This window comes from Amblyomma mixtum, chromosome 10, assembly GCF_055824585.1.
Source record: "Amblyomma mixtum isolate Tamu chromosome 10, ASM5582458v1, whole genome shotgun sequence".
In the NCBI taxonomy this organism is placed as follows: Eukaryota; Metazoa; Arthropoda; class Arachnida; order Ixodida; family Ixodidae; genus Amblyomma; species Amblyomma mixtum.
Genome location: NC_143021.1, coordinates 19,059,773 through 19,124,336, shown reverse-complemented (window position 1 = coordinate 19,124,336; position 64,564 = coordinate 19,059,773). Strand labels below are relative to the sequence as shown.

Here is a 64,564-nt window from a genome sequence, read left to right as displayed (position 1 = left end):
TACGGCGCCAGTAGGTTCCTTCCCCCTCTCGACGGTAACTACCGTGTCCATCGGAAGTCTAGAGGGGTTAGGAATGGTGACAGCGCGTCGCGCGCTTCGGACGCTCTCCAAGGCCGCGGGAAACGGGGACCAAGGGGCCGACGACCGTTTCCTATTAAAAAGAGATTAGCTCTCAAGTGGGTGGGGGTCAGTAAGGTCGGCGACTTCTGAAAACCCGCACTGTCTAGCTAAGCAGCGGACATTACTGGCGCCACTAGAGTCGGGCTCTGGCGAGCACTGGGCGCCGCCCACTTGTGCCTACAGTGCCACTGCAGCAGTATTGATTGAAATTGCGCGAGAGCAGATTTAATAAAGCTCCGCCCAATTATCGAAGGTATTAAAACCAGCTGCAAACAAAGAAGAGGAGCGCGCCGAGTCCCAATCTCGGCCGCTTTTCTACAGACCTTTTTCAAACCGCCTTTTTTTTAACCGCCTTTTTCTCCTGTTGCCTTTATTTTTGTTTCCGTCTTCAAGAAAATAGTTTTGCTTCTCAAGAAGTTTGGAGTTGCTGCCCCAACCGGCAACGTGTCGCCGGACGAGTGGACGAAGGCAGTGTGCCACGCGCGCGATTAGTTCGAGACAGGACGCTACGTACAATTTGTCGTTTTCTGTAAATGATTGTGCACAGTGGCCGCTCGCGCGCTCTTGCTTTCGGACAGAGCCCGGACATTTGCGCGCGAGCGGCGCGAACTTGATTACTTTTTGAATTTTATAAATAGCATACAAAGCTCTTCCCTGTCCATTCTTGCCATCGCTCCCCGCTATACTTCTCCTCGCTATATTTTCCCTTTCACCTCCACCGGCTGCAGCTCGCGTGCTACAGATGGCAATTGACGCGGCCGGCAACATTCCTTTCGTTCGCCTTTTTTTATTTTTTCTTTAAAATAAACCGCTACCACCTATCCCACCATGAGACGCAGCGACGCCAGCGTGGGGATCATCCCTTAGCATAGCATAGCACGCTTATTTCAACAAAATCACGCGTTTCTCTCGTCTTAATACGCTCACTGGGGCCACGCATCGGCAGATTTCGTCTGGTGTACCCGTCTGCTCGACAAGTGAATTTGAGCACAGCACGCTTATTTCAACAAAATCACGCGTTTCTCTCGTCTTAATGCGCTCACTGGGGCCACGCATCGGCAGATTTCGTCTGGTGTACCCGTCTGCTCGACAAGTGAATTTGAGCACAGCACGCTTATTTCAACAAAATCACGCGTTTCTCTCGTCTTAATACGCTCACTGGGGCCACGCATCGGCAGATTTCGTCTGGTGTACCCGTCTGCTCGACAAGTGAATTTGAGCACAGCACGCTTATTTCAACAAAATCACGCGTTTCTCTCGTCTTAATACGCTCACTGGGGCCACGCATCGGCAGATTTAGTCTGTCGTACCCGTCTGCTCGACAAGTGAATTTGAGCACAGCACGCTTATTTCAACAAAATCACGCGTTTCTCTCGTCTTAATACGCTCACTGGGGCCACGCATCGGCAGATTTCGTCTGTCGTACCCCTCTGCTCGACAAGTGAATTTGAGCACAGCACGCTTATTTCAACAAAATCACGCGTTTCTCTCGTCTTAATACGCTCACTGGGGCCACGCATCGGCAGATTTCGTCTGTCGTACCCGTCTGCTCGACAAGTGAATTTGAGCACAGCACGCTTATTTCAACAAAATCACGCGTTTCTCTCGTCTTAATACGCTCACTGGGGCCACGCATCGGCAGATTTCGTCTGTCGTACCCGTCTGCTCGACAAGTGAATTTGAGCACAGCACGCTTATTTCAACAAAATCACGCGTTTCTCTCGTCTTAATACGCTCACTGGGGCCACGCATCGGCAGATTTCGTCTGTCGTACCCGTCTGCTCGACAAGTGAATTTGAGCACAGCACGCTTATTTCAACAAAATCACGCGTTTCTCTCGTCTTAATACGCTCACTGGGGCTACGCATCGGCAGATTTCGTCTGTCGTACCCGTCTGCTCGACAAGTGAATTTGAGCACAGCACGCTTATTTCAACAAAATCACGCGTTTCTCTCGTCTTAATACGCTCACTGGGGCCACGCATCGGCAGATTTCGTCTGTCGTACCCGTCTGCTCGACAAGTGAATTTGAGCACAGCACGCTTATTTCAACAAAATCACGCGTTTCTCTCGTCTTAATACGCTCACTGGGGCCACGCATCGGCAGATTTCGTCTGTCGTACCCGTCTGCTCGACAAGTGAATTTGAGCACAGCACGCTTATTTCAACAAAATCGCGCGTTTCTCTCGTCTTAATACGCTCACTGGGGCCACGCATCGGCAGATTTCGTCTGTCGTACCCGTCTGCTCGACAAGTGAATTTGAGCACAGCACGCTTATTTCAACAAAATCACGCGTTTCTCTCGTCTTAATACGCTCACTGGGGCCACGCATCGGCAGATTTCGTCTGTCGTACCCGTCTGCTCGACAAGTGAATTTGAGCACAGCACGCTTATTTCAACAAAATCACGATCACGCGTTTCTCTCCTCTTAATACTCTCACTGGGGCCACGCATCGGCAGATTTCGTCTGTGCTACCCGTCTGCTCGACAAGTCACTAAAAAAACAATTCCACAACCGCCGCGGACGTGCTCTTTCGCTTGGCGAACAGGCGGCGGCCACTCCGGGCAAGGCTGCTCTAACGAGCTGGGCGGTTGCGGCGCGACAGCGTAGCTGTAGGCGGAGGAGAATGTAAAAGGGAGAGGGAACAAATAGTCTGGCCACACTGGGTTTTAGTTCACAATCTGGCAACCTTATAGCCTGGCAACACTGGAAGTCGCGCAAGTCTGGCAACACTATAGTATGGCAACACTGGGATAGCAGACGGCGGGTACGTCTCACGAAACTCTGCCACCCGCGACTGCAAAGAACTCGAAAGCGCCGCAAGCCGAAGATTCGGCTAGTTTTGGCCTTAGTTTCTGTCTTGGATGCATATCTGTGCCGACTGAAAACAAGCCGAAATCCCGAAGAAAAAAAAAAGGAAAAGTCGTTTCTTATCACGCTTATGAAGAAATCAAACAGATACAGCTTTAAAAAAAAAATCTTGCGCCTATTCTAGCCGGACAGGTGATCGATATGAACATGCTTTTCGAAGCTGGGAGGCAGCCGAGGCCGCTGCTTGGCTGCATTCAAATCTGGAAACTCTATAACCTGAAGCGACCTGAAGCAGTCAAGGCAATCGTTTATTGTGGCGCATATATATGAGTGGCAAGCTACGAAATTACAAGAAAGGAAAACCGAGCGCTGTCATTTCGCCAGCGTTTTTGAGCAGACGACACTCGGCACACAGACAACACGTGGACAAAACGCTAGCCACGTTTTCCTAGCAACGGCTTCAAAACGCTGCAGGATCACAGGAGAAAAGCGCGCACAATTACACCTGTGTCTTCCAGGTGCCGCAAAATACTACTGCTCTGAGGTCCTGAGTGCTCGTGGTCGTAATTCGTGACCACATACCACATGCTTGACCAACTCCATCGCCTCGCCTGTAGCCCGTGTTCATCTCTTCTTCGCGCCTCCTCTGCTGTCTCTTTTTATTGCTATATTCGTAGATAAGCTGAGTTTTCTCTGCTAATTCTTCTGTTGTTCTGGTCTGGTTGAAATGACATGGGCACGACAGAATTAAGCCGCAAAGGACATGTGTCACTTAGTGGTTTCCAGAGCAACACTGCTGTATATCGCATTACACACAATGCTGCACCTGTTAAATCAGCAGCTGACTGGTTCGTAGCATACGGTTTGGCTGCCGGCTGGCTGCCGGTTTCGTCGAGTTCGATATGTTGGAGGCGCCTCCATGGAGGCGCCCATGCGCCCATACAAGCAACGTTGCATAAGCGTTCTAGGAAGGGTGGTGCCCTCTCTCGACAAGTTTCGGATATGGTGTGTCGGGCCATGGCCTCCGAGATTACTGATGCTCGTTTCTGTGGTTGGGTCTGCATGCGCGACCTGTGCGACCTCCTCAGCGTCGCCACAGGTCGTCGCAACCTTGATAACAACCAACCTTCCATGGTCGCAACCCGTCCCCGCGTCTTGCATCTCGCGCGCGCTGTTGCACGCATGCCTGCCTTCATCTGCAATGCTGTTCTCGTCTTGATTTCAATAGGATATTTTCACTCTCAGCTCAATAATTCATGTACCCTACGCTTTCTGTTAGACAGTTAGGAAATGTTTTATTTTTTGAACAGTAAAAAGACCGGCTGAAGCATACGCTGCGTATCGCGTGGCCTCGACGGCCACAGTCGTCTCGCTCTTGCCAAAATGAATGCTCTCTTTCTGTCCGTTGTCATTATGAGCGGTTCCGCAAGGCCTAAAGTTCAGGCCACACTACAAGCGTCGGCTCTTTGAGGTCATCGGTAGCTGCTGTTGCAGAAAAGTTGAGTCTTTCAGGGAAGTTGAACTTTCCACTATATTTCCACGGTGGCTGGCGGTGGCTGGCTTCGCCGACTGCAGGCAGTGACAGGTGGCTCCATCTAGCAGTGGCCATCGGCGCTCATCTTAGCTCTTGTTTCGTTTCGAGTGCAGTCACTTTCCGTTTGCTCGGAGCCACGCTCGGAGCGTTCAGCTGCTTCAGCCAAGCGTTGCCTTCGGCCGAGCCGTCGTCCCGTTGTTTCCGCATCGTCCGTTGGCTCGATGTCCTGCGACTTGCTCGATGTCCCGCTCTAAAGATCGCCCATACGAGGAGCCTTCCGAGAAGGTGAGCCTTTCCGCTTCTTGCCGGTGGTTTCGAAAGCGTCGGGCATCTTTCTCCCCCCTATCTCTCGCCACCGAGGCACTGTTTTTTCCGAAGCGTAACAACAGGTCGTTCGTGCTGTGGTGGCCACTTTGTCGCGGATCGGGGACACGCTGGTCAGGAAGAGCTGTTTTGGTATTAAACTGCCAAAGTGGTACTACGGTCGCTTTCCCACACAATATGCTCAGTCGCGGGCCGCCGATCCCAGTGTCTCTCCGCCCTTGCGGTTTGGTTGTTTCGCCGGGGCCTGCCCCACTTTTTGCTTTTTGCCTCGCGATCATTCTTCTCGGTTGGCCTCGGTCTGAGGAGGTCTTGCTGCAGCGTGCCCGGGTTTTTCTTTTGTTTCTTCCCCCCTCTTGACAACGGATCGCGCCGATCCGCGCTCCGTTTCTTTCATTCATTATACTTACACGCGCTGTGTTGCGTAGACGCCTGTAATTTTTGTTAACGTGTGACAGAACACGCGTTCATTTTCGGCGCATCAGTCTGCATGATGTTTCGCGTTTTGTTTCGGAAGGACGAGATATCTGTTAAGCTACCTGGTCGGTCGGTGCCCTACGTTTTCGGTGACCCAGATATGTCAGCCGCACGGAAAGTCATTTTAACTTGATCTTTGGCCCGAGATGAAAGCTTGCGCGGCGACTCGCGATCGTATCTCGGAGCACACATGTATTTTGAGAGCGACGTACGTTTGTACAGTTGCATTCAAATTATATATATATATATAGCGAAGTATACGCTTCGTTAAAGGAAACATATTTATTCTACTCGACGTTTCGATCGGAAGACCGATCTTCTTCCTGAAGATCGGTCTTCCGATCGAAACGTCGAGTAGAATAAATATGTTTCCTTTAACGAAGCGTATACTTCGCTATATACTCTTGTAAGCAGTCAAGTACTCCATGCTTTCGCAACATATATATATATATATGACAGAAGCCAACAGCCACAGAAACCAAGGGGCACAGGGGATTTTTTTTGTATTTATTTATTTTTTTAATTAATTTATTTATTTTGTGGTGTTGATCAATTTAGAATATTACTGAATATGTCATCGGTTAAAGCCAATTGATTAGAAAAGCAGAAGAAAAAACAGCCACATGCCGCCGGTGGGATCCGAACCCACGACCTCCGAATTATGCGTCCGGTGCTCTACCTCTGAGCTACGGCGACGGCTGTCAAACCTTCTGCTTTCGGGGGTATTTATGTTTACAAGTAACCTAACCTTGAGAGTGTTCATCAGCGCCACCCACGTTCATAAGCGGCGGACGTAGAACGTCCTGAGTTACCGCAGGTGTGACGTAGAACGTCATCGAACGGAGAGGGTGGAAGCTGTGTGAGAACCCTCTTGTGCTTCCTATGGCATCAAGGCTGCCAGAATCGAGGCCCTCGCTAAGCAATTAAGCAAACAAGGAAGGGGAATGAGGGGCTCGTTGTAAATATGACAGAAGCCAACAGCCACAGAAACCAAGGGGCACAGGGGATTTTTTTTATTTATTTATTTTTTAATTAATTTATTTTGTGGTGTTGATCAATTTAGAATATTGCTGAATATGTCATCGCTTAAAGCCAATTGATTATATATATATATATATATATATTCGGAGGTCGTGGGTTCCCACCGGCAGCATGTAAACAATAACATATTCAGTAATATTCTCCATTGATCAACACCACAAAGTAGATAAATATTACAAAAAAATCCCTACCTGTGTTCCCGTGGTTTCTGTAGCTGTTGGCTTCTGTCATTATATATATATAGTCACCAGAAATTTAAAAACAACAGGATTAATTTAATTCACGACGTTCCGGCTGGAGGGCCAAAAAAGGCTGGCCCTCCAGCCGGAACGTGAATTAAATCCAGTTATGTTTTTCAATTTCTGGTGACTATCTGATATTGATTGATCAGCTGCCAAGAAATCACTTTTCACACACACACGCACACACACACACACACACACATATATATATATGTATGCCACTGGATTCATGGCGTTAATTCGATTCATTGGCACAGTGGTGCACTGCACTTGTGATCGAGGCCGGCGTGAGTGGTCCGCGTCATGTTCTGTGGTTGTCTTAATTGCTTCATCCGCATTTCTTCATCAGCGGTATTAAAAGAAATGCAGCGCTGCGTCCGGTTTCACCTTACATTGAGCGTGTTGTGGACGCATGGCTAAGTGTAATACCCGAAAGGCCCTCCAGAAGTATTACACGTGAGGGAACACAAGAAACACACTGTAATAGCAATCTGTGAAAATTCTAAATGCAGCAAGAAAATAGTAAAAAACACCAAATACGCAGGCTGTGCACCGATATTTGAAGTAGGATCAAAGTTCTAACAAAAACAAAAGAGAAAAATATTGGGAAAAAGCGGGAAAATTCAAACACCTAGCATTCGGAATACTTTTCCCCCTCTGCACAAATGCCTGACTAAAGAACAAGAGGTTACTTGGCATCGTCTACAAGGTGAAAATCTTTCCCAGCTCAACTGGTTTATGGAACAATTCCCAGCTTATTCCAGCTGGAACCAACTGGGTTCCACTTTGTTCCAACTGGAACCAGCTGGGAATTGTTCCATAAACCAGTTGAGCTGGGAAAGATTTTCAGATCGATGCGCACCCGATCACTTCTCGTGCACATTTACCCCGATCAACACAACCCAATTGTAAACACTGCGGCCAACGAGCCGACTACGATTTCAGAATAGCGCCAGAATAGAATTCTGTAGGATTTCAGAATAGCGCCACCCCTGCGTGACCTAGTTACCGCTCCTTCTCTCGAGCGGTGGGAGACCGTGCTGGCTAGCTCTGACCGCAGGTCCCAAGTTCCGGTGGTGCAGTGGGCTGCCAAAGTCATCGAGGGCTATGTACTCTTGATTCATATTGCAACGAAGAAGCACAAACACACGTAGAAGGAACACGCAAAAAACACGGACGAACGCTGTGTTCTATGTGTGTTTGTGCTTCTTCGCTGCAATATGAATCAAGAATGTTACCAACTTGCCCAAAAACGTGTTTTACGCTATGTACTCGCGACACTTAACGCGGTCTCTTAGCACCAAGCTCTTTCTGGCGAATAAAATGTATTACAATCAATCAAAAGCAACACAAAACGAGAAAAATTGGAAAACAAAATCGGAAGGACAGCAAGGGTAGTAGAGGGAGCACAAAACAAAATAACTAACCCCAAAAAGCGAATTTTAATGGTGCACAGGAAGATCACATTCTGATTGTACACATCATTTGATGAAATTTATCGACATGAACTTCAGTAGCAATATGTGATGGTAGGCTGTTCCAGTCAACAACTATGGTTTTGGTTATAAATGGTAGCGAGTAAAGAGCTGAGGGAAAATGACAAAGGGTGACTGAAAAGAAGTTGTCGTGCAAATGATTGTGATGATAAAGTTCATGAAAGAGTGATAGGTGAGCATGTTTTTGTCACAGTGATAGGAGACCAGTTTAGCGTTATCTTTTAAAGATGTAATATTGGAGTACAGGGAACAGTTTGAAAAAATGAAACTAGCAGCATGGGTTTGCAAGGTTATCAACGGTACGTACGATATAGTCCTGTCTTGGGTCCTAGACAGCACGTGCATATTCAATTTTAGGTCTGACTAGTACGGTTATGCAATTTTAAGTGTGGCCGCCACGGTGGCTCAGTGGTTATGGCGCCCGGCTGCTGACCCAAAAGACATGGTTTGATCCGGGCCGCGGCGGTCGAATTTCGATGGAGGCTAAATTTTGAGGCCCGTGTTCTGTGCGATGTCAATGCATGTTTAAAGAACCCCAGATGGTCGAAATTCCTGTAGCCCATCACTCCGGTATCCCTAGCCTGAGTCGCTTTGGGACCAAAACCGATTTTAAGTGTGAAGGCGCTTGCTTTAGTGTGTTTGATGATTCCGAATGAGCGGTTAGCAAATGCTAGAGTAATGTTGATGTGATGATGCCATGTTAGATCCAACTGAGAATTGATTCCTAGGCATGTGTACATGGTATGAAGTTCGACAATATATTGTTATCTATAAAGTGCAAGGTTAGAATATGGGAAGAGGAATGTGTACATGACTAACACTTAGTTTTAGTATGTTTTAGGGTTGTTTGTCTGTATGAACACCACATATTTATTGCGTTCAGGTCTGATTATAGCACTTCATTGTCAGTGTCATTTGAAATTTTAAGGTGAGTAACGTAGTCATCTGCAACATGCAGTGAGGCAAATCATTAATATACACTGGAAAAAGCAAAGGACCAAGCACGCTCTCTTGTAGAACGCCATATGTAACCAGAATAAATTGGCTTCAAAAAGACAAGAAATATTTTATCCATGCAATAAATTGTGCGTGAATGTTAAGATGCTTTAGTTTCAGTAGTAGTCTGTTGTTAGGAACGCAGTCAAAAGCTTTAGAAAAATCCAAGAACATGCATGGCGTCGACCTGGTTGCCAACGTCAATACACGGAAGCAGGTATAATTAGTAAATCCAGCTAGGTGCTCATCGTATGAATGTGCTGTGTGAAAGCTGTGATGATATTTGAAGATTATGTTATGCTTTTCTAAGTATGCTGTGATTTGCAAGTGTATGACCTTCACAAATCATGACATGTGTCATATGACATTCATATGACATATTATGCATGTATAGTGACTAAAAAAAATCACTTGCATGCATTTAAGCTGTCAAGAAGGAAGGACCACCCCCAGTGTGTTCTGCAGGGTCCTTGTTAAATATTGAGCGCAAGAATTTTGAAAAACGATCAAGCTTTGTTAGGTTCGTTTTTTCAGGGTCCAATTTCCTGTTCCATGACCCCAACTGCTTAGACAATGATAAGTTCTTCATCAGTTGCCATGTATAACATCTCATTTCATTTCTTTCTTCTGTCTCTGCATCCTTTCTCAGTTTCCAAATCAGGCAGGCGTTCCCCATCTGATTAGTGCAGTTGCCGGTGGTTCCTCTTTTATTTTCCTGTGTTATTGTCGTGTTGTATCATTTTCGCTGCACTGTGGATGCATACTTTGGGGGCTGCTTGGGTGGCTGATATTGGAATGGGTGAGGTGCGTTTCCAGATAGTTTCCGTAGTCAGTGGAGAGGATAATGGGAAAGTCGTCTGCTGCTGCTACTTCTGGTTCCATCTTTCTCCCCCTGCTTGCTTTCTTCATGGCAGTCACTGTGTTAATATCGCTTATTCTACAAATTTATTTGTACTGAAACATCGCTGATTGTTCTGCATCGTTGCAAGGCCAACACGACGTCGACTCTGCCCTGCTGTGTAGAATGTTTTCTTACGAAATGCAACCACCAAAATGAGTATTCAGTGAGGTGTGTTGAGACACACTATGCATACAGTGGCATGCATGGGTTGTTTGCTAGTGTACTGACAGCCCTTACATGTTGGCAGGAAAAAAATTCAGGGGGCACTTTGATGACCTAAAGTGTGCGAGGCGAAAGCCTTTCCACGCAACTTTGGGTGCATGGCTGTAGGCACACAAGAGGCGGCTATGGGGTGACTTGGATCGGCTAGTCATGACTAATTAGTCATGACCCTTGACTAACTAGTTATGATTGGTTAATGACTAACCAGCCATGACCAACTAGTAATGACTGGTTAATGACTAACTAGTCATGACTAACCAGGCATTACTAACTAGTCATTACTGGTTAATGACTAATGATGGCTGACCAGTCATGACCGGTTAATGACTAACTAGTCATGGCTAACTAGTCATGACTGGTTAATGACTATTTAGTCATGACTTGTGACTAGTAATGACTAGTTACGACTCACTTCAGATGTAAGGGGCGGACAGTCATGGCCACGAGAGTATGAGCGCTTAAAGGCTTTCGCCGTAATAAATCTTTCGTTAGCTGCTTAACTGTACAGGTTTCAGCACTGTACAGTGCAGTAAAAAAGACAAATACATAACAGCCGATGAGTTAAACTAGTTCAAACGCACGGTGACTCTGACTGCAGCACATACAATAAACAGCCAGCCTACGCCAGCATACTAACCATGACAGAACACACTTACCTTACGGGCTTGTCAGTTTCTGCGCTCAGAGTACATACACAGCAGGCGCTAATCTTACGATGATGATGAGCAATGTCGCAGCACAAATAAAATAGTGGGTAAATGGTGCTGGCTGCACGCAGACTGCTATTCAAGAGGCAAAGAAACGGAGAGAACTGGAACTGAAAGTAAGTGGCAGACGATTTTCCCATGATTCTTTGTGTTGACTTATTGGTATATATGGCATTTGGTAAGCCTGATATGTACTCTCTATATATATGTATTAGCAGCATATGCAAATTTAGACCGAGATTATTTCTTCATTACTTGAGCACTCGTACACATCAGGTATCTTCGATTTGGCTGCACTCGCTGCACTAGTTCCGTGGAATTCCGCGGCGTTGCCGCCAGTGTGCAGCATCAATTCAAGTGCACCTTAACAGTGGCTGCTTCCAAAACAAATGGTCGAGTGCAGGCCTGGTCGTCTGCTAGCCTTGGCGATGCTACCAAATTGCAACCAACTGCGCGCTGCCGACATCACTGGGCGCCAAAATCCCAAACCACATTAAGAATTTTTCAAAAGGAAATCTCAAGGAAGTGCTGCTATGAACCAGCCCCAAGAAATAGTCGTTTCATAGAAAAAAGTCAATGCATGTGTGTGCGCAGGTGATTTATGACTATGCTCTGAAGTGCCGCCCATGAGGCAGCTCTACTTGACTGCTTAGGTTTACAATTATGATGCCATGAACAGCTACCCACCTCCCCCTTTCAAGGAAGAACACTGTCATCGTTTCATTTAGAGACTAGTGTCATGTCTTCTTCGCGTCTCTGACCTACACATAGGCGGCGCCATATTGCTGCACTACAGCTACACTTCCTCTTGGGAGAGTGCAAGCCAGCCAAGAACTCGTGCTGCACTAGGCTGGCACTTTTGCAAAATGAATGCGAAAGTGCTGCACTCCTTGGACTGGTGCAGATCTATCTTTTTGGTAGATGAAAGCAATCTGGAATTGTATTAAACATGTGGAGAGATGCATGAAGCAGTACAACTGATGATTGTCAAGCAAAACAGGATGTATATGTCAGCACTCTTATTGTGAACTTATAGAAACTGCTTTTTAGCAGGTATACTTTATATATTTTGTGGCGCGCCGGCACTCTCGTTTTTAGACACAGTTCCAGAAGCACCAGAACTAATGAAGTGGGTTGAGATGAGTGAAGTGATTTTGCAAAATCTTTCTTCGAGGTGAGCGTATTATGTGGCAAGTGTCACTAAAGTACTCCTCTTGGCACTGCATGAATGTCACTCTTTCGAAAGACGCGGGAAGAGAAAAGAGGGATTCGTTATGTATGTTACGTGCTCCTTGAAATTGATGCATGCTGTGGGCTTTATGCTAATTAAGCAACAGCTAGCCACACGTGCGATCACAGTGCAATTAGAGCAAGCTACCATGTGCTCACCTCCTAGTGTCACTCTGTAGTCATTTATTGTCTCGGATAGCATAAATCACTGCAGTCTCTTTTGTTGTCTACATCTATGATTGGTACAAAACGTATTGCTAAGTAAAAAGTTACTGTGGTACCAAATCTGTAGAGAATTTCGGCTGTTTCAGACTTGACGATGTTTTAACACTGTTGTTTTCTGTTAGCCTTTTGCTTGAAAGTGTGTGCACTTCTTAATCTATTTTAGATTTTAAAATAGTGCTGACACAGTCAGTCATATCATTTATCTCAGAGTAACCTTCAGTTTTACTGTAACTAACTTTGAATTAAGGTTTCTTTTTTCTAACGTGGTTTCAGTTTCTGAACCTGTTGAACCTATCTCAACAGGCCCGGTGCTATGTCACAAAGCCCATGTGCATCGCAATGTCAATGCTGTCTAGAGAACCCCAGGTGATCAAAATCAAATGGGGACTGGGGGGGGGGGGGGGGGCAGCTCCATGCAGTTATTATTCTGAGTAAATATTGGTCCTCTGGCTATGATAATGTTTGTCCGGCAGCAAAATACGCATTAATCGGCTGGAAAAGTGGTTTTAAAAATCTTCCCGCCAGTCGATTCAAACTTGTGAGGACATCCTTATCGAAAAGGTCGAGTTGCCACCGTTTTGAAGTAAATGTAAGTGTAGCCTAGTCCCTGGGATCCGTGCCCAAAAATCAGTGTCAGTACACACATTTTACTTGTGAAACCATTTATTTTTTGTTTCTTTGGTCTTTTCTAGCTTAAGCTCCATTTAGGATGGAAACATTAAGGGCAGTCTTGTAGAATGTACTGTGCAGCACGACCTCAATCTGATGTCTTTGGTGATAGGTTAGTGTTAGAGATGGAACTGTATGGAGAATTTCGCTGAGGTCTAATGCATGGACTAGCTGCCTGATTGACCCTAGCGTAGCTCGGCATGCTCAATGACAATGTGGTGGACTAGATGGCTACATAAGTTGATGGCAGACTTTAGCGGTGGTCACAGCATTGGCGTGATTAGGTGACTTATGGATATTGTCACGTAGCAGTTGGTACAGGTAGCGCCGCGTCCAGACGGCAGAGGAACGCCAACACCGAGATGATGCCAGCGCACACCGAGACGGCCAGGATGGAACGTCGAGCTTCGTCTTCTTCAGCAGCGAACCGCGTGGCGCACGAGCTGCGTGCCGAACAGCCGCCGAGCGGCTATTGTTGTAGACGCGGCATTACCCTCCCTCTCGGAAAGAGCATCGGCCCGATGCTTTAAGAAGAAAATAGGGAGAAAGAAACAAAAAAAAAAGAGAGTAACGCACAGCACTGAGTCACTGAATGTCTCGCGAAAAATAGGGCTTCATCCGCACTACATGAACAATCTCTGGTCTCTGCTGACGGCGAGTAGTCCGGGAAGCCCCATCAGGGAGGACTTCATAGGTTACGTCGCTTAGCTGACGGAGAACTCGGTAGGGGCCGAAATACTGCTTGAGCAGTTTTTCGGAAAGGCCACGGCGTCGAATGGGGGTCCATACCCACACTTTGTCGTCCGGGGCGAACGTCATCAGTCTGTGGCGGCGGTTGTAACGTCGGGCGTCACGGTCTTGTTGGTTCAGGATGCGCACTCTTGCAAGTTGTCGAGCTTCTTCTGCGCGAAGCGTGAACTCCTCGGCGCCAACGTCGGGGTCGCGGCCATCATGGGGCAGCATTGCTTCCAACATTGTCGACACTTCGCGGCCGTACAACAGACAGAAGGGCGTCCTCCGCGTGGTTTCCTGTTGAGCCGTGTTATACGCGAAAGTAATATATGGCAGGATATTGTCCCAAGATCGATGCTCAACGTCAACATACATGGACAGCATGTCGACGAGAGTTTTGTTGAGGCGCTCGGTCAGGCCATTCGTCTGGGGATGGTAGGCTGTTGTTTTCCTGTGAGTAGTGCCACTCAGCCGCATGAGGGATTCCAAGAGTTTGGCAGTGAAAGCGGTGCCTCTATCCGTGATAATTAGTTCTGGAGCGCCATGCCGGAGGACGATGCGTTCCACGAAAAATTTCGCAGCCTCGGCTGCTGTGCCGCGCTGGAGGGCCTTGGTTTCAGCGTAGCGCGTAAGGTAATCAGTAGCGACGATAATCCACCGGTTTCCCGAAGATGAAGTTGGAAAAGGGCCGAGAAGGTCCATGCCAACTTGCTCAAACGGGAGTCTGGGCACTTGAACGGGATGTAAAAGTCCAGCTGGCTTGACAGGGGGTGTTTTTCGTCGTTGACAATTACGGCACGTGCGCACATAGTGTCGTACAGTCGCCGCAAGCTTAGGCCAGTAATAGCTCTTTTTGATCCGAGCCAGAGTGCGGGCGTAGCCGAGGTGACCTGCGGTGGGCTCGTCGTGACACGCCTGCAAGATTTCTGCACGGAGATTCGCTGGAACGACGAGGAGGTAGTCGCTTCCGGTTGGAGAAAAGTTGGCTTTGTACAGCACGTTGTTGCGCAGACAAAAGGAGGACTGGGTTCTTGCGAAGGGCTGGGGAACCTCCTCGGTACGTGCTTCCAGGAAGTCGATGAGAGGTTTCAGCGCCGGGTCCTCACGTTGCTGACTGGAAATAGTCGCTGCGTCTACGGCTGCGATGAGAGGAAAGTCCGGTTCGTCGTCGTCGCACGCAGCCTCGACTGGATATCTGGACAAGCAGTCCGCATCGTTGTGCTGGCGCCCTGATTTATAGACGATGGACATGTCAAACTCCTGAAGGCGTAAGCTCCAACGCGCAAGGCGGCCAGAGGGATCCCGTAAGTTCGTCAACCAGCAGAGAGAGTGGTGGTCGGTTACAACTTGAAAATGTCGGCCGTACAGGTAAGGTCGAAATTTTGTCACAGCCCATACCACGGCAAGGCATTCTTTTTCGGTCGTGGAATAATTAGATTCGGCACGAGACAGAGTGCGGCTGGCGTATGCTATTACGCGCTCAGCGCCGTCCTGCCACTGGACGAGTACAGCACCGAGACCCATGTTGCTGGCATCTGTGTGGACGAGAGTCTCCGCACGAGAATCGAAATGACCAAGGACAGGCGTGGTTTGCAACCGTCGCCGTAATTCATCAAATGCGTGCTGCTGCTGTTCTGTCCACGTGAACGGGACGTCCTCTCTTGTAAGATGCGTCAACGGTGCAGCAAGTCGGGAAAAGTTGGCAATGAACCGCCGGTAATACGCGCAAAGGCCCAAAAAACGCCGGACCGTTTTCTTGTCCGAAGGAGTGGGAAAGTTGGCGACGGCAGCTGTTTTAGCAGGATCCGGCCGGACTCCACGATGGCTGACGACATGGCCCAGGAAAAGGAGCTCCTCATAACCAAAGTGGCATTTCTCGGGCTTCAACGTCAGGCCGGCAGATCGTATAGCCTGTAGCACGGTCAAGAGGCGCTGGAGGTGTTCTTCGAACGTTGGCGAAAATACAACAACGTCGTCCAGGTATACCAAGCACGTCTGCCATTTCAGGCCCGACAAAACAGCGTCCATCATTCTCTGAAATGTTGCTGGAGCTGAACACAAACCGAAAGGAAGGACCTTGAACTCATAAAGGCCATCCGGCGTCACGAACGCTGTCTTCTCGCGATCCCGCTCGTCAACTTCGATCTGCCAGTAACCACTTTTTAAGTCCAGCGAAGAAAAGTAGCGCGCGTGCCGCAACCGGTCAAGAGAGTCGTCAATGCGTGGTAACGGGTAGACGTCTTTCTTGGTAAGCTGGTTAAGCTTCCGGTAGTCAACGCAAAATCGCAGACTACCATCCTTCTTCTTAACCAAAACCACAGGCGAAGCCCACGGGCTCCTCGACGGCTGAATAACACCATCCTGCAGCATCTCTTTGACTTGTTCAGCTATGGCTTCACGCTCCCGCAGTGAGACACGGTATGGGTTTTGCCGAATTGGTCGGGTACTGCAGTCCGTAATGATGCGGTGCTTAGCGAGAGGCGTCTGTTTGACTGCCGACGTAGACGAGAAACAGTCTTGGAACTGATGCAGTAGGCCGACTAGGCTCTCCCTATCGGCTGGGGGTAAGCCTGGGTTCACGTCGAGGATCAGCTGAGGTGTGCAAGAATTGGACGTTTCGCTCTGGAGGGCAAGGCAGTCGTTAATTTCGGCGATGCCCTCGAAGTATGCGACCGCAGTGCCTTTGGTTGCCGTTCGGTCCCGAAATTCGTTAGAAGGACATCTGCCAGGCCGTTCCGTAGCGTGACGATACCTCTGGCGATGCAGACCCCATGAGAGAGTACAAGCGCAGTGTTCTGTTCTGCTACGCCGTCAGCACTGCACAGGTCATCACAAATGACGGTAACGAGGGCACAGGATCGCGGAGGGACGGTCACATCGGCGTCGATTATGCGCAGGGCCACTCTGCGTGGTTCGGTGTCGATTGGAATCGTTCCAGGGGTCGAAAATGTTACCAGACGATCAGGAAGGTTTATGATGGCACCATGCTCACGCAAGAAGTCCATTCCGAGGATCAGGTCTTTGCAGCAGTGCGGCAGAACAACAAAAGTGCCAACAAAAGCAGAATTGGCAATGGTGACTCGAGCAGTGCATCTTCCGACAGGCGTCATGAGGTGACCCCCAGCAGTACGAATTTGAGGTCCATCCCAGGCTGTCTTTACCTTGCTGAGGCGATCCGCGAGGTGCTTGCTTATGATCGAAAAATCCGCGCCTGTATCGACTAAAGCAGTCACTGGGTGCCCGTCAACGTGAATGCGGAGGTCGGCGCTAACTGCATCGGTGTCAGGGAAACTCGGGTTCACAGAATCGTGCTGCGGCGGCATCGGGATCTCGGCATCGCGCTCCGGCGGCGTTCGGGGGTCTTCGTTATATCCGCTGTCAGCAACCTTCCCCCCTGAGGTCGCCGCTTTCAGTTTCCCCGGCGCGGGCTTGGAGACCGGCCCCGCAGTCCATCTGAGAAAGCCTGGCGGCTGGGCGACGTGACGCGTGCGGGAGACGGAGATCGGGGTCGGCGGTTAGAGGTGGTGTCATGGGCAGCAAGATACTCCTCTATTTCGTGGGGTCGCTCACCGAAACGGGGACAAGGAGCGTCACGTGGGAAACCCCGGAGGCCGATTTCACGGTATGGGCAACGGCGATACAGATGGCCGGCTTCCCCGCAATGGTAACAGAGCGGCTGCTGATCAGAAGTGCGCCAAACAGCCGCCTTCCAGGCCGGTGGACGCATGGCAGGTCCTCGCTGAGGCTGCTGGTACAATGACGGTGGCGGAGCGGTTGGCGGCGGCGGGTGGTACGGCAAGCGTTGCACAGGTGGCAACTCGGAACGGAGAGCCGCGGCGTAGCTCATGGGGCGTGGCTCCGGCATGACTTGAGGGGGCGGTGAAAATGCTTGACGAATCTCGTCGCGCACAACCTCGGTAAGAGCCGCAGCCGTCGGGTCAGACGAGGCAAGGGTCAGTTTCTGCAGCTCTTCACGGACCACAGCGCGTATGAGCTCACGCAGCGACGCATTGTCGCTGGACACGCTGAAAGAAGCCGCACTGGCGCTTGGCTCTCCGCACAAGGAGTCATTTCGGCGGCAGCGTTGATGCAAGGCCCGCTCAATGGCGGTCGCCTCTTTGATGAAGTCGGCTACCGTCTGCGGGGGATTCCGGACCAAACCAGCGAAGAGTTGGTCCTTCACACCTTGCATCAGGTGGCGGAGCTTCGCGGATTCCGCCATATCTGGGTCAGCGCGCCGACAAAGACGGGTCACGTCCTCGGCGAACATGGCAACGGTCTCATTAGGCTTTTGGACGCGAGCGTCCAGGAGGCGCCGCGCACGATCCCGGCGGTCCGTGCTAGCAAAGGTGTCCCGGACCTGCTGGCGGAAGGTATCCCAGCTTTGGAGATCGGCCTCCCTGTTCTCGAACCAAATCTTGGCTCCGTCTTCGAGGGCGAAATACACGTTCCGCAGCTTCTGCGCAGGGCTCCATTGGTTGAAATCGGCAACCCGCTCAAACTGGTCAAGCCAATCTTCAACGTCTTCGAAAGTGACGCCATGGAAGCTGGCTGGCACGCGGGGTTGCTGGAGCGTCAAATGTGAAGCGCTAGCCTGAGCCATGGTGGTATGCTCACCAGGTCGATGAGTGCGTGCCTCTTTTGGGAGGAGACCAAACTCTGGGACCAGTCCCAGGAGGCGGCGGCTGCTGCGGTGAACGGGCGTGCAGACAAGGGGTAGCTGGTCGGGACTCGATGAGCGGCTGCCTGAAGAGGTGTTGGACATGGGACGTCGAGCCCGCACCTCCACCAGTGTCACGTAGCAGTTGGTACAGGTAGCGCCGCGTCCAGACGGCAGAGGAACGCCAACACCGAGATGATGCCAGCGCACACCGAGACGGCCAGGATGGAACGTCGAGCTTCGTCTTCTTCAGCAGCGAACCGCGTGGCGCACGAGCTGCGTGCCGAACAGCCGCCGAGCGGCTATTGTTGTAGACGCGGCAATATGAAGTCCAAGAATCCACCAGGATGATACACGAGAGATGAGATGGTTGTGTTGGTGTTGACAGTGTGTTTTCGTAATGAGGAGTAATCCGGATTTGTCAGGTGCGGGAGATAGGCCTACTGTGCCAACTAGTGACTGCATCGATGCCTTGCTGTAAGGTGTCCCATGGGACCCAGAGGTGCACCAAAGAGTAAGATCGTCTCCATAGAATGTGGGTTTGATGTTTGAGATAGATGCCAGAATACGAGATAGGGAGCCATACCGTGCTTAAAAAGATAGAATAGCGCCCCCTGTAGAGTACCATGTGGGAAGGGGAAAGGATTAGAGATAAAATTGAGAGTGGTCTCTTTGTGATTAGAATGCGCTACCCTGTCAAGATAACTTTAGTTCGTCCTTACTGTCTGTTTAATGTGGAGCCCTCCACTCTGGAGTCTCCTAGTGAATGTGCAGCTTCGAGATACTGAACCCCACTTAACATGAATAGGTTCATACAGGACACAAATAATCAGTTGTTGTGACAATAGCAGAAGTGTAATCACGGCCCCTCTGTGCAAAAAGGAACTTAATAGACAGTAGAACTGCATAATGGCTGAGTTAATTGGTACATCACATTCCATCTTTCTCACTGGTTTTTGTCTCTTAATACACACCTGGCACACACACTTATTCGGAAGCTGATATTGAAACTGCTGACAAATACAAGACTAAAACTAAAAATAAATAGATATAGTTTGTTTGGTCCTTGCAATTAACAGTGGCATATCTATTGTTCTATGTAAGGAAAAAAAAAAACTAAAGCTGCAGTGTTGTCTTCAGTGTCATTCAGACAGTTTCCATTTCATCTGAGTTCTTATTGATTTTAATACTACAAGAATTTAATTAAAATCCTTCCTTTTGTTTGATGGCACATTCGTAGTGCAGAATGCACAGCTGTGTATGTGGTTGCACCCAGGCAATCCTGCATCTATAAAACAGGGAAAGATTTTGTTCTTAATGTTATAGACACGCACAAGCAACACATAGAGTACCATATGACAGGTCACTGTTTACGTGTGTCATTTGTCACCTTGTAGTATAGTCATTACAAGTAGGGCACACTGTGGCTTATAAACTTCTCGTAAGGCTGTTTCCGCTGAAATTATCGACTATGGATTGTTTACATGCGACTGCAACAGTAATACCATATACCCTCAGATTTCTTCGAGCCAATACTCGAGTGGTGCTGTAACACTGCTCCATGCTCAGCTAACTTTTTCCCATGCCTGTCGTTCTGTCCCTGAGCGTAGTGACAGTTCAAGATATTTCAGGCACTGGTATATAAATCATGGTAACAGTTATGATAAGAAGAAATTAACTTGAGGGACATGGCAGTGCATGGAAATTTCGGAGATAACAGCTCGGCAGATGAAAGACATGAAAGAATACCAGCTACAGCAACTAGTGCTCTTTTTCGTAATCATATTGTCTTATGCGGGGTTGAATAGAGGGGAAAATACGTTCTCTCCGCTAAAGCGCAGCTAACAGTCCAAACTGACGACCCCACCCAGTGATCGCGTGCGCCGACCATGGTGTACATTGCTGTGAGGGAAACAAAGGAACCAAACTCTGGCTGATACAAACAAGGCATTTATTGTTGCAACAACAATAACGCCAGTTAGCGGCAATGGATGCTCACTTTGTGGCACGCATCACTTGCTGCACAAAATTAAGTTGCTCAAAAATAAATGAACGGAGGCATTTGCTGTCAATACAACCTTTCTGTTATAACCTCATAGATGTCTTCCTGCTGCCCACAACACTAAGTTAACACCTTTTAAACAGAGCACACGGCTGGAATAAAACAAAAACATAAGTGCCGTGGGAATTAATGCTGCTCAGGTTTAAGGCATGGTGGATAGGAGCAGAACTTTGCACAGGCGCAAACCAGGGAATCTAGGAATACAAGCGACATTGAACATTTTAATCAATATAAGCAGTACGGGAATGGGTTCAAATTAAATGTGGTCTCAGCCTCGACAAGCCGCTGATTGCATCGATACTTCAGGACTCTCAGAAATGGCTCAACATCGGCATTGCAGAGCCAAACACCATGTGACAGCACTTAGCACATTTCGAAGAATTGAAATAAGCTTTGTTAACACTTTCAGGCTTAGTTATTCCATTTGGAATCACCAAATTTAGAGGCTACCAGTCTTCAGTTGAGCTAGAAAACTGTTTTTGCTGTAATTCTGACGCTTAGCTTGTCGTCAACATATATCGGCGACCTTTTGCCTGACTCACATATGCTAGTACCTAGGTAGGAAAAAGGGATGTAGAAACTGCATACGCTTTGCTATCCTCCCTTGCCCCGTGTAAAATAAAAAAATAAAACATTTTTATTTTTCCTTAATCACATGGAAGAATGCACGTAAGCCTCATATGTTACTCCTTCAAAATACACTCTTTTGGCAAAACACATTTACAAGTAATAAAGTATTTTGCAAATAATAATGATTCTGGGACCCGGAGGCCCTATTGAAGAATAAGCAGCATGGTTGTGTTTGAGTTACCTGTCACTGCTTCTGTCGTGCGAATATCTCTTCTTGTACACTCTGTATGTAACAGTAAATGTCCTTTCCTCCAAAGAAGTCCACATTCATCACGAGCACTTTTCATGTCAAAAGAAAAAAGTTTCAAGAGCAACCCACCACATGTGTAGAGGTGTCTATTCATCCGATCAAGAAGAAATAGCATTCTTGGCACGAGTCCAATGACTGAGGATAACACGAAAGCATTGAACCTCTACGGAACATTGTCCATGACAGCAAACTGAAAGCTACAGGACGATGCGGAACCGAGTGGTAGCGCAACTACGCCGAAGCTTGAAAGCAGCTATCCCAACCAACTTGTCGAACAGTTCATGTTGTGCATCCAAAAAGATCATCACAGGAAAATTCGTTTTGTGGATGTAGTGTGATACTACTGAACAAAGCAGAATTCAAGGATACGAACCCCTACTGCAAGGAATGAATATTTGAAAAGTTTCTGCACCGACTCAATCTGAGAATCTTGCGTTACAAATGTTTAGTCAATGCAGTAAGATGCTGGCAGCTCGAGGCATGGAAATCTGGATACTGGCAATGTGGTCGCCCTGTCTCTTACATACCGCCTCTCGAAAGGACCAGTGCTTGTCTTCAACCAACTCAAGATCCCGCTTGGATATGACTACTACAGGCCCTCACTTAGTGAAAACATAACAACAGAGATACAAGCTCTTTGTCATGTCATTCTCGCATACTCCTGGTAAGATCAGTGATACACACTTACACTTACGCAAAGACAAGCATTGTTTCAAAGCAGTTGATATTAAATTAAATTTTTCAGAGAAGTCGCTCGACTAAGCATTTGCACTAATGAAGTCCCAATGATTCCATTTGGAATCATGCAAAAAAACTTACTTATAAAAAACCAACAAAATTTTAATTTTTTTCATCTTGTTGAATTGTTCTCCTACTACACATGCTAATCTGTGAATTTTTATATTGAATTTTAATGATTTTTTTTTATATTTAACAGTTTTAATTTGCGCCAGAAAGGGCTAACGTGGTCAGGGAACATGTGAAAAAATGGTGCTGTCACTACCATGCAGCAAACGTGGATGGATAAGTGCCTTAGGAAACCTAGCTGATCATGCGGAAGGTGCAAATACGCACCTGTGTTCGAGCAAACAAATTTAGGTACGCAGTCAGTGCAAGGAGGACTAAGGAAGTCTGGGCAGCAATCTACATTGTTGACATACGCAATGTCTCATCGGCCCATTATTTCTACCACGGAGCAGGCAAATATGCATGTTCATTACAGGCGTTTTCAGGCAAATGAAGTTAGCAGATGGTCATGCGTATGTGAATCAATGACATTCTTTTCTTAAAGGTGCACTAAAGAGGAATCTGAAACAGTCTTTTTACTGTGGGAACTCAATCTACAGCTACAAAGCAAATCTTTCCTTTGTAGCCGTATGGCTGCTCTGAGGTGGATGCAAATGAGTAATTACTCCCTTATTAGAAATCTACTCCACTTTGGGGGATTGCCCTAAACATTTGACCAACACTGTTCCCACTTCGAGTTGTTGATCAATTCGCTCTCGCCCTACCATAAGCTTGCCGTCCCGGTTAGCTCAGTTGGTAGAGCGACTGCTCCAGTGAAGCGGTGGTCCTGGGTTCGAACCCCGGACCAGGACCAATTTTTCTTTAACTACGAAGTTTCTGTGAAAGCTCCCTTGTAGCCGTATGGCTGCGCTTGGATGGATGCAAATGAGTAATTACTTCCTTATTACTGATTCAGCGAGCACAGTTCCGTAGTTAAAAAAGAGATCAGCATAAAGCATCTTATCACATGTGTCATGTCTGACGAGGTGTCTCAAGATCACGGCATTTTGCTGATGATATCCGCACAGTATGATTCTAATCACAAGCTTAATCACAAGCTTTTGCTGATAGGCCCCCTTGGTCTTCTCTGTGTTTTTACTAGTGCGGATGTGCAATTTGATGTGAGCAAAAATGAACACGTACTAACTCGCTCAAATTTCTGCTTTACTAAATGTGTACCCCTTTTTTTTTTTAAGAATCAGTGGTCAGAATAGCATGAAAGTGATCTCGTTAAATTTTTAGAGCCATTCTGAGCGCAATTTTGCCATTTTTAAGCATGTGAGACACTCATACAGCTTGTGCCTTATAAGAGGTTAAGTGACAGGAGGTGATATAAACACATGGCATGGCACCACTGCTTGCTAAGAACTGTACTTGCCAGGAAATCTCACTAGAAAGTGGTGTATCTCATGATGTTTTTGTTTTTCATCATGATTTACTATTATGCACAACTTGCTCTATGTACAATTTTGATTGGGAGCCAAAGTGTTCACATTAACGAAGAATGCCTGCTAAGACATGCACCTTGCACTAGGCGCACAGGCAAAGTCGCCCCCTTGATGTCGATTGGTTGCAATTCCCTCTGTGACTCCTCACAGCTGTCGGCGGCTGGCTGCCCGATGGAGGCTGATGGCCGCAGCCGCATCCCAAGCCTGCTGAGGCGCAGCGCCTCAGTGCGCGTCCGAGGTGAACGCCACCCAGCGGCTGCCACCTCCTGCTGCAACCACCCAGCGGCTGACGCCGACTCCATGGGTGGCAGTACAGCCAGCCTGGCCTCCTGCGGCTCGGCCACTCACCGGCCGTCCACCCAGCCTGGTGAGCCTGCCTCAATTGTCCGGTGTCTGGTGGTTGAAGGAGATCACAGTTGTGGCTGTAATCATTCCAGCTGCAAAACACTGAATCGAAAGTCGGTTTTTTATGAAGGTTAGGTTAATTCATGCGAGCAACTGGCATGTGTTGTTGGCGATTTCTGTTTGGAACTCATTGCCCTCTGACATCAAATCATCCTGCACCTCGCATTCATTTCATCAATCATTGAAGGAGCATTTACTGTTTGCCTTGTCATGGAAAATATTTCCAGCTTCTAGACTTGGCCGTATTGTATTGTTCTTGCAGGATGAAGCTGTTTGCATGTTTCAAATCTCCCGCCATTTTGTGTCATTTGTTGCATGCTTGAAAGGTGGTGCTTCCAAGTGTTTTTTTGTTGTTGTTGTCAGTAAAGCGGCCATGTGGTCTAATTCCAGCTTTTGAACTCTTTGACTTGCTCTTTTTGGACTGACTTGTGCACGAATGAATGACAATAAAAATATGACATCCAAAGCATAGTGCAAGAGTCTGGTAGTTTAACACTAGGGATGGTAGGCTGTGGCGATAACGTATTGGTCTAATGCAGCGGCCAGCGAAGCTGGTCTGTTTGCGCCACCATGGGCTCAGATTCCGCTCACGCCCAATTCTCTTTTTGTTACATCACTTCCCGATGATATGTGACATCGGATTATACCAATGAAGCCGATGAGCTCCGTTTCCTATCAGATAAAATCAGGTGGTCTGACTGGGGCAAAACTCACAGTCCAGCAAATTGTCAAGACACCCATAGCCAGTAATGTAAACTACATTCAAGTTGCAAATTTCTAGATGGTTGATAAACCATCTAGAAGTGAAATTAGTGGAATAGATGCAGCAGCGAAAATATATAGCTATAATAGCCTGAGATATAAATCAAGGCTAAAACAAGCAAAATATTTCTGCATCTATGAAGTTAACTGTGATGCTAGGTGACAGTTTTTATGTTTGGCTCATCACTTTTGTCTTCATCAGTAAACCTCCACAAAATGGCCACAGATCGAGGTTAGGTTGCGAAGCATTGCTTCGCAGCTGGTGTGATCAAGGAGCTTTGATAGCAGTGGAGTGTGTGCCTGCTTTGTCGCAGTGGCGCCCCCTGTGGAGACGGCCGTGTCGTGCCACCGTCGGGGCAGCTGCCGCTCAGTGCTACACTGCCAGAGGCCTGTGGAGACGGACACCTACCTGACACCCACGCAGCGCAAAGACCGTGAGCTGCGCCAGCTAAGGGCTGCCCTCGCCCGGGCCACCAGTGAGGCCCGGCTGCGCGACGAGCGCCTGCACCAACTCACCGTACAGCTGCAGGCCCTGCAGGCTGGATCCCTCCCACAGGCAAGGCACCCACCTATCGGACACCTTGGTACTGGAGAGGGTTTCCAATGGGAGACAGTCGCACTGTGCTTGGAGCTAAGAATTAAGATGACTGCACACTTGCTGCATCTCTAACAGTGCTACCTGTAATAGCCTAGTTCTCCCAGCTTCATGTTATCGTTGACGTCGTCCATCCACTAGCCCAATTCAACATCACAAGGATAAACCGCTATATGCTATATGCATCACATGTGACGTGCTAGAGACTGTAGAGCATGTTTTAGCGGCATGCCTAGCATATGCACGAGAAAGACTCATGCTAGCATCTGTTTTGAAGTCTTTTGACACCAGGCCCCTCTCAGGGGATTTGATCCTCGGCACTTGACCGGATAGTTCGAAAATTCATGCTTTTTAAGCGATACGAGCCTTGACTCGCGTTTATAATGTTGGCAAGTGAGCCTTGTCTTTTATCATCTGCCTCCTCCCAGCATCATCATCCCCCATCGTGACCCTCTTTTTTCTCCTCTTCCCGTTCCCCAGAGCAGAGTAGCAGGGCAGATGTCCATTTTTCAGGCCAACCTCTCTGCCTTTCCCGTCAGTAAATCCTCCCTCCTGATGGCTTTACCTTACAGCTGAGGACAACAGCACAAATGCTGAACTTGCGACTCGCCACACGTGCAAGTCCAGTCTTAGTCCTGTCTGTGCTCCTTCTTCACCTCTTGCAAATATTTTGTCGGCTGGGATTCGAGTTCAACCATGTACCCATGTACCATATAACCGTGTATACCCATGCAACCATGACCCAGATCTTTGCATTTCTACCTCCCAAAGTGGATGTGAGCACCTTAAATTAAGCCCGGTTGTCCGGTTTGCCGTTTCTCCAGCAGCAAAGCACAGCATAGGAGGCCTGCAGTTCATCGCATCAGGTATCGCCTGTGCATCTATGTCACGCAACATTTTCAATCATTGTGCTTCCTCTGATCTGCGTATCATCTACTATGCATACAGTTGGCCTGGCACAAAGCACCGCAGAGATAGTGAAAGAGCCCGGAGATTGACATGGGTAGGCAGAAGGCTGCCACCAGAGTGTCCCTCTTGTCATCTGGCTGAGCAGTAGTTATTGCTGATGTCTCGTGTGTGCTCCTGTTAGCAATGCCTCCTTCATACTGCCACGTGCCTGGCCCCATGTGACCTCCGTGCAGGGGAAGAGTGCTCATGCTAAATATGGCTCCGTAATTAGAAATCATTCTTGGCTTCACCTCTGCATCTGCCTGCATGTTTGTGTTGGATTGTGACAGCATCCATGAAGAATGCAGTCCCTGCGTTCTTACAGTCCTTTACATTCTTCAGTCCCGTCATCTAAAGAAACACGACATTCGTATTGCCCATACTGACTATATTTGTAGCCATCATTAGTATAACTGTGCCACTGCGTCCAGTGCGTCATTTGTGTTTGCCACTTCAGGAGCGTATTGAACAAGAGCTGCTTATCAGCATGTGCGACAAGCATATCCAACCTGTGTGCAACAGTTCTTGTTCCTTTTCCATCTTCTTGTGCCTGTCATCAGGCTGTCTGTCTAAACGATAAATAACAGTTATACCAGTCCACTGAACTCTCCTTCATTCTCGTGGCAAGCACTGACACGCTTGTCTCTAACATATTTCGGATGTGGCTGACATAGCTATTCACTCTGCATTTGACCTGAGCTAGAGTGCGGAGGGATGTTTGCTAGATGGAATGCGGCTGCATGAATTGTGCCACCGTTTTTCATAAATTTAGAAAAATTATCAAGTATCCATTATATCTCATTGTGAACTACATACGTGTAAACAATTGGTTAAATGGTTACCCTTGTGGTTGCGTGAATTTCAGTGACAAATGACTGACGTCATGAATAACGTCGCTGTGTTTGTACCAACGAACGATTGGCATTCTAGCCAGTCGGTGGTGTGGTGTGTTGTCATGCGTGACATCACTCTGCTGTGACGAATCAGCATTGCATACTGTCTTTGATGTTACCCATGACGTCACTCTTTTCTGGCCATTCACTGTGGTGGGTTGTCGTGATGTCAGTGCGTTTTTGTGCTATTTTGACCAATCAGTGTGGCACATTGCACCTGGCGTGCTACACCGTTAGTGATGCCTCATAAGCAGGATATGTGACCTTAATGCCTATCGCTGTAAAATTAAAGAATCGAAGGAACTTTTTTTCTCTTCATGAAGGAAATGGGGAAACGAGAAAAGTAAATGGTTGGCGCACTAGTTGTAAGCACAGTGGCTGTGATCCTCCATTAGTGTGTGTGGCTGCCTTCACCCTTTTCACCCTCGAGTCGCTGCACTGTGAAACTGCGGAAGAGTTTCTGAAAGGCACTGCAGAGAGCAAGGGGTGACTGAGTCGGCGGGCAATGCAGGGCCAGGACGGTGTTGCCAGCAGTGCAGAGGAGCGTGGAGCGGAGGCGACCTCCCTGGGCGACAGCGGCATCAGCAGTGACGTGCTGCCCTCGAGGACAGAGAGCGTGCCCGAGGAACCCGAACCAGCTGAAGGGGAAGAGCACGATGGGCCGTGCCCAGCCGAGGCTGCTGGTGAGGGGCCACCCTTGGACCTGAGTGGGCCTGGGGTCCAGTTTGTAGGCCACTCTTGGGGGGCAGAAACATGGAGGCTAGCAAAGAGGGTTCAGCTTAAGTTCAGGACAACATAGCGAGCTATGGACAGAAAAATGATACGTGTAACATTAAGAGATTGCATGCGGGCAGAGTGGGTGAGAGAACAAATGCGGGTGAATGACATCCTAGTCGAAATCAAGAGGAAGAAGTGGGCTTGGGCAGGGCATGTAATGCGAAGGCAAGATAACCGCTGGTCCTTAAGGGGAACGGAGTGGATTCCAAGAGAAGGCAAGCATAGCAGGGGGCGGCAGAAAGTTAGTTGGGCGGATGAGATCAAGAAGTCTGCGGGGATACGGTGGCCACAACTGGCAAAGGACAGGGTTAAATGGGAGAGACATGGGAGAGGCCTTTGCCCTGCAGTGGGCGTAGTCAGGCTGATGATGATGATGATAATACTCATATGCTACCAGTATGCATTATAATATCCTACTGCAAAGCCAAGTAGTGTTAGAAATTTTGTTCTGTGTTTCATGTGCAGTGAGTGGTTTGTGTTCATTTTCTCTAATTGGGAAGGTGGTTTCACACATAGCTTCGCTTAGCATCTGACACGGCACACGCATCATATTACCAGCCTCGAAAAGCTACCAGATGTTGTAATTATGCCAATGTGCTACCACATATGTATGGTTGGTCGGCATGACCTACCATACACACACGTTTGAAATGTACCATTCTCTGCTGGCCATGGTAGTTAGCGAGTAGACAAACAGTTCTCTGGTTCTCTGAATATTTTTCATCTGATAGCGAACAGGAATTCAAGAGTGCAGACATATTGTTGCACCCTGCTAGTTTGATTTCAAGACTTGTGTTCTATTGCTTAAGCTGACTATTAGCCCTTTGTAGGACAGCGGGACTCATGTTGTCCCACTCGCTTCAAGTGCTGGAAAACGGACAACAGTGCACCTATGTGCACGTGCTGAATACTACCCAACTATAATAAGAACAAACGCTTTTCTGTTTCGCTAATAGGCTTCCTTGGTCTTCTCTGTGTTTTTACAAGTGCAGATGTGCAGTTTGATGTGAGCAAAAATGAACACGTACTAACTTGCCCAAATTTCTGCTTTACTAAACTTGTACCCCCTTTTTTCTGAAGAATCAGTGGTCAAAACAGCTTGAAAGTGATGTCGTTAAATTCATAGAGCCATTCTGATTGCAATTTTACCATTTTTAAGCATGTGAGACGTGCATACAGCTTGTGCATTATTAGGGGTTAAGTGACAGGAGATAATATGTGACCGCATGGCATGTCACCACTGCTTGCTAAGTACTGTGCCTGCCGGGAAATCTCACTTAAAGGTGGTGTTGAATAAAAGACACACTGTGACCATCTCCAAGAACAGGGATCTTTAAAAGCTATATTTCAAACGATATTAAAGAACATACTGACACCATTGTGCTTGATTTGTTTTCAGTGTGTACACATCACTGGCCCAATGCAATCCTTTGTGTAACTTGCAGGCTACCCTCGGTAACCTTTCGGAAAGAGGCTATGCTGTTGTGCTCTTTGATAAGCTTGGCACCCGCACCTAACGGCCAAAATATTCAAACCAGAAAATAGTTCAGCACCACTCAATTTTTTCATGTAGAGGGCAGTCTACATTTGCTACAGGACAGTGCATATATGGCAGACTTGACATGGTGTCTGCACTTGTGGAGCCCGTTTATAGTGTGCATGCACGCAGAAAAAACAGGAGTTACGGGACATAGCCGTGCTCAGTGCTACGGGGAGCCATCTTAGCTACCCTGAAAGTTAAACTTCTGGTTCGAACACAGGGCTCGGTGTGTGGTAGCCCACATCGACTCCTTTCAGGAATGAGCTCGCTGGCTGACATCTGGTTGCCAGCGGGCCATCAAAGCTCAGTGCATCAAAGAAGTCCCTCGGGTGCAATGGTAGTTACTCCAGCGACAGAGCTTGCTCCCAGTCAAAACAGAGGTTTTTCAGGTGCATAGTTTCTCACCTTTCCATAGCTCGCTGGGTTGTCCTTAACTTAAGCTGAACCCTCTTCGTTGGCCTCCACGTTTCTGCCCCATAGGTTGAGTACCGGTAAGATACATACGTTAGGATAGGTACGTTAGGAGATCGGAAGCAGGCGGACTGGGTGAGAGAACAAATGCGGGTCAATGACGTCCTAGCCAAAATCAAGAGGAAGAAGTGGGCTTTTTGCAGGGCACATAATGCGAAGGCAAGGCAACCGCTGGTCCTTAGGGGTAACGGAGTGGATTCCAAGAGAAGGCATGCGTAGCGGGGTCGGCAGAAAGTTAGGTGGGCGGATGAGATTAACAAGTTTGCGGGGATACGGTGGCCACAGCTGGCGAAGGACAGGGTTAATTGGAGAGACATGGGAGAGGCGTTTGCCCTGCAGTGGGTGTAGTCAGGCTGATGATGATGATGATGAGTTTCTCACATGACTGCCAAAATGTTTCAAAGTGCCGCTCCTTTGGGGCTGCCAGTCGATCGGACGCATTCGCTGAGGCGGGCACATTACCGTTCCAGTGTGAATTCCAGGATGGGAGATTAACTTGAACCCATGATGATGATAAGTGTGCTGTGGCATGGCTGCAGGGCTGCCTGAGTCGCACGAGCTGCCCGTGTCTGAGGAGTCGGACGACTCCACGGAGTCCTTTCCCGAGGAGGGGACCCGGCGGCGCTCGTCGGGCAGCAGCTCGGAGACGCTGCGGCGCAAGTACCGCCAGCTGAAGCACCGCTATGAGCAACGCACCGAGAGCCTGCTGCAGATGCTGGGAGACCTCAACACCAAGTGAGCCCCACTGCCAACCCCCCTGTAACGTTGGGGCTAGAAAAAGTGAGAGAAATAACAGTGCCCCGCCCGCGCCACTCCAGCCCCAGTGAAGTGGGAAAGAGAGGTTAGAGACGCATTGCCTCTGGTTCTTACTTTCCTTTAGTCTGAAAGCAACTTTTTAACTGCCCTGGAAAACTCTTGTACCAATACCACAATATCTGTAAATAAATAGAAAAGAGGCCTGTGAAAAGCGTAAGCAATGTATATGTATAACCCATTCTTACTCTGTACTGTGCGATGTCAGTGCATGTTAAAGAACCCCAGGTGGTCGAAATTTCCGGGGCCTCCACTACGGCATCCCTCATAGCCTGAATCGCTTTGGGTCATTAAACCCCCATAAACCATAAACCATTCTTACTGCAGGCTTGGTACTGAGGCTGCTGAAGTACGCTGTACTCCTTGACAATTTTTTCTGGCTATGGAACGAAAGCTATCAAGCCGGAACACGCCCCTTTTTCCTGTGTAGTTCATGCTTGCAGTTGTTAGTTTTCTCCTAAGGCATTGTCAATATTGGTTATTCATGGCATATTTCTAATGCAACTACCAACTAGTACCACCGTTGGAAAGTTAAGAGAATAGTCTTCTTAATCACAACAAATGTGCTAGGCACCTGCTGTTAGGAGAAGCTTCCATAGATGGCACTAGCTACACCAGCGACGCATGAAGCTACCACAGAGAGAGCTATGTGTCAGGCGGCCAGGTGCACCATCTTACGGTTGAACTATTTGGCGGAATGACGCAGTTATGTATGCTCTGTTCCTGTAGCTGTAACCTTCCCTTCATTGCCAAGAAGAGCTGTCTTCGAGTGTCGACGCATCCGACGTGCAGCATGATAGCGTAATGATAAGTGGTTGACGGTATTGTTCATTGGCGGAGCTCTGTAGCAGTTTTAACGCAATAGCGTTAAGGAGCTCATGTCGCAGAAAAGCCGGCATGGTCATTGGTGTTTGGCGTCATTGAGCGTGAGCGAAAAATCCATGAAAAATCTCCAGATGAGCAACCTGGAGGCAGGTAGCTAGCCATTTAGGTCACGTGACCTTGCGGTGTCAGTGCAACCTGCCCACTGGAACGTGAGCAAAATTACCACCGTGGCAGTTGGCAGTTAAATTAATGATTCATCATGAGAGGTTGCTCCAGAAGAGATATCTGGGTTCAGCAAGCCCCACCAGGTGGCAGCATTTGCCGTCTCAGTGCAGTGGCGCATCGCTTAACTGCTGCACCACTGTGCCAGGCGTGGTCTGAGGACTCCCAGGGATCCATGAATGTAAAGTGTAGAGAATGCTCAATTCCACTTTTATGGGCATTAACCCACTGACACTGTTGTGTAACGCCCTTAAGGCGGAGTGTTAAGTGTCCCTTACAATTTCTGAAAAGCCTTAAGGTTTGCACAAACCCTGTCAAGATCTTTTGCTGAAGCTTCATTATAGTCCGCTGCAAATCACACTGAAGGCACAGCTGGAGAAAATGGGAGAAGGTGAGGGGGACGCTGTTCTGTGTTGCCCTATATTCTTTGCCAAGCATGGAACCTCCTGCCTTCATTTGCTGCAGTGCTTGCTGGTCACATTTTGTTTCTTTCGTTCTCCATATGATGAAGCAGCCATTTTTCTTTTCTACGTTGCTTTTGTTTACCCTTTGTTGTTGCTAGTTCTTCTGCGTGTACATGCTGCATGCTGAGACGTCTACTGCTCCCGTTGCATGGCGATGTTGAAGCAGCCCCATGGTGGAGAGACCTCCGCCGTGCGACACACGTGGCCCGCCGACATCCCGTCACGCAGATGCATTGTGGCAGCACGTGTCCACTTGCCAGTCGACTCATGTCACCAGGTGCTTTTTCTTTCCCCCTGAAACACTTGGGCTGAATTGAGCATGAATTTGGGCTAGTTGGTGTGTTACGTATAAAATGAGTGAAAAAAAGGTGGGTCAGTAGTAGCACCCTCATTTGTGAGTAGCGTTCGTGTTCTCTGCATCTCTTCTTCTAATTTTTTTTTCATGCCAATTTTACTTTTACGCTGTGTGCTGCACCTCCTGCATTGTGCAGCTACTAGTTGTGGTCTTGTACCTCTGTTCGTACCAGCCTCGCTCTCAGCTGGGGGTTCAGTAGCAGAGCAACGTTCAGTGTCTAGAGGTCTGGGCTTTAAAGGGACACTGAGGAGAGCTTTATTAATATTTTTTTTATAGTAAAATCCGATGGTGCGGCATTTCATGGCTTTGTTGCCACTTGGCCGGCAGCGAAAGATGCCTTTATTTCTAAGAAATTTGGATTCAAAGTTGAAAAAGTTTTTCCCGCCGCTCTGATTCAAACTTGGGATTCTCCTATGACGACACAGGACTAAGTGACGTGAAACATGACGTGCACATGACGTAACGCAGACTCTGTGATTTCTGGCTTCCAGCAGTGCGGTCCAGCAGTGCGGCTTAGCAGCAGCTGAAAAGAAAGCTACCGCCGGCCGCACGTTGAAGGCATCTATTGGCTATTGCGGCCGTCGCTTCGTTTACAATTGCACCGGCGTTTTGCCAGCGTTATAATAGATCCCGTTCTCGAAGTCGTCAACGAAGTTCTCGCAAATAGACACCTTTAGCATACCGTGTACCTTGTTACCATTAGCGGAATACCGGGAGCCCGCATACCGCTGTGAGCATGCAGGCGCTGATTGGTCCCGGTGCTGCAGGAGCACGCGTAGCTGTCGAGTACGTGGCACCATCTGGCGACGTCAAGAAGATTTGCGCTTGCATTTGCGGCGCCTCAGTGATTCGTGGCTTCTCGTTTCCCAGTGTCACTGGAAGCATTGGTTCTAGCAACACTGTTTTGTCCTATGACGTCACCACGCTTGTACTTGCGAGTTTGGCCTGTGGCGGCGATACCTGTATTTTGGTTCTTGCTCTTTTCTACGTTACAAGAGCTTTGTTGTCAGTACGAGTGGCGTTTTTGTAATCAGGAGCTGGTATTCTGTTGATGCAAGTCAACTTCAATTTCTCCTCAGTGTCCCTTTAATTACCTTGCCTAGTGTAGCCTAGCAGGGTGTACCCAAGGTAGCGTAGAATCCTGATAAAGCAAATGGTTTGGTTCTAACATGCTTTTCACCATGCACATGGTGATGGTGCCTTGCGAGCAGTCATCATTAATTGTCGCTTAGGCACACATGGCAATGGCTGCAGCGCGCATCTCTCTTGCCTTTCATGTCGTACTTTCTACTCTCCCTTTTTTATGTGCATGTGGTGGTGGTAGTGGCCCAGTTGGTGCTACTATTAAACAGGCCTTCATCCATCCTACAGACGACCGACACAAAAGCCTAGAATGTGTGAGCCATGCTGCTGTGACTGCAAAAGCATGAAGGGTGCACCATACCATTGGCAGGGGTTAAATGTGCTCTGTATAATTGCTAGGACAGGATATGGTCTTTTTTTCTTCTTAAGCTTCAACTCACGGGAGATGTCGGGCTTTAGGTCTGAGTGTTTTGTTTGTTTCTTCTCTTAATTCCTCACGCGATGTACCCTTGCCAGGTACCTGGAGCTTCGGCCGGCGTACGAGAGCACCCAGGAGCGCCTGCGGCACCTGGAGCGGGAGCTGTCAGAGGCACGTGCCGAGATTGAAAAGCAGGAGCGCTGGCACAGCGAGATGTACCTCAAGATGTACAGGTGAGCCTACTCACTCACCCGTTGTGAAACTTCACATTCAGAATCAGTCTGCGGACCCTTCACCTTGCGAGGGCTCGAGGTTGAGGTTTTGTGCTGGTTTCTAGACAGGCTAGCCAACACCACCTAGACTTGCTGGTCTTCCGTCTTGACATCATGCAAGTGACTGTGCATGTGGGAGGCCTCTGTCTGCGTGTGTGCCTAAGGCAGGCTACATCACCCCATTTGACTGTAAAATATTTTGCTGTATTGCCGTGTGCACCTGGGAGAGAAGGAAGGTTGGGCAGAACCTTCTCTCACTTCTAGGTGCTGTTGGCCTACCGTTGCAATGAAGCTTGCACCAATAGCTCCACAGTAGTGGCACTCTTGTGTAAGTGCTGGTAAAATCACCATCCGTGGTTGAGTTTCCTGTTTACGTCCATTAACTGTTCGTACAAGCAGTGAGCAATGGTTGCAGCTGTCATTGTCATCATTTGAGGTCAAGTTCAGGGTCATAAAAGAATACAAGCAGATGCCAAGAAGTCTGCCTCGACAGCAACCATTTCCCTCACTGGAAGGCCATGTACTGCATGTGCTCGTGTGGCACATGCAGTACCTGCGCATGCTGTCCTGTTCAGGACTGTAGGCTGAGGTATTCTTCATGGCACATGAATCGGTGTGCCATCTGCAAGCAGCACAGCAAAATATGCAGTCTGGCAGCAGTGTTGGATAGCGGCTGACAAGTCTGCGTTACGTCTCAAAGATGTCATCATGTCTCTCTCCTTTCGATACTTTATCTTGTGGCAATCTGGGCTGAAGACTTGTTCAGAACCGTTTATTTCGAGCTGCGAACAGCAGAATCCTTTAATGAGGTAAAATTAAATTTCAGTAATGCTGCAGTTTGGTCTGGTTGGTTTGCCATTTCCTAATGAATTTCAGCGCTCCAGACAACATAGTGGCGCAAGACAGATAGATGCGGACAAATACTTTTCTCCTGGTATTTGTCTCGTGTCCTTGTGTTTTTCAGTGCTATGTTCTTCATAAAAAAAATTGGCTGGGGTTTAGCTGTGGTTAAGCCTGGAGTATCGCGAAAGCAACATGTGCGCGTAGCCATATATTGTTGCGTGAGCTACATTGCCCACAGTCTCGCCATTTCACATGCTCTTGCAGGACCATACTGCGCATATGCGAGGAGCAAGTGAGGTCACTGGTGCCTGGCCACATGTGCTCCCCTTCCTTTCCTTAAAATGATTGGAGTGTAAAACGTGGTCAACGCCAAGGCCAATGAACACAAGGAACTCCGACACCCTATGGCTGCAATGCATGCATGTCTGCAACGCATGCAACGCACACCTGTCCCTACCCCTACCTAGCACAAAGCATGGTTGGGGTGTCCACTGTTCCAAGAGGGCAGTTATGCGCCTTCCCTCTGGTTCAGGAGTGCACTGAGATGTGGACACCTCGCCCTCACCTCACGCTATGCTACGTATATCCTGCCATAGCAGAGCTGAGCTACTGCCAATTTTATATACACCACGAACAATCGCTACTGAGCATCAGAAAGGGAGAGAGAGAGAGAGAAGGAGACTGGGGAGGCGATGGAAAGTGCAGGGTGGCTCCGGCGCCGTGTGATGTCACCGGCTCCTCGCGTATGGGCAGCTTGGCCTTTCCAGAGCTCCGTGAAATGGCTTGGCGACTAGCGTAGTGTTGCTTTCACAGCAAAATTTCGAATGTGATCTCATATGGCCATTTGCAAGCGTGCTCTGCCAAGGGGGGACGGCAGCTCACGTCGGCCTTTGTTCACAGGAAGGGCCAGGAAGCAGCAAAGTTTGAGCGCAACGAGGAACTGCAGCACCGCGCGGAGGCCGCCAGCTCCGCGCTGCCGGCCGGGGGGGCGTTCCGCGGCAGCCCCGGCACTGAGCGGCAGGCGGAGTACACGCTGCGCTTCCTCAAGGACGCCGTGTTCTACTTCCTGACGGACCGGTCTGACTGCCGAGGACACCTGAGCGCCATCCAGTCCATCCTGGGCTTCTCGGAAGCTGAGCGCGCTGCCGTCGCAAAGGCCTGGCGACACCGGGGGCGCCTTTAAAGCACCACACTGGAGCAACCAAAGGCTTGACTTGTTCAACTTTGTTCACGGTCTTTTTCTCTTTTATTTTGTCGAGCCAGGGATATAGTCCAGATTTTTTTTGGGGGCGACTGGGGAGAGAATGACTTAAGGTTAGGCTGTGTTGGACAGCTCTGAGGGTTGACCTCAAGCTGTCAGGGGTTGTTCGGAACAGGCTAATTATCTTACTGTAGACTGTAAGGAAGGTTTTGGCGTGGGAGCATAGCAGCACAGAGTGGGCACCCTTGCCTCCCTGGCAATCTCGAAGTATCGAGGGTTCCTTCAAAAGGGCATATCAGAGAGTTGCTTCGTCGATATGCCATTGCTTCCAGCACTGTGATCACTACTTCCTCCTTCTGCTGTGGTGAAGGACGTCAACCATGTGGCTCGGACCTGTTCTTGCGGAGGCTGCCAGAAAGAGTTGAGAACTGGTTCCGCCTATTATTTACTCACTCGCAAGATTTATATTGATGGCACTCATATTTCACTGAGAGGCAGCTCTTTTTCACAAGCTTTGGGAGTGGTGCATAATGCGTAGTAAAATGGTTCTTGAGGCTACGTGCCTTGTAGAATAAATCAACAGCCACAGAAACCAAGGGGCACAGGGAATTTTTTTTTTTTTTAATTTATTTATTTTGTGGTATTGATCAATTTAGAATATTACTGAACATGTCATCGCTTAAAGCTAATTGATTAGAAAAGCAGAAGAAAAAACAACCACTGCCGCCGGTGGGATCCGAACCCACGACCTCCGAATTACGCGTCCGGTGCTCTACCTCTGAGCTACGGCGACGGCTGTCAAATCTTCTGCTTTCGGGGGTATTTATGTTTACAAGTAACCTAACCTTGAGAGTGTTCATCAGCGCCACCCACGTTCATAAGCGGCGGACGTAGAACGTCCTGAGTAACCGTAGGTAGTGACGTAGAACGTCATCGAACGGAGAGGGTGGAAGCTGCGTGAGAACCCTCTTATGCTTCCTATGGAGTCAAGGCTGCCAGAACCGAGGCCCTCGCTAAGCAATTAAGCAAACAAGGGAAGGGGAATGAGGGGCTCGTTATAAATATGAAAGAAGCCAACAGCCACAGAAACCAAGGGGCACAGGGAATTTTTTTTTTTTTTAATTTATTTATTTTGTGGTATTGATCAATTTAGAATATTACTGAACATGTCATCGCTTAAAGCTAATTGATTAGAAAAGCAGAAGAAAAAACAACCACTGCCGCCGGTGGGATCCGAACCCACGACCTCCGAATTACGCGTCCGGTGCTCTACCTCTGAGCTACGGCGACGGCTGTCAAATCTTCTGCTTTCGGGGGTATTTATGTTTACAAGTAACCTAACCTTGAGAGTGTTCATCAGCGCCACCCACGTTCATAAGCGGCGGACGTAGAACGTCCTGAGTAACCGTAGGTAGTGACGTAGAACGTCATCGAACGGAGAGGGTGGAAGCTGCGTGAGAACCCTCAGAGAACCCTCAATACCACAAAATAAATAAATTAAAAAAAAAAAAAAATTCCCTGTGCCCCTTGGTTTCTGTGGCTGTTGGCTTCTTTCATATTTATAACGAGCCCCTCATTCCCCTTCCCTTGTTTGCTTAATTGCTTAGCGAGGGCCTCGGTTCTGGCAGCCTTGACTCCATAGGAAGCATAAGAGGGTTCTCACGCAGCTTCCACCCTCTCCGTTCGATGACGTTCTACGTCACTACCTACGGTTACTCAGGACGTTCTACGTCCGCCGCTTATGAACGTGGGTGGCGCTGATGAACACTCTCAAGGTTAGGTTACTTGTAAACATAAATACCCCCGAAAGCAGAAGATTTGACAGCCGTCGCCGTAGCTCAGAGGTAGAGCACCGGACGCGTAATTCGGAGGTCGTGGGTTCGGATCCCACCGGCGGCAGTGGTTGTTTTTTCTTCTGCTTTTCTAATCAATTAGCTTTAAGCGATGACATGTTCAGTAATATTCTAAATTGATCAATACCACAAAATAAATAAATTAAAAAAAAAAAAAATTCCCTGTGCCCCTTGGTTTCTGTGGCTGTTGGCTTCTTTCATATTTATAACGAGCCCCTCATTCCCCTTCCCTTGTTTGCTTAATTGCTTAGCGAGGGCCTCGGTTCTGGCAGCCTTGACTCCATAGGAAGCATAAGAGGGTTCTCACGCAGCTTCCACCCTCTCCGTTCGATGACGTTCTACGTCACTACCTACGGTTACTCAGGACGTTCTACGTCCGCCGCTTATGAACGTGGGTGGCGCTGATGAACACTCTCAAGGTTAGGTTACTTGTAAACATAAATACCCCCGAAAGCAGAAGATTTGACAGCCGTCGCCGTAGCTCAGAGGTAGAGCACCGGACGCGTAATTCGGAGGTCGTGGGTTCGGATCCCACCGGCGGCAGTGGTTGTTTTTTCTTCTGCTTTTCTAATCAATTAGCTTTAAGCGATGACATGTTCAGTAATATTCTAAATTGATCAATACCACAAAATAAATAAATTAAAAAAAAAAAAAATTCCCTGTGCCCCTTGGTTTCTGTGGCTGTTGGCTTCTTTCATATTTATAACGAGCCCCTCATTCCCCTTCCCTTGTTTGCTTAATTGCTTAGCGAGGGCCTCGGTTCTGGCAGCCTTGACTCCATAGGAAGCATAAGAGGGTTCTCACGCAGCTTCCACCCTCTCCGTTCGATGACGTTCTACGTCACTACCTACGGTTACTCAGGACGTTCTACGTCCGCCGCTTATGAACGTGGGTGGCGCTGATGAACACTCTCAAGGTTAGGTTACTTGTAAACATAAATACCCCCGAAAGCAGAAGATTTGACAGCCGTCGCCGTAGCTCAGAGGTAGAGCACCGGACGCGTAATTCGGAGGTCGTGGGTTCGGATCCCACCGGCGGCAGTGGTTGTTTTTTCTTCTGCTTTTCTAATCAATTAGCTTTAAGCGATGACATGTTCAGTAATATTCTAAATTGATCAATACCACAAAATAAATAAATTAAAAAAAAAAAAAAATTCCCTGTGCCCCTTGGTTTCTGTGGCTGTTGGCTTCTTTCATATTTATAACGAGCCCCTCATTCCCCTTCCCTTGTTTGCTTAATTGCTTAGCGAGGGCCTCGGTTCTGGCAGCCTTGACTCCATAGGAAGCATAAGAGGGTTCTCACGCAGCTTCCACCCTCTCCGTTCGATGACGTTCTACGTCACTACCTACGGTTACTCAGGACGTTCTACGTCCGCCGCTTATGAACGTGGGTGGCGCTGATGAACACTCTCAAGGTTAGGTTACTTGTAAACATAAATACCCCCGAAAGCAGAAGATTTGACAGCCGTCGCCGTAGCTCAGAGGTAGAGCACCGGACGCGTAATTCGGAGGTCGTGGGTTCGGATCCCACCGGCGGCAGTGGTTGTTTTTTCTTCTGCTTTTCTAATCAATTAGCTTTAAGCGATGACATGTTCAGTAATATTCTAAATTGATCAATACCACAAAATAAATAAATTAAAAAAAAAAAAATTCCCTGTGCCCCTTGGTTTCTGTGGCTGTTGGCTTCTTTCATATTTATAACGAGCCCCTCATTCCCCTTCCCTTGTTTGCTTAATTGCTTAGCGAGGGCCTCGGTTCTGGCAGCCTTGACTCCATAGGAAGCATAAGAGGGTTCTCACGCAGCTTCCACCCTCTCCGTTCGATGACGTTCTACGTCACTACCTACGGTTACTCAGGACGTTCTACGTCCGCCGCTTATGAACGTGGGTGGCGCTGATGAACACTCTCAAGGTTAGGTTACTTGTAAACATAAATACCCCCGAAAGCAGAAGATTTGACAGCCGTCGCCGTAGCTCAGAGGTAGAGCACCGGACGCGTAATTCGGAGGTCGTGGGTTCGGATCCCACCGGCGGCAGTGGTTGTTTTTTCTTCTGCTTTTCTAATCAATTAGCTTTAAGCGATGACATGTTCAGTAATATTCTAAATTGATCAATACCACAAAATAAATAAATTAAAAAAAAAAAAAAAAATTCCCTGTGCCCCTTGGTTTCTGTGGCTGTTGGCTTCTTTCATATTTATAACGAGCCCCTCATTCCCCTTCCCTTGTTTGCTTAATTGTAGAATAAATGCAAGCCATCGACAGATGCGACTTGCAGGATATGTAAAAAAATTTTTTTGTTGCGCAATCATGCAGGTCATTTGTTTGAACTTTCTGCAGGTATGTGGAGACATGCATAGTACATCCTCTGGTGTATTTACCCCAGGCGAGTGGGTCATGAAGCAGAGTTGCTGGGAAAAAATTTGGTTTCTGTGAGCCCCCATCCTATAAACTTTTGGTGGCAACTGTACATAGATTGTCTCAGTGCCCGTGCATGGAAGCACTTGACTGCTGTTCTCGCTTTCATGTGGAGGCTTTGCACAATTGTTACTGCTGTATGCTTTTATTGTTTATAAAGTTGCTAGCTAAGTGCTCTGGATACTTTTCAAAAACTTCAAGCTTTGCACCGATTGTGAAATGTTGAGGTTCGTCTCTGGCAATATTTGCTGCAGCTTATATGCAACTGCCTTGATCTGTCAGCTGTGCCTATGTAACTGTCTGCTTCAGAAGCACAAGTTACAGAGGTTGTTCAGACCCTCGCATAATTGGATGCCTGGCGTGGCCGATTCTTGTGGCTCGCATTTTGTTTGGGGCAGTCAGAGAGACTACCTTGTATTTTTCTTCCGCTCTGCGGTGCTTGGTGGAGGATTTGAGTGGGGGAATGACTCGGAGGTGCTGATGTCTCAGAAAGGCCTTCCAACACTAATTGTGGCTGAATTGGACTCCGAATGTCATGTGGCCATCGAGATAAAAGTCGCCGGGAAGGCAAAAAGTGTGCTGACGGGGGCACAGAGACCTAAGTTTGTCACCTGAAAGAACTCCCAGCACAAGCAACTGTGTTGCTCCCAGTTTGGCTTAAGGAGGTTTCCTTCTCATAGCCTCAGTCCCTTTGGGACGTTAAACCCCAACAAACCAAGCTTCTTTCACTCTCCCAGTGTTCAACTTTGCAAAGGCAATGACAGTTGTGTGCCTACGCATGTACAGCGTTGTGTATTTTTATAGTGCAGACTTTTAAGACTTTTCCCGCCTCAACCATTAGCTCGTTGGCGGTCAAACTTCACTCAGAGTTTGTATATGGCAATAACCTCTGTCAGTACTTGCAAGGTTCAGCTGCGCATGGTGCAAAACCGTGATCATCAGCGCCTAGATCGATGAACTGAAAGCCTCCAGCGCTGGGTTCGGTGGCGATAGCTCCATCAAGGGTCCCAGGCACCTTGCAGTGTTTGCCTCGGTGCCTTTTATATCGTGATGGTTCCCTCTGCAGACTACAGGTGGCGCCACCACCACTCTGTTTCAAGGGGGCACTCCTATATTCCATCCATCCATGAAAAACAACATTGGTGGCTTTCGGTTCCTCAGTCTCAGCGCAGATGATTACGGGTTTGCATCATGCGCGGCTGGACTAGGTAAACTGCCGTTGTCAAACTTACTACGAGACAAACGTTGCGATATTCAAGCTCGTATTCAAGCTCGATGCGATATTCAAGCTCGTATTCAAGCTCGATGCACAGTTTCTCCAGCAGACGAGCCAGCGGTTGAGATGGAAAAATTTTTTAAGGTCTTCATGATAAAGATAGACAATACTTTATCAACAGATTGTATTCCTTCCATAGCTTCTTGCGTGCTGTTTCTCCTTCGTGCACAAGTAGAAAGGCAGCCAGCATCCATGCTGGCATCTCTTTGTGTTACTTGTTTACACAGTGCTTGCCTAAGGTGCACATGGGAATTCAGTAGAGCTGAGTAGAGTAAAGAATAATATAAGTATTAACAAATGCCCATTAATATATACTTTTTAATATTCCCAGTACACTAAGAATTTAGCCCATCGTAAGGTGCGCGAGAAAAATATCTCACATGAGACGTCCACTGCTGGAAACTCCTCCAAAGGGCTTAATTTCTACTGCCGGGATCTTGGTTTCTAAAACAAATTAAGGTACTAAATACCTGGACGTTGGTGTTAAAAGCAGTGCTAAAATTGTTGTTATATCCTGTTTTGTGTAATCTCCAAACAAAGCAAACGTGCTGATTTTGCATGGGGGAGGCTAGAGGGGTACCCTCTTTTGTTACCCACTAGAACCCAAATGCAGTGGGCAGCTGATTTCGGGCAGGCTCCTCACAGTGACGGTGTTGCGATGCAAGACCTTGCCTCTCCAAATGCTAGCTAATTAGGTCATCAGCAGTGCTCTTTGTAGATGTCATATTTCACTGTCGTTAGCATGGGAATAGAGGTCCTATGTTGAATGCCGTATAGTTAAACTTCATTGCGGAGAGGTGGTACTGTTTTTTCCCTCCACGCGCGAAGGCATAGCCAACGCTGCATTGGTCTCCGGTGTGCCTGGACAGATGTCCCTTTTGTCGGGCAGCAGAGGGCAGCACTGCTTGGTTGGAGGAGCTAGTTTTCTTGCATTTCCTCTGTTTCTGTTGACTATTGAGAACAGATCTGTATTTTATCCTGGCAGAACAGGTTTATGAAACTTGGCTTTCAGCCTTGCTGTCTGGTTGAATGTCCCTGAGCGAGGCATGATTGAAACGGGTAATTTTTGTCGCATAGCATTCCTCTCGGCTTCGTAGGCAGCAGCGCGAGACTGTCCATGCGGTGCTATGCAGTCTGCCTAGAGTTCTTCCGTGTGCTTGATGTGCGAGAGTTGGGTTTCGACACGCTCACTGTGATAGCGCTGGCCACAGGGTGCTCTTTCTTTACAGCTGTGCTTTTTATTCCCTCGAACCCAAATGAATGGTGAAGAGACACGCCCTTCCATTAGAGAAATCAAGGGACGCCATCTATTGGGCAATTCGTGACCTCTCTCTTTGCCTCTGTCTTCCGATTGTGTTTGGTGGTACGTATGTGCAAGTTGTGGGGATGTAAATGCGTGTGGTCTGTTTATCATTGTGCTCTACGTCCATGACCACCTGGCGAGGTCCTTTTAGGTGAGCTTTTGGATGACCACCCCCCAATTACGACGTTAGCAAATTGAGTGACTATTGCTAGAATTCCATCGTTGCTACCGCAGCCGCATTTATGATTTATGGTCGTGGCACTTTCTAGTGAAAGTGATGTCCAGGAGAGGTGCCACATTCAAGGCCACCTTTTCTTTTCTTTTTTTTTTTGTTGGAGATCACCGTCAGTTGGACACATCATATGTCTTTTCATTGTGCATGTAGGTGTGTTTGTAGAGGGTTGCTGGAATGGAAATAAGGCTGATAAAGCCAGTTGATTGATTTACCACTGCAAAGCAGCAAGAAGATGTTAATCATGGTCAGCAGTTCAGATTGCGATTCTACTCACCTTCAATGTTTATATATATATATATATATATAGTAGCAGGTGTTATCGTTCAATGGGCCAGGAAGATTTGTAGAATGAAGGGTTCACAACAGTCCAATTATCTTTGTTTATTACCAACAGTTTCGGACGGAGGACTGTCCCTCATCGAGGTATACAGACGAATACCACACAATGCGTATACAGGGTATACAGACGTCTGTATACCCTGATGAAGGACAGTCCTCCGTCTGAAACTGTTGGTAATAAACTAAGATAATCGGACTGTTGTAAACCCTTAATTCTATATATATATATATATGCCTTGATGCCTCTGGGAGCGTGGTGACAGTGTGTTGTCTGCTGCTGTGTAGTGCAGTTATGAGAGCAGCCACCCACAAAAGCCGAGTTTTCCTTTTTCATACAACACTCAAACTCTTTCTCTGTTGATTTTTGCTTGGGAAGTGCAAACCTAGAAACATAGCGAAGTTAAACTGAGAGGCCAGCTGTACGTTACATCGACACGCTTCCATGGGGTCTGCTCTTGAAACTTTTTTACTATAAGCTGCACCACGAGGAAGTTGACGCTCTAGTTTCTACACGTCGGCTCCTTTCATGCTCAGATGCAGCTGCTTTGAGGCCTGTTTGGACCTCCCTACTGACATATCAGACAGCCACAGTGGTGGAGCTTCTGTTTTGCATGCTCACTGCTTTAAGGCTGCTAGTGGCCGGAACTTGCAAGGGTTGTGGGGCAAAGGGTCGGCGGTTCATAGCTAGCAAAAGGTGTTGAGTAGACCTTTGGATATTGAAACAGTGCAAATGAAAGAAATGGTATGCGTCATTCTGGTGTGCAGTACCGTTAAATATGTTTCTTTTGTACAGCTTGAAAGTGTGGTCCAGTACAGACTACCTCTGGTAATGCTGGAACTCGTGCTAGGCTCAGCATCGGTGCTGTGCTGAGCACCTGTGCATCATGTTTGTTTTCAGCGTAAGGCAGTAAAATTTTGCATGCTTTTCTTTTCCAACAAGCCTGCAGCTGTGACGGGTGAAATGCAACATATGCTGTGTACCGGTACGCTGCGTGCACATTTTGTCAAGCTGATTGTCACATGATGTGTTCACTACTATAGACTCCTTTTTGGTGCTTTTATGCTCATGGCCTCCTGTGCCCGACCTTGTGGTGCTTTCGGTGTGCACCACAACTGGTTTATGGAACAATTTCCAGTTGGTTCCAGTTGGAACCAAGTGGAACCAGTTGGTTCCAACTGGAACCAACTGGAAATTGTTCCATAAGCCAGTTGAGCTGGGAAAGACTTTCACCAGGCCTGTCAATGGGCCTCTGTGCTTTCGATACTATGAAAAGCACATCCAGATGCCTCGAGGCTGTGGAGAACCTCTTGGGAATGGTGTGTTGAACTGGGCGGCATTTAACATGACCTGCTCATCATATGTTAGCATTGTTCCTGCTTAGCATGTTTGCTCCATTCTCTATGTGAGTCAGCCAAGACAGCAGGGTTTGTTTATGCTTTAGGCTGCTCATGAGCAGCGTTGTCAGTGGCTGCAAAAGGTGCAGCAGGGGGACTAAAAAAAACCAACGAATGCAGTGCAAGGTTCCTCTGCACCGTTTATCTTTCACTCTTTAGCTTCCGATGTAGATGTGGCCCATAAACCGCCTGAAATGGATGCTCCCACACCATGCAGTCGCCTTCCCACTTCATAGAAAAGCTACACGAGACAGCACGCCGTAGGTGTGAATTGGTGTTGCTGTGTCTGCGGGTCAATGCTGCTGTGGCAGTTTGCAACCAGTCTTGTGAGCAGCTGACGTTTTTCTTTCAACTTTTCGTTTTTCGTTTGTTGCTTCCCTGGCTGACTGTGCGGTCTGTGCTCCAGGCTAGTATTTTCTATATGGGTGCAACCATTATGTGTGCCTTGTGTTTTGCTCTTGCAGCGAGAGTTGTTCAGCAGCGAGTGTCTTGCAAGCGCAGCTTTGCACTGGCCTTGGCATCTTGGCGATTGATTACGATCATCCTGTGGACATTCACACTACCTGACGTCACTTGGGAGTGACACGCTTTCCATGTGGTGCAGATGAATGGCCTGGCCGCGTCTAAGCTACTGTGACATTTTCTTGTGTCTGCTATCTTCGCAGAAGACTTGTGTGGTGGCAAAACACTTCTTCCTCGAGCAGGCCACAATGTGTGCTGTCTGATCTGAGCTCCTCCTTGAGTGACATGTCAGTGCCTGCAAGGTGCTAGGATATTGTAGTGGATATTGTAGATGTGGGCGTAAAGTTCGCACCTTTACGCATTGTATGGCTGTAGCTTCTTGTGATTCTGGGCCGTTTATCTGTGATGTAAAAATGGTCGATTTCTGTATGTATGCTGTGGAGGCGTGTGGCACACAGCACGGCTGCTAGTACTAGCTGGCAGTTTTATCAAAGTCTTTTTATTTAGTTATTACATTTTAAATGCCTCTGCTTGGGTTGCCTTCCATTGTTGATTCAGTTCAGCTTCTTTGGGGGTCGGGCAGCACATTTTGAACAATCCATGCTTCCTTTTATCTAGTTAAACTGGTACAGAAGTAGTATGTATACTTATAAATGCACACACACATATATATATATATATATATATAGACAGCATTTGTAGTTTAGCGTTTCTTCTTAAGAGTGGGCTACATTCAGCTTGGTCAAAGACTGCATTGCAGTGGCCTGCCTTCATTATACACTACTTTTTTTCAAGACGAAATAGGTGTTGCAATGTGAACTATGGAATGAACTCTGCAAGAGAGAGACGTTCAGCACTCAAGGCACTAACTACTAACTGCATAACATCTCTTATAACGCTTCCGCACCTGTATCATGTGACCTCACATGCATCCATCCAACAGACCTGCTTCTTAAGAAGGCAGGTCAAAGCTGTGTTTCACGCTTTCCTCACAAAGTAGTCCTTTAGGATGCTTTGCTCCATTCCCTCATTGGTACACTTGTGTGGTTACTTGTGGTAGAGGTGCAAAAGAGTTATAGAAAAAAAGGAGGTAGAGGAGACATTCGGTAGCTAGCGCCTTTTGTGTTTACGCGCGTCTTTTACATAGTCCATGCCCTTGTACGCTCTGCAACTCTAATTTCATCAGCCATGCATCAAGTAGCCCACATCAAGGTTCTGCTTTTATTTTGTGCAATGCTCTGTTGTTCCCACTCGATGGTGCATGCCTACACCTGCTAAGAATCAAAGTGAATGTGATAAATAAGGAACAGGGACATGCAGTTGACTTTCATTAATCTGAGCCTTGCAGAGACAGTCATGCCAAGTGTGATTTAAAGGTGGACTAGGATCTACATGTATACTACTAGTATAGCACAGACGATCTTGGAATGTCAGAACTCTGACATTCTCTCTCTCTGTGAGCCTGGTTGGTATTGTTTTCTTGCACAAAGAGCCATTCTCATAACTTAAAGTGCAGCTCTCGCATCAGCTGAGGCACTCCTGGGCATCCTTGCCATAATCATATACATATAGTTGTTGTCTGAATAAAATCATGCTGTATAGAGGGAACTCATGCTGTATAGAGGGGAGAAGCTACAGCTTTATGAAACTGCATTAATTCAAAGAAGGTGCATGGAAGCTTGGGGCCTGTTTGATAGCTGTCAGTCATCTGATGCTTCAGTTAGAATACATGTACCCCTTTTACCTCGTCTGCAAAGTCGATAGTTCTTGTAATCGGGAATCAACTCACTGGAAGTGGTCTCTAGTTCGAATCATCTGGCATGTTCTAAGTTAAAATTAACAGGCTTTTTCCTCGTCCACGAAAAAACATGGGCACTCATTAGCATTCTTGAATGCAGTCAGATTGAAAAGCGAATAAACCAGCCTCAGATTAACAGGAGTCAGCTGCATGTGGTTATTGAGCGAACACCTCAGTTGCAGTTGCTTGGGTGACTTCGTGCTAGGCCTAGATGATTGAGTGCTGGGCATGCCACATATCCCTTCTGTCATGTCAGGGTTCTCCCCACGTTCCTGCTGTAGTCACATTATTTATTCTGTGCTTTCGTTTATCATTTTATTTTCCCTGTGAGGTGGTTTGCGGAAGCATGATCACTTGGCACGTGTAGTTCTGTGTGCGAGCGTTGCTGTTGCATTTGCATCGCAAAACTCATCTCTATTGAATGCACCATTCATGCATAGTGATAAGGAGATTACAGCTGCTTACTTGCCCAGCCAACCAAGTGATATCTTTTGGACATCCACATGATATTGACCTGAAGATATCAAATGTCCACAGGGTGTCCATGGATGCCCATATGATGTTATGTGGACATCTCCTGGACACTCGTTTTGACAAGGATGGACATCCACAGAATGTCCAAGGGACACCCTCAGAGATGATGAGAGGATATCCTGTCAACATCCTCAAGACACACTTCAAGCCTCCTTGCAATGTCCTACTGACATCTGCTTTCTGTCTTCTCGATGCCCTCCAGATGTCTAGATTGATCGTTGTCGCCCACAGAATGCACAGATGACAGTGTTTTCTGCTGGACTGCACATGTTGCCTTTCCAGCTTTAAGTACTCATACCCTGCCACCCTTGACCAGATGAGAAGACAGCTGCTTCAATGTGCTGCTAAGGAAATGGGAGCGTAGTGGTCAACTGCAGCACTGGCAACACATACTTGCCTCATCCATAGCCTAGCGAGAAATCAAGATTGTGGGGATTCTGTTTTGTAGGCATTGGGCGTAAAGTATATTACAGTTGGATACAACAACTCTGCAGTGTTGTATACAACTTAACTCTGCAGTGAACCTTTGCCCACTTTCAGGACCACCACACATACTTCCTCCTTCTCAAAAAAAAGTAGTCCGTTGTTAAAGTTTCTCTTGTTACCTAAAAAAGGAGCTATCTACGAGACAAAATTTTGTGCTCGAGAATTTTAATGCCTCTAGCTTGTTTGATATAGTTAAACATTAAGGAGCTGACTTCATTTACTGTTGTGATTGGTCAGCAGAGTTATACAGGACGCTGCTGACTGCACCCATTGTTGCCAACTGCTGTTTATTTAAGTTGTATACTACTATGGAAAAAAGGCTTTTCAACATGCCTTAAGGGACTGTAGGCACCGAATTCTTTCTTCCACGTTTTCTTATTTCAAATTATGTGTTGCACATTATTCACGTGAGTCACCCTGTGATATTCGCCTAGAATTGCTAAATAATTTTTCAGTTGACTTTCTTTTTGGGGCTGTTTCGGTTTCGTCAACCGAACCATGGCTGTGACATGTAGGTGGTCTTCAGGTCATGTGAGGCACGAGAAAAACTGCTGTATAACTGCCGATACATCATTTGTTGTCAGTCCATTTCTTGAAGCAAGCTGATTTAAGTGTAGTAGGGAATTAGAATTATGTATCAGCCTAAAAGCCAACTACAAATTACAGCAGTAAACCCAATTACAATAAACCCAAAACCGAAACAGCATGTAAAATAGAAATTAAATTATAAATTATTTAGCGGTTGTAGGCGAATACCACATGGTGATCCATGTGTTCTAATGTCTAACGAAAATGCATCATTTGAAATGAAACGCAGAGTTAAAATGAGGTGTCCTTAGTCTTTTAAAATTTACTAAAGAAAGAACAGAAAGGTGTGGCTTACTATGACTGTGCTTAAAAGTTTGAAATCGTGCATATCATTTGGTGGTGCTTTCATGCAATCATATTGACCCATTTTCCTCTCCCTGTGTATACCTTAGAGATTTCATATTTTTCATTTTCGCTGCCTGTGATTTCGAGCATTGGCAGTGTGTGGCAGCCCACCTTGATCAAGTACCAGTCCAGCTCTTCCCATTCAGCACAAGCCTACACCGCTCGTTGATTCCTTGCTGCATGTAGTCACATATTTTTCCTTTTTATAGCCTGTGGTATGCTACACTTTTTGGCCTGCATTTCATGGGGCACGTGATATTTTTATCCGGTTATCTGTGGCAGGATTTGCCTCTGTTGTTTCATTTCCGTGTGTGTATTTTGCATCTGCACTTTATCCTTGATTTTGTATGCGAGTGTTTTCAGTTGCACTGCTGCTTATATGACTCCAGACGGTGCATATTCTGTCTAAATTTAGCAGCTTTTTCTGTGGTGCGCTGCTATGAGGGTGGCACTGAAGTAAATGTACCTTTATGTGTTCACATGAAAATAAATTACATCATACTTAAGACTTCAAAACTGTATCTGGTGATTTATTTGGCTGCAAACTGCACTGCGAGGTAGGCACAAAACAGTACAAATGCAGAGGGGTGTAACTGTCTCTTCTGAAGAAGTGCTGTGATGCGATTGGTCAAAGTTACTTTTGGAGCAGCAAATTGCCTATTCAGAGCAGGTTTGTGTGTGTGCATGCAACTTTGTATACCAGGTTTCCCAGCTAAATGTTATCAAGCTTTTATTTTAAAAAACACATGTCCTAGCCACGTGAAACCAACTGAGGGTTGTTTACAGTCGCGTGACCTAGTCTGCAGTAATTTTTCATTCTTCAAACTTAGGCCTAATCAGCTAACTTTTTAATCATTGACTTCAGCTACATACCATTGCTGTAAAGTTTTTTTGCCAGCCAGCCTTAAAGGGTCCCTGAAAAGGGTGCTTGAGGTTGGCTATAATACGCTTGCATTATGTAGAGTATAGGCCACCGAGCGTTCATGCCGTGTACAAGACCTCAAAAGCGAGCTGGTCATTTACAATGTGTTTTAGAAATTCGCGCTTCTACGCCTCAGGGCGACCGGTGGTGCCAGGCTTTCGCCTGAATCCGCGCGCAACGCGTCATGCGGCGCTTGTTATGTCAGCAGCGGACAGCTGTCATTGGTTCGCCGTGCCAAGATCTGAGGTGCCGCAGCTACTATGGCTGCGGCTGGAAGCTCCGCTCCCCTTCGGGGAACTCCCACGCGCGTCGGCAGCCAGCGGAGAAGTTGAATGGGTGGGGCCGGCAGAGGAGCGCCGACATTTCTGTGCGCGACGAGAGGAGAGAGAAAGGCGCGAAAACATGGACATTCAAAAAAAAAAAAATACAGATAACTGCAGATTCCACAAAACGCATAACGAAATTTTTGCTGGAGGATATTTGTGAAGTGGCGTCCTTGAAGGTCGTAGGCTTACCGCAACATTATTGAGAGCCCCTTTCAGAGACCCTTTAAACCATAACTTATAATAAAAAAAAAGCTTCCATGTGACAACGATGCCATTTAAACGTCCTAAGACACGTCTTAGAGGACAAAATCCGTTTTTTCCCTGAAATTATCGCCCCGATGATGAACCTTTGCATGCCCACTGGGGCAGAGATGTGAGCCTGCTGCTGGTCACGTGATAGCTTTCTTTTAAGGCCAGTAAATAAATGTAAGTTATGTAATTTGTACCTTGATGGGAACAGCACTGCTAGCGATTTTTTGAGACGATCTACAACTTTCCATTGGTACTTTGTTCCTTAAATCAATAATTAAAAAGCTAGCTAATTAGACTTCACTAGTTAACTTTGAGAAACTGAATAATACAGCAGACTACGCCACGCGACTCTGAACAACCTTCATTTGGTTTCACTGAGCTAGGACACTTCATCTTTTTTTAAAAGCTTCGTTACATTTAGCTGGGACACCTGGCATACCGTATATTGCCTCGTATAAGTCGGCACCCCCCACCCAAATCGCAACTTTCGCTGACAGATGAAAAAGTTGACTCCAAATATAAGTCGATGCCTACCCCTTCCTTTCCATGCACATCTCCGCGGGGTGGCATCGCGGCGCGCGCAGCTCAAAGCAATTAAAAAAAAAACGTAGTGATTCCGGCAAACACTAAACCTCCTCAAAATGTCCCAAAAATAACCCATCGGGACATTTGGAGTCTTCCCCAGAAGGTGCTCATTTTCCCCGAAGACAAAAAAACTGTCCCAACTATCAGGGTCCAAAAAGGTGTGCGTCCCAGGGAAGACTCGGAAAGGTTACTTCGTAATATCTTGGTTGTGGTTCGACGCACCGCGTTCTTTTGTAGCGAGAGCTACACTACGCCAGCTCTTCGAGCCCTCAGCGTGGCACCCCTTTAGCTCCGTGGCGGCGCCGTGGCCTTGAGTCGGTTGGTCAAGTGGTGCGGAGCCGCTGCTGCTGCTGCCGGGGGCGCGCCGGCGAAAGCGAAACCGAGCTGCAACAGCTGTGCGCATGCGCCGTGTCGAGTGAGGAGGGAGAGGGGAGAGTTGTCGCAGCTTACAAGTAGGCGGATGGGCGGAGCTCTCGCGTCACTCCAGGTTTAACGAGAGCTAAACCACAGCCAATTTTTTTCTAATACGTCGTCATCGTACCGGTCACGTTACGATATTGCATATGCTCCGCGCGAAACTGCACCGCTAGTTTTCTAGCTTCTGTAATTAGGTGCTGTTCATATTCGTCCAATATGCCACGAGCTCCGCCGGCGCGAACGTCGCCTGGAACAGCGACATCGCCGGAAAGCTATGTGCCACCGCTGCATCATTTCCGATGGAAATGGTGCGAGCACGCCGATGTGCGCGGAAAAGCTGGCATGAATACTAACAAGTCCACGACAGCCAGTCGAGCAAGAGCCGCCGCGCGCTGGTACTTGGGCGCGAACGGCCGGGGGGCTACGCATCGGGGCGCACAAGGTGGCCTCCCTCTATAGTGAGGAAGCCGGGCGATCAACGGGAGGCCATTACTGCACCTAGCTGTGCTAGACAGCGGCGTAGCGAGGAATGCAGACAGGCGAAGATGCCTGCACTGACCTCCGCGCCATGTTGAATCGGGTGGCAGCAGGGGAACCGCTAGAAGACGGGCTCTATATAGTATTACGGAGCACTAACGGGTACGTACGCTAGGCGTTGACGCTGGTGGCCGCCGTTTCCGGCGGCGCTACGAAAAGGCAGACCGTCGTCGCATGCCTGCGGCAGGGAGGCAACGGCCCATGTGCCAGACTCGCCGTGCGCCGAGAGAGATGCTGGGTCAACCGCCCCCTTCGGCTGTTCGAATGAAACTTTTGTTTGATCTTTCAGAACGACATGTGCGAGAGCAAAACCTTCTCACCCCGCAGCTTGTGGCACGAGAGAGAGATAGAAGAGAGCAAGCAGTTGTTTTTATTTCCTGTTGAAAATCGTTGATCCCGGGAAGTTACCGAGTTACCTTTCAGGAAAGAAAATGCGCTGTTTCATTTTTGTGCTTTTTAGTTCAAGCATCCCCTTCCGGAAAAAAAAAAGCTAGTTCCTTAATGGGACCACTATCTTTTCCCATGTGTTTCTATGTCCTGCGTCTACGATCTGGAAATGTTTTATGAGCGTTTTACGGAGACATTCCATCACTTTTAGGCGAACCTGGGGAGATACTGGGATGCAATCGTAAGACCAGCCGTCGGAGGCAAGCAGAGATCAAAAGCAATAACTGCGCTCCATCCTGCTTGCATAGCTGCGTGCGGATGGCATTGGTCCTATAGTTTCGGATTCCTGCGCGACACCCGCTGGACAGGTTACAGCTACAGGAAGTTTTCTCTCGCGCTGTGTACAACTCGTAATGACAAGCGACCGGCTATATGAGCGAGTCAGGTAAACGCCGCGCAATTTGAGTTTTAGATGCGGAGCCGATATGCACGTGAATTAAATGATTTCCGTTTTGACACGAGCCGCATTCATCTGGCCGATAACAGGCACCAGCACGCACTACCCGCTGCGCGGTCGACATAGCAAGCGTTGGTGAGGTACCTTGTCGAAAGAATTTGCAAAATATAAGAATATTGAATCAGTTTGCAGGTTGTGATCAAGGTTAGAGTGTAGGTCAAAAGTAAGGATTGCTAGTTAAGTGTCTCCCACGAGAGGCCCTTTCAGAAGCCATGTTGCGCAGGATGAAAGAAGTCGTTTGAATCAAGGATGTTTATGATATGGGTGTAGATGACATGTTCCATGATTTTGCTTGGCACGCTGGTTAGGGAGATGGGGCGGTAGTTTAATGGGGATTCTTTGGTACCTGATCTGTGGACCGGAATAACCTTCCCCATCTTGCAGTCGCCCCGTAGCATTCCTGTTGAAAGAGGCTGTGAGAATAATGGGGACAGATGTACGGAGCATATGTCCTTTGTTTTTTTTTTTAAGATTTTAGAGTTTATGCCATCAACCCCAGGAGACGATGAAAGCTTAATTTTGTCAATGAGGATTGAGATGCCATGCGCATTGATGAGGGGACATTTCTGGAAACCGTTGTCGGAGATAGGCTGGGCATTGATTGGTCAGTTTCTGTCGTGAAAACCGTAGCAAAAGAACAATTGAAATGGTCGGCACATGATCTCTTCATCCGCGGGAATAGTAAGGATGATGGCACTTGTCGCTTGTGGGTTTAGTATTTTCCAAAACTTTCCAGGTTTCTGTATTAAGATTTTAGGGAGGTTAGTTTTGAAGAAAGTTTGTTTGGCGCTTCGGAGTGCTGTGTTGTGTGCGTCCTCGGCTGCATAATATTAATGCCATGCTTCTGTATTTGACTCCATTTTTGCTGACCTATAAAGACGTTTTTTCTTTCTTTCCAATATTTTGAGAGTTCTCGTGAACCAAGGCTTCTGGTGATTGGAACGAACTCTAATAGAAGGAATGAACTTGCATGTTAGTTCGTTTATCTTGTTTTTGAAAGTTGACCAATTGTCGGCAATAGGTTAGTGATGAGTAGATTGGAAATACGGCAGAAACGCATGTAGTTCGTTATTAAAAGCATCTTAGTCTACTTTGTCGTAAACGCAGATAGTTTTGCTGAAGGTTTGGCGGTGTGTGGGGGAGAACCTGAAAGATGGCGTGAATAACTTTGTGATCACTAACTTCGCGCAGGTAGGTTGTTAGATTCTCAGGGTATACTTTGTTAGGATTATGTCTAGGAGGTCTAGAATGTTTGATGTTCTATCAGTAACACGAGTGGATTCAAGGACCATTTGACCGAGATTAAAATTTAGAGACATCAATAATTTCTTGCTTCTGAGTTTCCAGCCGTCAGTGGTCCTACATTTTGCCAGTCAATACACGGAAAGTTAAAGTCGCCAAAAAGGAGAAGTTTTGCGCTTCGATATTTGGTAGTAACCTGGACAAGCGTTTTGTTTAGTTTTACGGCGAAGCGTGGTTTACTGTTTGGGGCTCTATAGCAGCCGCCAAGAAGGACAGTTTCGTGTGAAGCGCTGCATTTTAGCTATACTATTTCCAGATTAGAAATGATAGTAACAGTTGAACATGATATTTGTTTGTTAACGGCCTCCGCCCCGTGCACCTGTACGGTCATTTCGAAAGAGGTTAAATTCTGCCATGTCGTCTGGAACCTCACTATCTGCAACGTCATTTGTGAGCCACGTTTCGGTTACGATTAGTATGTTGGTGCCAGAAGACGAGAGAAGATTTGACATGGTTTCGCGCTTAGAAAGAAAACTGCGGGCATTTGCGTAGATTATCGAGAAAGAAAGGTTGTTTTGTGGGTTTGTTCATAGCTGATTGCGCGGTTTCGGATCGTGAGATGAATTCTATAAGATTTCTTTGATAGTTTGAGTTGTTCATCAAAAATTTAACGCTTTGATCCCATGTGCAGGGTTTTGTACCGTAGGGAAAAAGGTCCGGTTATGTTTTTCGCGAACGCAATAAGTTTCTTGCGTGCATTACGAATAGGACGCGAGAAGTCCTCGCCAATACTAAATTAAGTGTTTTTGAGCTTTGGACCTTTTGATAGATTGATCCCCTTAGTCTTAAAAGAGGCCAGTTTCACTATTATTGGCCTTTGGCGGTTTGTACTATGTCGGTCAAGGCGATGAGCGCGCTCAATATATGCGTTCTAATTCCAAGCTCAGATTTTGAAGACAGTAATCTATAATAATCTTCTCGGATTGTTCTTAGGTTTCTGACGTATTTGGATTGGGGAGGCCGTAAAATATAAGGTTGCTCCTTGTCGACTGCTTCTCGAGCTCAAGATCTAGGCGCGAGTCAAGGACGGAAAGCTGGCGGGTGTGTGACTGAAGGCTTTCAAGTTCTGTTTGTATGTTGCCTAGGCATTGGCAATGGATTTCCAAATCTGCAGTTCGGTTACTTAGGGCGGACAGCGTTTTATCAGTTATGGTTTTTTGATATCTTGTACTTGAGTGATGAGTCGTGATTGACCCGCTGATCTTCTGTAGTTCAGCCGAAATAGCGTCAGTATTAGATGGTCCTGGGTTCACTTCCACATCGCCAGATAGCAGTAACAATGCGCGGATGATATTTGCACATTCAATAGCAAGACAAAAGCAACACTGCGGGCTCGGCAGCTGTACCAGGCAAGCCTGTTTTTGTAGAGAAAAGGGGTACTTGTTACTAACCTACATTGCGAAAGTAAGCGTGTTAGCGACGTGTGCTGTGGCACAGCCGCAGAGCCCACAATGTGCGGGGGATGGAAGTCGCTGATTTATAGGTGACGTATCCGCTTCTTTCTGTGGTGTCTTTTAGGCATCATCGCTTGGGTGCACCTTGCATTCTTCAGCACACTGGCTGTGCCGACTTCTGCCCCAATCGTTTCCTGTTCCCCGATGAGTTTCGCACAGCTCTAATAACGCAGTCAGGCGTGAATGAAACGACCAAGTTCTCCCTCGAACTGTTTGGCATGTGCAACAGTGTGGCCTATGACATCAACGCTTCGTACTGTCAGCAGTGTCCTTTTACTGAGAAAACAATGGTTCTCATTGAAGCCCCTCTCGGATGGATAGCAATTCTTTGATAACTTGGCACAAGAGAGTATATTTTGCCGGCTTATCGGCCTCATACCTCCCAAATCTGGCAGTGCTCAACAAGCCTTGACAATGAGCACTCAGTGGGCTCCAGCTGCGAAACAGCATACTCACCAATCAGAGATACATATCACAAGGCAGAATCACTTGTGGCAGCAGAGCGGCAAGCCTTTTCAGTCCACTGGATGAACACTCTACTTTCCTGTATTCTGGGCGCAGGCAGTGAAGACTGCAAAAATCGCACTGTCTAAAAGCAGCCGCGGTACTGTGTGCACTTGGCGCAAATACTCCTTGCAGTCTGCTTTAAGGATTGTTTTCTAGCTATTTCCCAAGACGGAAATTCCAACCTCAGTGCCCTCCCAAATCTCAATTTTAGCCTTCCGTTTGACAGGAGGCTCCAAACCTAACACTATACCAATTCCTCAATTGCGTGTTTTAGAGGGGCAGGATTAAGACTTGTCACGAAGCACTCACATTGTTTTTCAATCAAAGCAACCATATCTCATCACTGAAGAGGCACACCAAGGGTTCACTCCTTTTAAACAGTAACAAAAATTCAGCATGAAATTTAAAAAAGCAGTGTAGCATAAAACCTTTTGTCCGAGAATGCCTTTTTTTCAGGTGCTTACGCACTTTCCCTCCTGAACAACAGGTGGAGTTCGATATGTTCACAGCTGAGAATTTCTCGATCAGATGAGTAACAGCTAGCAGGTACCCATTGTGCGCTATCTAGAGCTAAAATTATGTTAAAGAACATTCTCTGGCAGTCCAAGCATTTTCTGTTCCATCTTGTGGGGACGCACTAGTCCCCTGTGGTTCGCTTTCCCGCAATGCACCCTCAATTATGGTTAGCTCCCCCGCAACGCACTCTCCTTAGTTATGTTACTTTAACTAACAGGGGAGGGCGCTCGCGTCACAGCGACGCCAGCGCCACGGATGGCGCGTTTGCTGCTCGCGCGCGGGGGAGAGACGGGTCCCTTCTGCTTCCCCTCCCCCTACATCCCTCTACCCCTTCCCCTGGTCCCCAAGAGTGATGCCACTAACTGGCCAACATACGTTGGGACCAGTATCCCCTCCCCAAAATACCACATAGCAGTTCCATCCCATCCATCTTCTGCTCGGCATCGGGGAAAGCGCGCGGACGTGTCGCGCGCCGCTCCGCTCTTCGTCGGCTGGCGAGAACCCTCGTGGGGAGGAACGTTCACCCCGCATCTCGTCCTGCCCGGCCTCGGAGTTTTCCCTTGCCCTAGCGTGGGCGAAAATTCGCTCGTAACCGTGCTGGTGAGTCGGACGTCCTCGATTCCTCAGCGTATTTTGTTGCTAGCTGGCGTTATTGTTGTTATAGCAATAAATGTCTTGTCAGCCAGAGTGTCGGTCCTTTGTTCCCTCAGAGTAAGGCCCGCCGTGGTCGGCGTGCGCTCGGTAGCGCTCGCGACCACGGGGTGGGCTCCGCGCGGTTTTGAACTGGGTAAGCCGCGGTTGAACGGGGAGAACGTATTTATCTCCCCAATTTAAAACCCCCTACAATCTTCACTAAAGAGCATTGTACAGCAAATGTTTTTACAAAGTAGAAGGCATCCACTACAGCTGCTTACACGAGTTGTCCTGTCCACCTTTCTTGTGATTGTCTCGTGCTTTGCGCTAACTTTTGTACGTAGTGCTTACACATATCTGATCCAAAGGCACTCATTATCATCATAAGCCCATTGAAGGACAAATGCGTCTCCCATAGCTCTCCTGTTAACCGTATCAGGGCCAGCCGCGGTCACCTTATTTCCGCAAACTTGGTTTGGTTTGGTTTATGGGGTTTAACGTCCCAAAGCGACCAAGGCTATGAGAGACGCCGTAGTGGAGGGCTCCGGAAATTTCGACCACTGGGGTTCTTTAACGTGCACTGACATCGCACAGTACACGGGCCTCGAATTTCTCCTCCAAAGAAATTCAACCGCCTCGGCCGGGATCGAACCCGCGTCTTTCTGGACAGCAGCCGAGCACCATAGCCACTGAGCCACCGCGGCGGCCACCGCAAACTTCGTTATCTCATCCGCCCACCTAACTTTCTGCTGCCCCCTTCTACGCTTGCCTTCTCTTAGAGTCCAGTACGTTGCCCTTGAAGGGGTCATGACACCATTTTTGAGATCCAAGCTGTTTATCGCACGTTTAAAAGAACGTCTTGCTGGGCAAGTTGGTAAATGTTCATCTATGGTTCACCATCATCAGCCTGACTACGCCTACTGCAGGCCAACGGCCTCTCCCATGTCTATATGGTTACAGGCGCGAAAAAAGACACAACACAAGGCAGAAAGACGATACGAAGCGCCTGTTGTTCGCTATACATATTGGAACAAATGTACAAAATACAACTATGAGCCCATTTGGTGCAGCGAGTAATTTGTAATAGAATTGTTAAAAGTTCTCCTGAACTGTGTGGCACTCAGTTAACACTGGAGCGCTCGCTCTTCGTGATGGCATAGACAGTCACGTCCTTGCTCGCCACTGAACGACTGGACTGGAGTGTACTGGTACACTCTAACTGAACTGCGCGTAGTGAACATTGGGGAGTAAGTTGTTCGCTGTTCAGGCTTGGGTTGCGGTGTGGGGAAGGGGGGAAGTTTGAGGGGGACAAAGGCGACAAAGGCCTGTGTCCTTCTTTGCTCTGTCTGACCTCTGCCCGGTATCGGCGACTTCATCACAGTGTGTCACAGCCGCGCTCGGTTAGGCGCGCACTCTGCTGCTCACCGACCATGCGCGCGGCAGTTTTGCAACAGACGACGACGCTGTCGGTTTATGACGTCAGAAGAATGGCCTGAGGGGCGAGTTGGTGCATGATGAAATGAACGGCGGCGCAACAGGGACACCAACAAGAATGGGGACACCACATGTGCACACTACCAACTGTTTATTGCATGGAAAGGTGGCATATTTAAACATAGAGCTCAGGCATGACACTCATGGCATTATCGCTCCGAATCCAACACGTGGAAAAAAGCAGCAACATCAGGATGACAGACAAGAAACCTTTAACCCCTGCAGAAAAAACTGAGATTCTGATAACAGAAATTAGAGGAGGCCATCTCTTAGTAAAATCAGTGTCAAAAAATCGTAGCAAAAGCAGGGTCAAACATGAGAAGCAAAAGCAGTCAGAAACCAAACACCGAAAATAAAAATAAAAAGTAAAAACGGTAAAAATCAAATGACAATCGTAGCAAAGTCAGAGTCAAACGCATTAAGCCAAAGCAGTCAGGACCCGAAAAAACAACAAAAAGGAAAAGACAAAAAAAAACAGTAACAAAATTAACAACCCGCCTAAAGAAACAACTGACGGCCGCTAGAAATGCAGGGCTGAAAAGATGCACAGCACATGACGTCACAAAAAACTCTCAAGAAAGGACACTTCATTTCTACGGAGGTATACTGAAGAGTCGCTAACGCAAGTGCTTGCCTTCTTATTGATCATAAAAGCCTCAAGAATTTCACGCGCCACCTGATCGCGACTCCTGCCCAGAATCCTTATTCCGTTAAGCACTGGCTCACACTTGCAACCTTTACAATGTAGGGGCAAATTCGACCCGCCTCCGTTCTCTAACGATTTTTCATGCTCCCGTGCCCTGTCGTTAACGCAGCGACCCGTCTGGCCTATATAGACCCCCCCCCCCCCCCCCCCCCACGCACGTCAGCGGGATTTCTTACACCACTCCGACGGCAAAGGAAACGAAATGCTTGTCGTGCCTCTTTTCTCACGTGGCTTTCTTCTTTTCGCCGATCCGCGAGCATAACCTGCTCAGCTTTTTTGGCGCAGAGAAAACGACAGGAACGTCGTACCGACCAGCAACCTTCTTCAAGCTGTGCGCCACTAGGTGTATATAAGGGGCCACTTGCGCAAAAGCAGTTTTTAAGATTCCGATTGAACACTCCTATTGGTTCGTGACATGCCAAGTGATGTCCGAGTAGAAAAAACAATAATGGGTGCTGATTCTTGGGCCAACTTTCCAGTTAGAAAATTCGCACGTCTATCTGCAAGCGATTGCAAGCTCCAACGACTTAATGAACGGCCTGGTACATATTGGTTTGGTTTATTGGGGTTTAACGTCCCGAAGCAACTCAGGCTATGAGGGACGCCGTAGTGGAGGGCTCCGGAAATTTCGACCACCTGGGGTTCTTTAACGTGCACTGACATCGCACAGTACACGGGCCTCTAGAATTTCGCCTCCATCGAAATTCGGCCGCCGCGGCCGGGATCGAACCCGCGTCTTTCGGGCCAGCGGCCGAGCGCCGTAACCACTCAGCCACCGCGGCGGGTCTGGTACATATTGTTACAGATTCTATTTACAGAAGAGAGTCGGCCTGAGCCTGGCGCGTTAGCGCGAAGATGTCGAGCTTCGTCTTCCGCGTCCCCAACTTCTTTGCTGTTTCTTCAGCGCCGAGTGACCCTTCCTTCTTCGCAGACGAAGCCCCCTGGGTTAGTCAGTCAAGGCCCTCATAGGGCAGAGCTTCATCCTCGCCACATGCAGAACGTATGTTTTCCTAGAGCGGCGACCTTGTGAAGACTGGCGAGACACCACGTAGTTTAGCTCATTGAGCCGAGCGAGCACAATAAACGCGCCTCTGTGCCAGGCACGTAGTCAGGATTTTTTTCGGGGGGGGGGGGGGGGGGGGGGGGCTGTAATATGTTAGGTTGTAGATAAAATTGCTATTAAATGCTCCACATAAAAAGCAACTGCTCACGTTTGAAAGGCATCGCATAAAATGGGATTCTTCATAGGTACAAGGTGTGTTCAGCCTTGCAGAAAGGTCTGTTTAGAGATGCTGCGTCTTCCAGCAGTACCATGTAATTCATTCGCTTTAATTCATTCAATGCCGCAAGTGCAAGCATTGCATTCATTAGCATCGTCAGTAGTGAGTCCACAAAGCTTTGGCCATGACAATACACTGTGTGTAAAAATTTCCATTCATCCATGGTGGCCAGAGGTGTAGCGGGTATACAGCGCCCCTTAGGAATGTATGTGAACATTACAAGGTCCACAACTTTCAAATTTTGGGTTTTGTCGGGTTTTCTCTTTTTTTTATTACTATTATTTATTCCGCGGACTGCATGCTGTGCTTTCGCTATCTGCCTGCGCCTAACTTATTATGACGAGACTTTTGTTTCCTTTTCTTATGTGTTTTTTTAATGCTCTGTTTTTCGCTTAATTTTTTTTCTTCTTTGGAACATTTAGTTATTTTTCATTTATTTTGAATTGGCGTTAAGCCTGGCAAGCATTGCTGGTCCAGGCATCCTCTTTCTTTCTTTTATGTTTTTTTAATCTTTTCTGAGAGGACCAATAAAAGGGTAAAAGGGTATGCCACTACTGGCGAAGTGGGTCTTACTTCCCTAGTTTGAGTCCCTGGTGTATGTTGTTGTGCTAATTGTGCGGGTTGTTGTCGTTGTGCCTCAAGGCGCTGAAGGCACCGATTGAGCTCATTGACTTGTTCTCTAAGGTGTGTTGTCCTTTTCTAGTTGGGGACATTTAGAGCAGGTGTTTGAGAGGTGCGAGACGCAGAAAGCTGTCCAGCTCACCTGATCATTGGTGTCGGGTGGTGTCCTTTTCGTGAGTTTCTTGTAGTTCTTCTTCCCGGTAGACGTTGACGGGATGGAGGATCGGCTATATGTCGTAGTTCCGCCCTGTCCGTCCGTCCGTCCGTCCGTCCGTCCGTCCGTCCGTCCGTCCCTCCATCCATCCATCCATCCATCCATCCATCCATCCATCCATCCATCCATCCATCCATCCATCCATCCATCCATCCATCCATCCATCCATCCATCCATCCATCCATCCATCCATCCATCCATCCATCCATCCATCCATCCATCCATCCATCCATCCATCCATCCATCCATCCATCCATCCATCCATCCGTCCACCCGTCCACCCGTCCACCCGTGCACCCGTCCACCCACCCACCCACCCACCCACCCGTCCGTCCGTCCGTCATCGTAATTAGTGCCCCTCTCGGGGAGGTAGCCGAAGTACTAAGGAAAATCACCCAGATTACGCTCGAAGGCGAGAAATACCTAGTCGACACATACTACGTGGCGGCCCCAGAAGTCATCTCAACATCTTAAGATGTTGAGATGACTTGGGCTGCCCGGGTGGATCCGGCTGGGTTCCTTGCAAGTTCCCCCTTTTATTCGGGAGGAAGGGATCCTTTTGGCTGCGCCGAGAGTCGGGATTAAGGTGTTTTTAGCACTCCCGGGCCCTCGTGTCGTGAGTCTCTCCGCAGGCTGCGCAGCGTGGGGAGCAGATATGGAGTTCCCTCATACCTCATAACTGGATCCCTCGTGCCGCAGTTGCTGCAGATCTTGATATCTGGCGTTGAACACACGTCTGACCGGTGTCCGATATGCTTTGGCATACCTGGCAGAATTGTCGGGTGATTTTTTAGGGGTAGCATGCCGTTTCTCCCGCTATTAATAGACCCAACGGGGAGGTGTCGGTGAGCTGAACGTGATGACCGCTGCCGTTCAATCACCGATCATGCGGGCTTGCAGGATTTCAAATTCTTTGGTTCGAACTCTGAGGTGGGCCATGAGCTCGTCCGCCGGGGTGTTGGGGTACAGTCCATGTATGACTCCTCTCTATACTCCGTCTGGGGCCGCCACGTATGTATAGACTAGGTATTTCTCGCCTTCGAGCGTAATCTGGGTGATTTTCCTTAGTACTTCGGCTACCTCCCCGAGAGGGGCACTAATTATAATGATGTTAGAGCCCGGCCGCACAAAAACCAGGAATTTAGAATCTTTTACTTGATTTTTGCTGGCCTGAGATAAAGCTCGGAATACTTGATGGTTGGTAAAAGTCTTGACCAGGAGGCCTTCCTTCGGCCTCGAATCAGAGGATGCCGTCCTAGATTACAGAATACCAGCAGCGCCGTTCGCGCTTAGATGTTGCGCATATTGTGCGCCTGAAGCATTATTGTGGGCGGTAACGGGCGCTTTGTGTTTGCATTCTCAGTGTTTTAATGAGAAAGCATAGTCCCATTACGAGGAAAGCCGGCGGCCTGTGCTAGTGTGTGTACTCACAGATGGCACAGAAAGTCACTGCGATGGCAAGGAAAATAGGGTGACGTCATTAAGTGGCCGTATGACGCACACAGCAAGCCTAGCACCCTCATTATCATGCATTCATATACATGTCTCTCGTTTATATTTAATCCCCACTGGTCGATCTCAATGTGGCTCCAGTTTCCGCGACAACATTCGTACAAAACTCTGACTCCACCCAGAACGTTGTGTGGCAATCAGTTCAGTTCAATAAGCACTTTCGTCTGGGCTAGTTGGTTCATAACAGCTATTAAAGGAATAAACTTGCGCAAAGGGACTGAAGAAGAAAAACGCAAGATGCGTGAAGACAGGACAGAGCGCAATCTGCGCTCTGTCCTGTCTTCACGCATCTTGCGTTTTTCTTATTCAGTCCCTTTGCGCAAGTTTATTCCTTTAATCGGTTGAGCTTTGTCGTTGCATATAGCATACATGTACTAGTCAAGTTGGAGTGTGAGTGAACAACTTTGCTTTTCTTCTGCGGCTGTCAGATGGCTTTGTCCATCTGCTTGTACAAAGATCGGCTGCCCTTAGTCCAGGGCTTCGCTGGAAGCTGCTGCCAGATGTGCTCGCCGAATCAGACCTTCTTGGTCGACTCGGCGATCGCTGGAGAGCACTCCCTCCCATTGCTCCGCACTCGGGTTGGTTATAACTGGTACCACGCTTATCCTCTGGCATGCTCCGCCTGTTGTACCTCATTAGCCCGTTGTGCTCTAAGCGGTGCGAGCCGGGCTCTATTATTTTACTTTCCTTTTAGACAAGCCCACCCTAACATCTGTTGTACCTCATACCTCACTCTTGATGGGATTGTAGTCAAGTTGGAGGCTAGCTTACAGTTCGAACCGACGACATATGCACCTTCAATTTTATGCCTCCCCATACTTTAAGGCACTGCGGTTGTGTCCACCGAGATGTGACACAGTTACTGCGCCATTTCCTTTCCTCAAACACCAGTTTCGCATCAAAAT

At 47.7% G+C, this 64,564-nt stretch overlaps 1 protein-coding gene and 2 non-coding genes across 6 annotated transcripts; 2 read left to right on the top strand and 1 right to left on the bottom strand.

Moving 5' to 3' along the window:
- The first annotated feature begins 4,298 nt into the window (after window positions 1-4,298).
- Window positions 4,299-49,993, top strand: LOC149325275 (uncharacterized). Of its 4 annotated transcripts, XR_016286426.1 has the most exons (9): window positions 4,299-4,751; window positions 23,712-23,928; window positions 25,043-25,284; window positions 27,676-27,847; window positions 30,492-30,687; window positions 32,440-32,553; window positions 34,231-34,365; window positions 36,148-36,480; window positions 45,729-49,993. XR_016286426.1 is itself a non-coding variant. In XM_089563904.1 (8 exons), exons 1-8 carry the CDS (start codon window positions 4,707-4,709, stop codon window positions 36,428-36,430), a joined length of 1,401 nt encoding a protein of 466 aa, XP_089420030.1. In that variant the 5' UTR covers window positions 4,299-4,706; the 3' UTR covers window positions 36,431-37,096. The 4 variants fall into 4 exon arrangements, 3 of the variants coding, with proteins under 3 accessions (XP_089420030.1, XP_089420029.1, XP_089420031.1); XM_089563904.1 differs by lacking the exon at window positions 45,729-49,993 and having other exon boundaries at window positions 32,443-32,553; window positions 36,148-37,096; XM_089563903.1 differs by lacking the exon at window positions 45,729-49,993 and having other exon boundaries at window positions 36,148-37,096.
- Window positions 5,889-5,960, bottom strand: TRNAM-CAU (transfer RNA methionine (anticodon CAU)). The gene has a single exon. It is a non-coding gene; the product is annotated as a tRNA-Met (tRNA).
- TRNAT-AGU (transfer RNA threonine (anticodon AGU)) lies at window positions 22,852-22,925 on the top strand. The gene has a single exon. It is a non-coding gene; the product is annotated as a tRNA-Thr (tRNA).
- Window positions 49,994-64,564: the final 14,571 nt, after the last annotated feature.

What these genes read in the sequence shown, in the direction of transcription:
- LOC149325275 (XM_089563903.1), top strand. Translation starts at nt 4,707, where the DNA reads ATGTCCCGCTCTAAAGATCGCCCATACGAGGAGCCTTCCGAGAAG. An exon ending in CCGGCCGTCCACCCAGCCTG is followed by an intron (nt 23,929 to 25,042) that starts GTGAGCCTGCCT and finishes GCTTTGTCGCAG; the next exon opens with TGGCGCCCCCTGTGGAGACG. An exon ending in ATGTACCTCAAGATGTACAG is followed by an intron (nt 34,366 to 36,147) that starts GTGAGCCTACTC and finishes CTTTGTTCACAG; the next exon opens with GAAGGGCCAGGAAGCAGCAA.